The sequence below is a fragment of the Mytilus trossulus genome, chromosome 4 (genome assembly GCF_036588685.1).
Source record: "Mytilus trossulus isolate FHL-02 chromosome 4, PNRI_Mtr1.1.1.hap1, whole genome shotgun sequence".
NCBI classification, from domain to species: Eukaryota; Metazoa; Mollusca; class Bivalvia; order Mytilida; family Mytilidae; genus Mytilus; species Mytilus trossulus.
This window is the reverse complement of record NC_086376.1, coordinates 32,320,951-32,393,039: the sequence shown is the minus strand read 5'-3', so window position 1 is coordinate 32,393,039 and position 72,089 is coordinate 32,320,951. Positions and strand designations below refer to the sequence as shown.

The 72,089-nt window shown below is 31.3% G+C and overlaps 1 protein-coding gene and 1 long non-coding RNA gene across 2 annotated transcripts; both read left to right on the top strand.

Annotated features, from left to right (window-relative positions):
* Window positions 1-12,585: 12,585 nt before the first annotated feature.
* On the top strand, window positions 12,586-14,032 carry LOC134713864 (uncharacterized). The gene is made up of 3 exons (XR_010106404.1): window positions 12,586-12,634; window positions 13,246-13,331; window positions 13,962-14,032. It is a non-coding gene; the product is annotated as an uncharacterized LOC134713864 (long non-coding RNA).
* Window positions 14,033-31,161: 17,129 nt separating this feature from the next.
* On the top strand, window positions 31,162-56,065 carry LOC134713863 (uncharacterized). The gene is made up of 16 exons (XM_063575145.1): window positions 31,162-31,225; window positions 37,127-37,258; window positions 37,534-37,656; window positions 38,786-38,857; window positions 41,779-41,909; window positions 42,224-42,316; window positions 43,082-43,168; window positions 45,203-45,307; window positions 46,574-46,760; window positions 47,833-47,982; window positions 48,829-48,914; window positions 50,680-50,750; window positions 51,070-51,248; window positions 53,792-53,921; window positions 55,068-55,141; window positions 55,970-56,065. The coding sequence occupies exons 1-16, from the start codon at window positions 31,213-31,215 to the stop codon at window positions 55,972-55,974; spliced, it is 1,638 nt and encodes a 545-aa protein (XP_063431215.1). The 5' UTR covers window positions 31,162-31,212; the 3' UTR covers window positions 55,975-56,065.
* Window positions 56,066-72,089: the final 16,024 nt, after the last annotated feature.

Genomic DNA, 72,089 nt, shown 5'->3' with positions numbered 1-72,089 from the left:
CTGCTATGATATTTTACTGAAAAGAAAATGTTTATTATATTCTTAAAGTTTGTTTACTTTTAAACTGTTTTATGTTATTCTTAACATTTGTATACTTTTAATTTGTTTTATGTTTTATGTATGTAAATATATATATGTAAATGTATATACCTTTTTTTTATAGTCTCTCATAACTCTTTTTAGAGTGGCTCTTGTTTTATATTGTAATATTTAAATTGTAATATTATGTAAATGTTTTAGAAGAGGTGAGACTCAAATAAAATATTGTCTTGTCTTGTCTTGTCTTGCAATATAACATGCAAACAATAGCAATATATATAAGCACAAGCAATTAAAGGATTAAGAAGATTAATAGATGCCAAATTGGAAATAACTGTAGATTAAAAGAGTAATAAGTGTCCGACACGTATTTGTAAATAATAGTCAAAACTGTCACAGAGAATAAATAATAAACTAAATAGAGTAGATGCATTTAAGACCTTCGTTCAAGATTATGAGACATAATCCGTGTAAAACGCTTTTGCCTAAATTTACGACAATGTCTAGAATAATAAAATAAATGCAAAATCTAAATATACATGGACAACAATTGAATTAATAAAATGTTGTTTAAAAACTTATTTCACACGTCTGCACAGTCCAAATACTCCGGTCATACATGTATTTCTACGGAAACTTGCGATTTGTGTAAATGTTTTGGTTTAAAAGAAAACAAACCAAAAAATAATTTTGACACAATGAAAGTATCGTACGTAATGCCCGCGTCACACTGTCCCGATTTTTATATACGATGGACACCCGAATAGGAAAATTGTAAGTTCGTACGAAGTTGGTCCCGATTTCGTTAAAATACCAAAAAGTGACCGAAGCAAGTACGATGAATAACGAAGTCTATACGATGGTGCCGAAATTATATACGATAGCGAAAGATGGACATACGACGGTTAACCAAAGACGGGTATTTAAGCTTCATATCTCAGCCGAAGCCTACACGATGGATCACAAAGGCTACACGATAGATTACGAAGGCTACACGATGGATTACGATGATGGCGCTTAAAACAAAATCTTCGAAATTTCCTCCGCAAAACAAAATAAACTGTTAACAAACACTAACCACTATAAAAACTAATTCAGTATATGTTATACTTTATGTTTTTATGGATATTGGTCATATGCTTAGTGATATTTAGTATATTTGAGGATTAAAACAACAAAGCTATGTGAAAAAAAACGGATGTCCAACGTTACATTTTTGAACACCTGTCTCATCTCTTATGTATAGTGATCATATTTCTTATTCTCTGATCTTCCCGAAACTTGGCAGAAGCAACGGAGTGGGTCAGATCTTGGTTAAATTAAAGCCGTTCTTTTGTCGAATTTCGTTTGACTCGGTGGCTGCATATTAAGCTGGAAACAGAAAAATGTCCAATGACGTTTTTCGTTGACTTGACGCCTGAAAGGTAGTTTTAGATGTAGACATAGCTAAACATTTCTAAAAATTGTGAGATAATTATACCATCTACCGAAAGAACAAACATTTGCCTCTTTGTTCGTGAGTTCAAAAATTGTAGATTCTATAAACCCGTCACTACACAGTCGTTTTTCAAGCGGTAGCCATTTTGTCCAAGTTGATATTTCATTTGTCCAGGCAATTTATGTGGGTTTTTTACCTGATATTTCAATAAGTAATTTGTAGTTTACCAAAACAAAAGTTAGATACACAAAAAGAACATAAAGTATAGATTATTTTTTTATTAACTGCGTATTTGGGTCTTACAGGAATAAAATGCTACAAAACATAACAAAACGGTAGCCATTTTGTCCAAACGTCGAAAAACGTCGAAAAATCCAAACAAACGGGTTTTTTTCGACGTTACATGTTCAAAATTTGTTCAATTGTATATTGAGAAGGGATAGGACCTCGGGAATTCGGGTTTTTTAAGCACGGGATTTCGGGATCAGGAACCGTCCTACCCTCCCTCTATATTCCTGATACTTAAAACGAATCGCGTGGTGAAATTTAAAAACAAAAGCTGGTTGTCGAAAAAAATACCCTACGGTGCATGTTGTGCAGGAAACGGAGGTAACTGAAAGACTGATCGGAAACAACGACAAAAACAGTTTCATAATAAATTCATTGAATTCATGCAACCCCTTATTACACGGACGATTCAGGAGAAGATTAGTACATTTTAAAAGCAAGCAACTTCAAATGACTTAATTGGAAAATAATTTTCAAGATCGGGTTATAATAATTTTATTCAATGGTTGTATTTCGACAAGTTACGTGTCAAGCAAATTTTTAATACAATTCAATTCAAATTAATCAAGGGTAAGTATGGTTTTATTTACCTGCAGAGTGTGGGATATATTTGTATTAGGGTTGAATCAAGATATGGAAATTTTACAATGACAGATGATATGCACCATGCAATTTTAGCAGCCTGTGATTAAAGTTTTGATATAATTTATCTATTGAAAACCGTATACTTTTGTCCCATTTTTCCTTCCTTAAAGTTCATTACTTACGACAATATAACATGGTAAATATACATCACAAAATTAATAGAGACAGATTTGGAATCAACCAACTACATGAAAAGCAAATGAAACTTGCAAATTGAATAAATGAACGTCAAAAGTTTCAGAAAACTCTCTTTGACGTCGTGATGTTGTAACGTCGTGTTGTAGGAACTACGTACGGGGCGCCGAATGGGACTCTTGTGGTTTTGTACAAAATTCAATTCTGTCATAACAAAATCATTTTTGTCTTACAAAACTATGTGCTACAGACTTGTTTTGTGAGAACTTCAATTTTGTGATGACAAAATTCATTTGTGTAGACAAAATTCATTTTTGTCATGACAAAATTCATTTTTGTAGACAAAATTCATATTTGTCATGACAAAAGTCAATTTTGTCTTAAAGGTATGCAAATATAAACATATTTGCATACAAAATTGACTTTTGTTACCTGATATGGAAATTAAATCACAAAAGTCAATTGTGTACGGTAAGATTCAATTTTGTGAGACAAAATTGACTTTTGTGAAACAAAATTAACTTTTGTGAGACAAAATTGACTTTTGTGAGACAAAATTGACTTTTGTGAGACAAAATTGACTTTTGTGAGACAAAATTCAATTTTGTCATTTTTGTTGAGACAAAATTCAATTTTGTCATTTTTGTTGAGACAAAAGTCAATTTTGTTAATTTTGTTGAGACAAAAGTCAATTTTGTAAATTTTGTTGAGACAAAAGTCAATTTTGTTAATTTTGTTGAGACAAAAGTCAATTTTGTCAATTTTGTTGAGACAAAATTCAATTTTGTCAATTTTGTTGAGACAAAAGTCAATTTTGTGACGACAAAATTCATTTTTGTGATGACAAAATTCAATTTTGTAACAACAAAATTGACTTTTATGAGACAAAATTGACTTTCGTGAGACAAAATTGACTTTCGTGAGACAAAAATCAATTTTGTTGAGACAAAATTCAATTTTGTTAATTTTGTTGAGACAAATTTCAATTTTGTCAATTTTGTTGAGACAAAATTCAATTTTGTCAATTTTGTTGAGACAAAATTCAATTTGTTAATTTTGTTGAGACAAAATTCAATTTTGTCAATTTTGTTGAGACAAAATTCAATTTTGTCAATTTTGTTGAGACAAAAGTCAATTTTGTCAATTTTGTTGAGACAAAAGTCAATTTTGTGTAACAAAAGTCAATTTTGTGTAACAAAAGTCAATTTTGTGTAACAAAAGTCAATTTTGTGTAACAAAAGTAATTTTTGTGTAACAAAAGTCAATTTTGTGTAACAAAAGTCAATTTTGTGTAACAAAAGTCGATTTTGTATGCAAATTAGTTCACAGAAACCAAACTAAACTAATTTAAATACAAAATTGACTTTTGTCGCTCAATTTTCAAATTAGGTAACAAAAGTCAAGTCTGTAAATTGAGCGACAAAAGTCAATTTTGTATTTAAATTAGTTTAGTTTGGTTTCTGTGAACTAATTTGCATACAAAATCGACTTTTGTTACACAAAATTGACTTTTGTTATACAAAAATTACTTTTGTTACACAAAATTGACTTTTGTTACACAAAATTGACTTTTGTTACACAAAATTGACTTTTGTGAGACAAAATTGACTTTTGTCTCAACAAAATTGACAAAATTGACTTTTGTCTCAACAAAATTGACAAAATTGACTTTTGTCTCAACAAAATTAACAAAATTGAATTTTGTCTCAACAAAATTGACAAAATTGAATTTTGTCTCAACAAAATTGACAAAATTGAATTTTGTCTCAACAAAATTAACAAAATTGAATTTTGTCTCACGAAAGTCAATTTTGTCTCACGAAAGTCAATTTTGTCTCATAAAAGTCAATTTTGTTACAAAATTGAATTTTGTCATCACAAAAATGAATTTTGTCGTCACAAAATTGACTTTTGTCTCAACAAAATTGACAAAATTGACTTTTGTCTCAACAAAATTGACAAAATTGACTTTTGTCTCAACAAAATTGACAAAATTGACTTTTGTCTCAACAAAATTTACAAAATTGACTTTTGTCTCACAAAATTAACAAAATTGACTTTTGTCTCAACAAAAATGACAAAATTGAAATTTGTCTCACAAAAGTCAATTTTGTCTCACAAAAGTCAATTTTGTCTCACAAAAGTCAATTTTGTCTCACAAAAGTCAATTTTGTCTCACAAAAGTCAATTTTGTCTCACAAAAGTCAATTTTGTTTCACAAAAGTCAATTTTGTTTCACAAAAGTCAATTTTGTCTCACAAAATTGAATCTTACCGTACACAATTGACTTTTGTGATTAAATTTCCATATCAGGTAACAAAAGTCAATTTTGTATGCAAATATGTTTATATTTGCATACCTTTAAGACAAAATTGACTTTTGTCATGACAAATATGAATTTTGTCTACAAAAATGAATTTTGTCATGACAAAAATGAATTTTGTCTACACAAATGAATTTTGTCATCATAAAATTGAAGTTCTCACAAAACAAATCTGTAGCACATAGTTTTGTAAGACAAAAATGATTTTGTTATGACAGAATTGAATTTTATACAAAACCACAAGAGTCCCATTCGGCGCCCCGTAGGAACATCGCGCACAACGTTTTTACGATGTATAAAAGATAACATACGTGTATGTACATAACACAAGTATACAAACGATCTAAAAATGCGTTCTACCTGTTTTGAACTTTTTTATGATACGAACAGAATTTCGACAACATTTCGTTTCTGTACAAGTCTGCCGTGCATGGCGGGAAATCGATCTTTTTTTCTAACTCTAATTAAACTTAGTTTATTATCCCCTCGCCTACTACATGTAAGTTGCGTGTAGATAAAATTGTTATGGACACTCTAGAACCAAAATGCTCAAAACTTGGTATGGTGTTTCTCGTTAAGAATATCTTAAGCGCTATTGACTTTAAAGTTCAAAGTGGCAGTTGTAATACAAGGCAATATCACCTTGTGGACATTCTAAAACCAATATGCTTTAAACAAAATTAACCAGATTTGGTATACTGTACCTCCTTGTAATGATCTGACATTTGTTTACGTTCAAAGCCAAAGGTCAAGGTCATGCAGATGGACTTGATTTTTTTCTCCTTGAAATAGCATAATACACAGGAAATTGGTTGCTAATTTTTTTCCTGCTGGTTCTAAAGACAATATTAAAGGTATTTCCAGTTACTAAATATTTTGGTTGATTTCTAAAAAAATAGTTAATGTATCAAATATGCATATTCAATTTACCATTTTCTGCATGTGTCATATACAAATATAGTGTCCATATTTGTCCCCAAAATGTTACATACGAGGGGATGCCACGCTTGGCATTGCCTTGTTTGAACTGTAAAATGTGTGCACTAGTCTGAATAATCACCCATAATTATGTCCATGTTTACTGATCTATCTTAAAGGTAAGGTAATGGGTTCGTTAATTCTTTTTATTCAAAAAGAGCTCTTTCCAGGAGAGTATCATAATAATATAGACAACAGGAAGGATGTGGGGAAAGCAACAAATGCGGCAAAATATGACATATAGAAAACAAAATGGTTATGGAGTAAACATTCGCGTGACAACAACTCAGACGATACATACAAAGTCAGAGTAACGAAGAAAAGGTTGGTTTCCCTTTATACGTGTATCTGCAGTGTTTATGTACGAGGCGCGTTTATGACTGATTTTCATTTTGTTACTTGATATGAAAAATTGACAAAAATTAATAGTTTACTTGTAAAAGTAAATCCTGAGCCTGTAATAGCTGCTCTTCTTGTTCCATTTGAATTAATAGAAACAACGCTGTCGCCTTTCTTGTTCTCATAGAATCATATGATATGAGCTCCATGTTTTGTGAACGTCTTTTTTAACTGTCGTATTCGACTGATCAGTGCATATCGCGCATGGGACTTTAATGTATTTTAGCGCGAATATTAACTTACATTTAGCTGGATTTATTACCGCCGTAGTTCCATCTTGTCGCCTTCGTACTTTTATTCGATGGCAACACGACGGGATTACGAGGTATTCACGAAGTCGTGTTGCCATCGAAAGACCTTCGGGTAGCTTCGTGATTCATTCGTGTAGACATCGTAATGTCAAAACTGCCCAATGGAAACGATGGAAACACGAATGCAATACGATGTTCAAAGATGCATTTCCGGTGACATAACGATGGTGAGGATGGTGATACGAACTCAATACGAACCCTCAACATCGGACGCACCTTCGGGGATTTTTTAACATGTTAAAAAATTTAGAACCCTTCCCGAAGTTGTCCCCGAAGGCTAGAAAAAGTGGCCGATGGTTCTAGGATGGTTAAAGATGGCACTACGAATAGCCCGATCTGGATACGACCAGTCCCGATTTTGAAAATTTCCATAATCGTGTTGCCATCTGCGTAGAAATCGGGAAAGTGTGACGCGGGCATTACAAAGTCCGCAAATCTACAGATATGATATAATAGATTACATTAACGATCAATAGATATAGATCAATTTTACTGAATGAAAACATGGATAATAACTGCAAATTTGAGATTGTTCACATTTTTTTAATTAACTGATTTAGCAGTTGTAAAATTTAAGCATTTTCTGTATTATACACTGATTATAACATAAAATTGATTGATGCAGGCTATACTTTATTGTAATTTTTAACTAGGTAGGCATTATATTCGTGATTCTTTTGATCGAGCGATAGCGAGGCTAAAATAACACGAATATATGTTGTTTATTCTTTATTTTTCTATGTTGTGTCAAGTGTAGTTTTGTTTGTCTGTTTGTCTTTTTTCATTTTTAGCTATGGCGTTGTCCGTTTATTTTCGATTTATGAGTTTGACTGTGCCTTTGGTATCTTTCGTCCCTCTTTTTTTTTTAATAATGCCTGCCCATGTTATAACTACAATAAAGTATAGCTTGCATCAATTATTTCGATCTGTAAAAGTGTAAAAGCGTTCGTGTAGGCTCTTTCATGAACCTCCCTTTTTTGTTTGTAAAGAAGCAAACGGCTGGCACTCTGATTTTTTAGAGGGAGGAGTTAGAACAGCCAGCATGAACGGTTGTAGTATCTAGGCAGTCAAATATGTAAATTCCGGAATGCAACACATTACGGTCATAATAAATGATAAGTACCATCATGTGCACCATTTAAGAGTTTGAAAGTGTTTAAAAGTTAAGGAAATAAATTAAGTGCTTGATAATTTGATAAATTCATTATTCTGAAGAGATCCATATACGCATGTGCAAACAAATTTTATTGGATTTAGAGCATGGGTTTGTTCACCAAGTGAATGAAGCACGTCATATTAGAATATAGTATGAAGTTATATTACTAATGCCTGTTTATCGAAGCAGTCTTATGACAATGATATATCCGAAGGCCATCGTAGAACACATCAAACGTGTCGCAACCTAGAATATATCACAGGAATTTTCCTAAGTGAGGACACCAAAGGGACCGAAATTTAAATTACCAGGAATTATAACACTTAAATATCCCGATTTTACGCAAAAACGTTATGTCCAACGTTTCATTTTGTGTGCAAAAAATCAGGGTTCCGTTTTTTCCTATGGTATTAATGTTTTCTCCGATCATCGTAAAACTTAACAAGAATATTGCTATTGTTAAAGATATTCGCGTGTTAAAGCAAAATCAATATCACTGTAACCATTATCCGAAAAAAGTTATTTTTGTAAACGGTTTGAAAAATCTCCAAGCATAACAAGGTTATAAATAATAACGTCGATTCCTCTGCTGGTGGACTATCAGTCCCCGAGGGTATCATCAGCTCAGTAGTTAGTACTAATTGAAAGCAATCGTGTAACGCAAAGATTTGTTATTTGTATATATATTTCTAACAACACAACATTTTCATATTCTTATTTTATGTTCTAAAAAAGTATTTCTTGGAGTATCCATTAAAAAAATGAAATTATAACAAGCGATAGGGAATGTTATTTTGCACTTGATAATGTCCTCGTTTTTTTCATGTGAGATCGGTTAAAATCCCAACACGAAATTAACGTAATGGAAATCTAGGCGACATCAATACACTGGAATGCCATCACGGTTATCCAATGTAAAAATTATAACAACACGTTATAAATGTATTTGCCTCCAAGCGCATTTTATTAACTCACCGGGGCTCTTCGGGCCCAAAGGGCCCAATGTGAGCTTATTTCATTATACTTTGCACCCGTCGTCGTAAACTATTAAAAAATCATTTCCTCTGAAACTACTAGGCCAAATACTTTCAAACTTTAACTAAAATGTTCCATATGGTATCTTGTTTATAAAGTTTATCCGAAGTTTTGATCCATCGACAAACATGCATGCCGCAATGGCTAAAAATAGAACATAAGGTGAAATGCAGTTTTTGGCTTACATCTAAACAAATAAAGCGTTAATAGCAAATCTGACAAGGGTAGAATTGTTAAATTTGTCAACATCTATCAGCCCATAAATTTTCAGACGAATCGAACAATACTGTAATGAAGTATTGCTGACCTGTTCTTTGTTGTTTTCTTGGCTATTATTATAGATATATGTTAAGATCTGTTAACTATAAACAGCAATACTGTTCAGCAAAGTAAAATCTACAAAAAAGTTAAATGACCAATATTTTCAAATGACCCCTTAAGGACTTATTTTCCTTTAAAGACAAGTTTACAAAATTTGTTCATCAGGTTTGCTAACATTTAAAAAATTTCTGCTCTGAAACTATTGTGCCTAATACTTCTAAAATTTAAAATATAAAAAAGAAGATGTGGTATGATTGCCAATGAATGAGACAACTGTCCACAAGAGACCAAAAACACAGAAATTAACAACAATGGGTCACCGTACGGCTTTCAACAATGAGCAAAGCCCATACCGCATAGTCAGCTATAAAAGGCCCCAATATGACAATGTAAAACAATTCAAACGAGAAAACTAACGGCCTTATTTATATAAAAAAAATGAACGAAAAACAAACTTGTAACACATAAACAAACAACAACCACTGAATTACAATCTCCTGACTTGGGACAGGTAGATACATAAATCATGAATGTGGCGGGGTTCAACATGTTAGCGGGATCCCAACCCTCCCCTAACCTGGGACAGTGTTATAACAGTACAACATAAGAACGAACTATAAAAATCAGTTGAAAAAGGCTCATTTTGTTTATATAGATTAGACCGTTAGTTTTCCCGTTTGAATGGTTTTACACTAGTAATTTTGGGGCCCTTTATAGCTTGTTGTTCGGTGTGAGCCAAGGCTCCGTGTTGAAGGCCGTACTCTAACCTATAATGGTTTACTTTTTAAATTGTTATTTGGATGGAGAGTTGTCTCATTGGCACTCACACCACATCTTCCTATATCTATCAACTCATCAGATGGGGGGAATATAAGTGGACGTGGAATGAATGTTTCTTTAGTAATTTGGTTTATGAATTGTGTCTGAATATTTAGATCCATCAACACACATGGCCACCAGGGCTAAAATTAGAACATACGGTCAAATGCAGTTTTTGGCTTATATCTCAGAAACTGTAGCAACCAGAACAAATCTGACATGGGGTAAATATGTTTTGTACGTTAAGATTTATCAGCCCTGAAATTTTCAGACAAACCGAACGCTCATTGTTGGGTTGCTGCCACTTAATTGGTTATTTTAAGGAAATTTTGCAGTTTTTCGTGAATATTATTGAAGATAAAGATAAACTGTAAACAGCAAAAATGTTCAGCAAAAAAAGATCTACAAAAAAGTTTGACCACTTAAGGAGTTATTGTACTTTAAGGACAGTTTTTCACAAGTTGTATATGTTTTTTTTTTAAATCTTCTCAAATGAATCTAGTATAAATTTTGTATTTTATTTCCTTGCACGTCAAGAAACATAGACACTATGGCTAAAATGGAACATATGGGTACTATGCATTTATTAACTTGATTTTGAAGAAAATATGATAGTTGCAATGAAAATTTATATGGCATTTTCAAGCCACTCATTAGTGTAATTATATTGAATGCAAAAATATTCATTAATGAAAGATTTAAGCCAAAAAAAATAACATGAGCAATTCAGGCTCTTGAGAGCTTCTTGCTTTTATGTGTAAGGACTGAACAAGTTGAAAAGATATACGACCAAAGGTGTAGGTGCTTGAGGACATGCAGGATCCTATCATGAGCCCCATAATCCCTTCCCCTTTTTTATGAATCTCCGATTTCTACTTGAGGCCATTGACGTTCGTCGATCATGCGATTCACTATAGTCTGTTCGACTTTTCTTATTAAAACAAATTTTTAATATGTTTGATAAACGTCAATAACCTGAGACATATAATATGTCTCTGATTAGACAATAATCCAACAACACAAACAAATCTACATACGGCCTAAAAAGATTGAAATTCGCCTCGATTCTGGTTAGGTTGTTGAGTAATTCATTTTTTGGGGAAATGTTTTTTGTTATCATACGAGTGTTTCTTTTTTTCGAATGCTTCTAATTATGTTTAGTGAAGTGGTGTATCTTGTGTTTTTCGGAATTGGTGATTTTTCTTGCTTAATTAAAAGAAAATGTAAAAAAATCCCGATGGGAAAAAAAGTATCGACAACCAATAAAAAAACATTGGAACGATAAATAGAAACTTGGATACACTTTATGTTTATGTAAAAAATGACCAAACACCACACTTTACAAAGTCTTTCTCGTCTGATTACAATCCTGACGAACATTGTTGGTGTTAACGTCAGAAAAGCATTATCATATGTGCTCTACTAGACTTTGATGATAATAAATACAAATTCAAAGTCGATGTGATAAAACTGGCGGAAAATCTGGAGCCTACATGGATATACGATTCGAACAATGCCCTTTTCTCATTCAGCAAGCTGTCTTACTTTAATTGAAAACAAATAAGATTCAAAAGATATCATAGGGATATTCAAACTAACAAGTCGAAAATAAACTGACAACACCATGGAGAAAAGAAAAAATGACTTACAAACAAAAGTAAACAAAACACACACATATCAAAACTTAAGACTGAAGTTGTTCCGTATTTAGAGTGCATTTCTTTTTAACAAAAACGATAAAAACGGTTCAGCGAGCACATGTTTATATCCTTTGTTTCTAAAATACGTTTGCAAAGTTTGCATAAACTTTGACAAACTATAAATTCGCGAAAAAAGCGTCTACAGTTTAACTGTTGACAAGCGGATGATGGTAACTGTAGTTTTTGTCTGAATAGAACTTATCACCCAGTTAGAAAAATTGGATAAGATAAAGTGAAAACAAACCTACAAGTGTTATTTCTGAGTGGTCTTGATTTATTTTCGATTGTCTTCTCATTAGAATATTTGTGGATATCCAAGTGGGTATTTGTTGAACAATCTAGCTTTAGAGGCAGTTATTTCATTGTGCTTTAAATTCGAATAGAAAAAAATGCTCCTGCTCTATCTATATGTTCATTATATTTTATCCCATTGTTCTTTTCTTTTCCCCCAATATTATTATCTATTCATTTTTGTCCATTCTGTCTTCTATTTCCATTATTTAAACATCCCAACCAGAACTTCATTCATATATATGACAGGGCATTCATCGTTATTGGTGAGTTATATGAAAAATATTAAGAACGAAAATTAAATCTTATTCTTTTAGCTTATAGTTTACATATTATTTAAATCTAAAGGAGATACTACAAAGCCAATTAAAAATACTTACATTTTCAAAGTATTTATTCAAATAAATCCCGACAAAACAATTTAAATTATCTTAAAATGAGAAGAAAATAGTTGTAAATTAGATCTGTTTGTGAAAATACACATTTGTGGATATATGTTATTAAGTTTAAAAATGGTTGTGGAAGAACACAGCGTTTTTTTTTTTGGCAATTAGTTAAATTATATCATTATTAGTTTTTCTCTGAAAACTTAAGACACTGTGCAAAGGGAGGCAAATCAAATTTTCCCAAAAAGGTGCCGTATCGCCAGCTGATGGTGCTATATCAGCAGGTGCTCAATCAGCAGGTGAGTGATCTAGACCTTACTGAGAATTTTGGTCGATGAGCTGATAGCCGTTGGTTGTAGAGTTGTCAGGGGTATCTGAAATAGAATTATAGTATTAAATTTCTACTTTCATAAAACTTTATCTACGGTCTACGGTTTGCATGTTGTGTTGACTATTATATTACTTGATTGAGAGTTTCTCTATTATGAATATTCTTTTTTTCAACATTGTCAGTGGGAGGTTTGGCATGTTATTAAACAAGGTTCAATTCATCATTGTGTCTTACAATGTTCTGTACCAGGTCAGGAATATGAAAGCTGTTATCAAATATTTCGTGTCCATGCGTTCTTTCTGTTGCACTTCAGTGTTCCTGGTTTTTTATCTTTGCGTCACTGATATTTGATGTGATTCCCTCGGTTTTAGTTTGTAACAATAATTTGTTTTCTGTCAATCTATTGATGAATTATGAACACCTGTATACTTCTGTTCCCTTTTTTATAAAATTATTTGTTTTTCCAAAAAAATTACTTCTAATTGAAACCAAATTCTAAATGCTTGTTTTCAATGATATGGCTTAATCTTAGATCACTTTTCGCGACTTTTGCTGTATAAACTGCAAAACTGTTTGTGATAAGGAAAAGGTTGTTCATTTGAAATATAAGTTTCGTAATATCAGTACTAAATAATTAAGTTAACTTGTAGGCCCGGATTGGAAATATGGCGATCATGACGGAGGTCTAGGAACAGAAGGAACGGTATTGGGTGAAAGACAAAGAGGAAAAGTAGTGGTGAGATTTTTTCCATATACAATAATAAAGCACTAGTGTGTGCATATCTTTATTTCTATTTTACACAATTTAGAAATAACCGTACCAAAACAAAACAACAAAGAACAATTAACTGATTAAGTGAAAGAATCTCGAAATAGTCAAATACTAATCTAATTTTAATAGATCACTTCTATGTGCTTACTGATCAAGCTTATTAGTGATGAAATGTTACTAACACATGACCAGTAACTTAGTCACCGGAAAATAGTCAGCTGCAATCACTTAAAAAATATAAACAGAGGACGAATTCACATATTTTACAGTATTTAAAGTGAAATATATCTAACTTACTTAAAATCAAATGGATGTTTCAACATACAAAATCATTTGACAGACACCTCTTAATGTTTTAAACATAGAAACACGCGTACATGGAACTGACTGTTGGAATTTTTGGTATCTTAGATAAAATTTGTATTTTGATTAATTACGTTTATATGAATTAACCATAAACTATCTGTTTAAATATTTTAAAAGTGAAGAAAGTTGATTGATATTGTTACCTTGAACGCTTAAGGCTTACACTTTTAATAAAGCATCTGATCGGTGAAAGATAGTCTAATGAATAAAAGAAAAAAAACATTTCAGGTAAGATGGGACAGAAAAAATGTAGGCAGTTATAAAATTGGATATGATGGCCACTTTGAAGTGAAGTTGAGGTAAATATAAAGTGTAGTTCAAACTACCTTGTAACCATATAGAGCTACATCAGCTGATATTTTAATCTTCATTGCAAATCAACAATTTACCCGTCTGATCATAACTTTATAGCTTATTGGCTCATTTGTACATTAACATAATGAGAGACTAAGAAAGAAGAAATGCTTTATAAGCACGACAGAAGATTTAACACTACCATTGCAATGCTTCAATATGTCAATTCAATCAGTTCTTGAAATAAGACATCAAGTTACTACGATATCATTTCTTAATTCAAATTGAATTGTAGTAACAGGTTTACTCATGCGTAACTGCAGTTTAAAACTATTTTCCTTGATTTTTTACATATAATTACAGTGATAACTTTTTAAACAGTGGTCATGAAAAAGGGTGCGAGAAAACAGAAAGGTATGGTCGTATAGGACAAAGGTTACACAATTCAACAACTGGAAAATACCAAAATGATCCATATGCAATAAAAACCGACGAATGTGAAGACTATGTTATTCCCATATATTCCGAAACATCAGGTGAGCCAATAACATGTTAAAAAAGATAACTTCGCTTTGAGAATTAAAACTTTCTAAAAACTTTCAAACTTTCATTTATCTAACAAAGACACACACAGAAAAATTCTACAAAGGTTCTTTGAAATAACTGATAAAAAGATGTTATTTATTTAACAACTGCAACGGTCACTCATTGGGATTGACTCTCTATTTTTCTTATATCTAATTACATTTTTTTTTGTAATTGAGTGCTTTTATGATCATGACATTATATTTTTTTAAACTGAACCAAACACGTATAAATAAACGGTTACTTCAAAAAAAAAAATATCATACGAACATAAACTTTTGCAGTTATATGTTGTCTTTCAATATCATCTGCGATTTGGGTTTCAAAATATATCTGATTGTTTATAAACTAAACTAAAATCGATTAAAACGAAAAAAGTTATATGATTTTGGATAGTCGTTACCTTTGCCTCATGTACTTTGTCGACACAGATGCTAGGGACGTTTTTGACTGACGGTAAGAAGCTTACTTTTTGTGTTGAAAATTTTATTATTGCTCATAAAATGAAGCAATGGATAAACGACTGTTTAATGTTTTAAGTATATCTACATTGTTCGCACCATATTAAATCTTTCCTATTATCATAAAATTTTATTTTCAATTTTGTTGCACCTTAGAGATATTCATACCCGATCATACTCTTGTATCGATATACATTCAAGTCAATGTAAGATTAATAATTATCTTTTTAAGCTTCAATATCAAGGTTGTAGGGTGACAAAAACACTTGGTTGTTTACATTGCAAAATTCATTTGCAGATTGTATGGTCCCATTTTTGAATATGTTGTCTTGTGTCCGTAATTAATTTCACAAAATCATTTTAAACTGAAATTACTAATCGACTTGGAAGCTAACATGGGGATATCCTTTTGATGTGGCTCGGTACTTATACATCCTGTTAATGTGTTGTTTATATTATCTTCTATTTTTGCTGGTGTGTTTTGTACGTGTGAATTTTTGTGTTCCTTTGGTACATATGACGTGGTTCTATACTTTTAAAGATCCCGCCATTATGCTATTTTCTATTATAATGTCATGATGTTATTGTTCATTATAATTTTGAAAATATTTTGAACGAGAATATTATTTAGTTCGCGTAGTGGTATTAACCATATGTGGATTTTTAAAAATTCCAAAGAACTTCTTGATAATTTTTAATCTCGGTCTTTTTTTTTATATGAGTTATAATATAACTTTTGATTGTTCAACCCTGTTTACCACCGTTACCCATATGAAATTATAATTTTGAAAATACCTTCAACGAGAATATCATTTCATATTTCTTCCCTCTGTGAAGTTCATATTTAGACGGCAAATGCGCGACTTTGCACTAAAGCTGATGTGAATGCAGTCACAGGACCTCTTATATATTTCTCTCCTTTATGGGTTGATTTAAAATACATACACAAATGTAAGCAATCAATGTGATTGTAAACTTTGATATATGCTTTTTGTGCCTTTTTTTACAATTTCACCTATTAGGTCTGTTTTGTTCCCGCATCGTTGTTAATATAATGAAATTTGATGCGACTATCATAAAAGTTAGATGTTTAGCGCTATAAAATCAGCCTTATTTGGCGCATTGTTTTAGAATTGCAGGTCTTCATTGCTATTCAACTTTGTATCTGTTTGGTTTTATAACTATTTTGTTCAGATCGTCATTGATGGGTCTGATGTAGACGTATTACATTATAAGCCTGGTACCTTTGATAACTATTTAGTAATTTAAAAGATAATTGCGATATACTGGTCATGGATCTAGCTGCTCTAGTTCATTGACAAATGATAGATTTGTTTATAGATTAAGTACCCCTTAAAAAAATGTTTAAAAATATTGGAAATGATATATCTACAAAAATTTTAAACGCATGTTGTAGTTAAACTACTACTTTGTACCAAACTGTAGATAACTAGATATTTACGAAAAATACAAATTTACATGTAGCTACCACCGTTAAAACAATTAGAGAAATTTTCAAAAATGTTAATGAAAAATGTCATATCATAATATAAAAGAGCATTTCTACATTTGAAAATGCCTGTACTAAGTCAGGAATATGACAGTTCTTGTCCATTCGTTCTTGATGTGTTTTGTCATTTGATTTTGCCATGTGATTATGGACTTTCCGAGTGGATTTTCCCCTGAGTTCAGTATTTTTGTGATTTTACTTTTTGCTAATTAAAAGAGAGACAAAAGATACATAAGAGCTAAATCAAACTAATAAGTATAAAATGAACGGAAAACGCTAAAGTGCAATCTACTTTTTTTGAACTTTAGATAAATGATGCAAGTATGGTCCTCTTTTAAGAATTAGCGTAACAGATCTCACTTTATGATTATAAAAAAAAGTCTGGTAAATTGTTTTTAAGAAATGCCTTGTTTTTAATATGGACATAAGTTGGTTTTTTGTTAAGACATTTGCTACGCGCGCCTGACATACAAAATTTGACCATGACACTTGTGATGAGTTTATAACTGACGAACATTAAATCTGTATTTGGAGGTCAGGCACTGACACATTGGCTGATTCTTGTCTGGGGTCCTAACTCACAGAGACAGTAAAGCCAGGCGGAATACAATGGCATATATTTGTTTAGTGGGTGCTAGATGATGTATATGTGGAAAATATTCATATTGCCCCAATTTTTTTACAAACATTACTATTTTTAGCTCACCCGGCTCAAAGGGCCAAGTGAGCTTTTCTCATCACTTGGCGTTCGTCGTCCGTCGCAGTCCGTCGTCGTTAACTTTTACAAAAATCTTCTCCTCTGAAACTACTGGGCCAAATTTAGACATCATCATTATTGGAGTATTGTAGTTTGAAAAACGTGTCCGGTGACCCTACCAACCAACCAAGATGGCCGCCATTGCTAAATTGTGGTAAAATGTCGATTTTGGCGTATAACTCTAACAACAAAGTATTTAGAGCAAATATGACAAAGGGTTAAATTGTTTATCTAGTCCATATTTATCTGCCCTGAAATTTTCAGATGAATTGGACAACGATTTGTTGGGATTCTGTCCCCCAATTGGAAATAATTAGACATTTTGTCGTTTTGGGTCATTATCTTGAATACTATTACAGATAGAGATAAACTGTCAACAGCAAAACTGTGCAGCAAAGTAAGATCTACAAATAAGTCAACACAAAAGCGTCAGTTGACCCCTTTAGGAGAAATTGTCCCTTAAAGTCAATTTTTAACAATTTTCATTAATTTGGTATTTTTTGGTAAATTTTTACAAAATATTTTCCTCTTTAACTAAAGGAACAAGTTTATTATGAATAGAAAAATGTAAAGTAAAGTAAGATCTAAAAAAAACACCACCATCATCAAAACGCAATGTTGTCATGAAGCCATCTGTGTCCTTTGTTTAATACATGTATGCACATAGACAAAGGTGAGCCTCTAGTTATCTTAAGTTACCAACTAGATAAAACTGTTGATATATTCAAGGTCAACACCGCCCTTATCCTATGATATTTACTTATTATTCGTAAAAAGTATATTAAAAAAAAAGTATTATGTGTTTGTGTGTTTTTTTCACAGTCAGTGCCCTTTGGGAACACCAGAATGGTTCACAATGGATAAAATATCCACCAGGAATAAATGCAAAGATTGAAAAAGCATACCAGAGAAAGACATCAGGAAAAATCATTATCGAAATGGATCGCACAACGTATGTATTATTTTTTATTTTTTTAAACATATTATTTGTAAAATAGGAAAGAAAGCCTGATATGATTAAAACACTTACAGTTTTTATGACAGTGTGTTAAATGCACTTGTGTAATTTGGGCATGGAGTTTAATCTTTTTTATGTACCAATTGAGGAATAGAGCAGTTTCTATCTAACTGTTCGTTTCTATGTATGTTGGATTGTCGTTTGTTTTTTGTTGCACTTAAATGTTCCGTTTCGTTGTTTTCCAATTAGTTTTTTAACCTGTATTTGTTTTCTTTCAATCGATTTTTTACTTATGTACAGCGGTATACTACTGTTGCATTTATTTATGTGTAATTATCAAATTTTGCAAATACTTTGAAGAATATATTATACAGTCTAATATTCAACACCGAACAAAAATGTTATTTATAACAAAAACAAACGAATTAGACGAGAAAGGGACAGCAAATATCCTGCCTTAAAAAGAAAATTGCTGACCGTTAAATTGAAAGGTTTGGAATTTTGGATTCTCCATGCTCTTCAACTTTGTACTTGTTTGGCTTATAACTATTTTGATATGAGCGTCACTGATGAGTCTTATGTAGACGAAACGGGCGTCTGACGTACTAAATTATAATCCTGGTACTTTTGATAACTATTTAAACCACTGGGTCGATATCACTGCTGGTGAAAGTTTCGTCCCCGAGGGTATCACCAGCCTAGTAGTCAGCCTTTCGGTGTTGACATGAATATCAATTATGTGGTAATTTTAATAAATTGCCTGTTTACAAAACTTTGAATTTTTCAAAACAAATAAGGATGTTCTTGTCCCAGGAATAGATTACCTTAGCCGTATTTGGCACAACTGCTTTGAATTTTGGATCCTCAATGCTCTTAAACTTTGTACTTGTTTGGCTTATAACTATTTTAATATGAGCGTCACTGGTGAGTCTTATGTAGACGAAACGGGCGTCTGGCGTTCTAAATTATAATCCTGGTACCTTTTGATAACTATTTTCATTCAAGTTTTGAAAAACGAAGCATTAATAGGTAAAACACTAGTAAACAGAAAGGTATCTAGGGGTACTGAATATTAAAGTTTATGAATGAATGAATGAATGAATGATAACAATTTTACAATTCTCAACCAATAGCGATTATTATTCTCTTTTGTTTCGGTAGAATGGTTATTTGAATACGGGTTAACCATTTATGCTGCTAGTTCAAATATTACTCCAAACAACAACGTTTGTATTGTTTTCATCTATATTTTGTAAAGGTACTCCAAGTTTCTTTACCCTATTACGGTTTACTGATGGCTGTTATTCCTGAATGAAAAAACGTGCATGTCAGGAATCTGTTGTACAGTAGTTGTCGTTTGTCTATGTAATTTATACTTGTTTCTCGTTTCTCGTTTATTTTATATAGATTAGACCGTTGGTTTTCCTGTTTGAATGGGTTTGCACTAGAGATTTTGGGGCCCTTTATATTTTATTGTTCGGTGTGAGCTAAAACTTCGTGTTGAAGGCCGTACATTGACCTAGAATGGTTTTCTTTTTAAATTATTATTTGGATGGAGAGTTGTCTAATTGGCACTCACACCACATCTTCCTTTATCTAAGTTAATTTGCATCAGATCAAGACAATACGTTAAAGAAAACAGGGAACAATATGTTTCAGATATTGCAATGAATTTGAACTTTTTTTCAGATATATTATACATTTTTCGAGAATGGTACAAGAAAACGCTCAGAATAAAATGGAAATGGCAGTAAGAAGGAAAGGTGAGTTGATTATTTCATTAATAGTCAAAGCTACATAACGGTGCATTGGTACAAAATGTCTTGTCAGTAAAAATATACTAGTATATATTTGAATCGAAACTATATGTGACCTACAGAATTAGACTATTAACCGGGTTTGTAATAACACGAGCAACACGACATGTGTCACATGTGGAGTAGAATCTGCTCACCCTTCCGGAGCGACCGAGATTATCTCAAGTTTTTTTGGTGGGGTTCGTTTTGCTTATAAGTCTTTGGTTTTCTATGTTGTGTCTTGTATACCATCATTTGTCTGTTTTTCTTTTCTTTTTTAGCCCTGGCATTGTCAGTTTATTTTCGATCCGTGCGTTTGAATGTCCCTCTGATATCGTTCGCCCCAGTTTCACGTCAAAAAGTCAATAAATGTTTAACAACAAAAGTGAACAAAAACGTAAAATCAGATATTTACATGTATCTCCTTCTCTATGCATATATAACCGTGATCAATAGCTCCGTAATTCTCGTATCACGGCTTTTAAACGAGAGTAGGTATTATCAGCGTCGTCACAATGTGTGAGGAGAGGTAATCAAGCTTGCTTTCGTCAATCGTAAAACTATAAGATTATCGAAAAAAAAACAATCGAAGACCGATAAACAGACACAGTGTCAAACTTTTGAGCTTATTAATATTGTGGCTCTATGCTGATATTTTACAAAACTAATGTGAAGGAAATTCAGATTTTTTATTCAAAGGCAATGTTTGCGTGTGAGCTTTGATATGGTCTTTCAAATACTGAATTAACAATGTTAGAACTTTCTCACAAATATATATTGTATTATATGTAAATGTAATTATTGTACAAACATTGTTTAATGCTTGCAAAATCGTCGATAAGAATAAAATAAAGTTAATATTATATCATGAAATGATTTACAACAGTTCAGGTGGTTTACTTGAGAATACAATTATCACTTATATTAGGAGTTATTTCTTCTTTTCTCTTAGACATTGTTACAGTTTTTCTATTACTATTACCTTGTTCTAATCCTAGTGCTTTTTACTTTCAGACTGATGCATCTTTACAATGGTGATAATAAACTGCAATAGCTCTAAGCATAGCTGCAACACGACATGTGCCACATGTGGAGTAGAATCTGCTCACCCTTTCGGAGCAACCGAGATTATCTCCAGTACATTGAAAAACAACAGTGGAACAAAATAGTTTTAAATTACATTTATATTTTAGATTTGAGTATTTACATATATTCTACACTACAAAATTATGCAACCAGCAGTTTATTGTGTATGTTATATTTCATTTCACTTATTTTCTCTGATCGAGATCAGAAGGATGAGATTTGAGTACTTATAAAGTGTCAATCAAGAAACATCTCGCTCAAGTCTACTATCTGATGCCTCTTTCGCCAATCAAGTCGAGTTATCGATATGTTGGTTGAAATTGTCTATTATTCTTTATTTGTAGAGCATGAAAAAAAATCATATGTAGATGGAAAATCCATTATGATTAAAAACTAAGAAAAAAAGATAGAAAGGAGTTTAAATTTGGTTCGATTTTTTTCGTCATAGAAATAAGACGGTGAGCTCTGGTTATGAAAAAAAACTTTAATTACAGTAAAAATGACACTACCCAATACTGTTGTGAATAAGAAGGTCTTAAATAACGATGCACTTTTCAATTTGATTCAAAAATGTTTGAGATGTGCTTGGTCATATGTTAAAAATGTAAAATTACTTCAGAATTGTACATACTATATTTGATAAGTAATGTATTATTCCTTTGCATTATTTTGTCCTACAATACAATGCAATATGAACTGTATACATACATTTGTCATGTTAAGTAAGGCCGTGTTCACACCAAACGGCATGTACATTAAACATGTTTACGTTTAGTTTAATGTAATGTACACTGGTTTTACATAGAATTTGTTCACATCTATAAACCTTGTTTAATTACCTGTACATAGAATTTGTTCACACTTGTAAACTATATGTCATTTAAATGTTTATTACGTAGAACCGAATGCAAATTTTTCGGAAAACTTTTCTAGCAGTTAGGGAACGACCATTTGATTTCAAAAAGGGGGGATGGATTTTTTCATGAAAAATATTCTGATCCCCAATTTGATAAAAAAAAAAATCTGTGATCATAGAAATGATAAAAAAAATTATTCTGAATCCAGAGACTCCCCATACATTACAGTGTTAAATATTGGGAAAAAAAGATATTTGATTGCTAGCGTCGAAAAACTGAATAAATCGTTCGCGCGAAAAACATTCCGACTCAGAAAAAAAATATCCCCCTCCACCTTTTTTAAGTTAAGTGGTTGCTCCTTTATGAAAGCCATTTTGACAATGTGCAGTAGTTTATAGATACAAAAGATGTCTCGATTACGCATGAAAAAACGTAGGCTGCAGCAGCGTGCTTACAGACGAAGAAAAGGGATTGAGATGTTAAGGATCACTACATTTATTATACATTTATTATCTTTTCTGTTTCTTTCAAATTATATTTCTTCTCAAAGAAGTGTTTAACAAAGGGAGATGTTTATATTTTTTTTTTTATTTGTAAGTGTAATTTAACATATCTGAGATACTAGACAAACAATACAACTTTCCTCACACTTTTTTCTAGTAATGCATTTATGAGTGAATCATTGTTTGAGTAAAGACAAAGTGGCAAATATTTTCGTGTACGTCCAGTCGATCAGGGAAGACCTTTTCAAAAGAATTATGTATTCGGCAACGATGATGCTTTGAGTCTTAATAATGGATTAATAAAGCTACTTAAAAAAATATAATAAAGAAATATAAAGAACTTTATTAAAAGTTATTATAAATATCAATTTTATTCAAATTCATTGAATTTTATCATTGGGAACGTAACTGTGTTAAGTTTACGTGTGAGCTACACTAACACAACATCGAGTTTAGGTCAATGTGAACACGGCCTAATACTCTTTTTAATTAACTAATGTCTATATTTCTTTCATTATGTTTCAGTATAACATGGTGTAGCCAATTAAAATGACATTGAGAATCCAGTGATCTATGTATTCATGACACACGATGACAGATAGTTTCAGAACATTGATAATCAACGCATACTTTCGTTTAAAAAAAGCTGATTACTCTTTTACAAAAAAAAACATCCGTAAGATGGGAAAATCCATTATGATAAAAAACTAAATATAGGATGAAAAGGAGTTTAAATTTTTGTTCGCTTATTTTCGTGAAAGGAATTCTACGGTAAACTCTGGTTATGAAAAAAAATTAATTACAGTGAAAATGACACTTAACAATAATGTTGTGAAGAAGAAGATTTTAAATAACGATGTTCTTTTCAATTTGATTCAAAATTTGTTGAGATGTAGTTGGTCATGAAAATGTAAAATTACTTCAGAAATGTACATACTATATTTGATAAGTAATGTTTTATTCCTTTGCAATATGAACTGTGTACATACATTTATTATGTTAAGTAATACCCTTTTTGTCAGTGTGTGCATATAATGTCATGTTTCAATTGTTATAATTTAGAATTGTAAGCTATATTAACATTATTAATGTATTAAAGGAAGGAAAGACAATCAATCAATAAACCAATTATCTACAGAAGAAAATGCGTGTACCAAGTTCGGAATATAGATATTGTTATCCATTCCTTCGATATGTTTGAACTTTTGATTTTGCCATTTGATAAAGAACTGTGCAATTTGAATTTTTCTTGGAGTTTAGTAGTTTTCTGATTTTACTTTGCACTAAATATTTCCTCTTTTCATTGTCTTCGATACCAGAAAAAATATTTTAAAGTGAAAGAAATATGGTACATGAATTATATAAGTTAATATCAATTTTTATTTGGATTTAAGAAATTCATCATATTAGTGGAATGTGTCTGTTGTTTTAAAAGTGGACAAAAAAAATGTTACAATAAAACAGATATTAATAAACAGAAAAATGATAAACAAATACATCACACTGGTGTTAGCACGTGTATTAAGAAAGAGTTTCTATAAACTCGTATGCACAAAAGATCACCAACTTTAAGGTAAACACAAGACAAACAGCTTTCCGTCTCTTTGATATGAAGGCATTTTATGATAATTAAATTATTTAAACAAAAAACATTACATGATAGTATTATCAGATATTTCCTGTTCAATGATAAAAACCCTTTAAATCTTATTCATGATAGAAACAGAGAAAATTATGAATACATTTTTGAAATTATTATTTCCTGGAATATTGTTAACAATTGAAATCAACAATTGGGTTTTAAAATAATATTTGGAAATCCAATAGTTACTTTTTCATAGTTATATATGTTGAAACCCAATATGTGACACGAGCGGAAGCAGTTATGAAGGAAATTGGGTTAAAAAATTAAATTGTTGTTAAAAAAACCATTCTGCCTTTGTATTTGAAAATATATTAAACGTCTATTAGGTAGTTCTTTCTTAGACGCTGTAATAAAATAAAGGTAAGATTTGCATAACAGATAGGTAAAAGGATAAATATGCTTGTGTAACAAAAACATAAACTATCATATATTACAAGTATCGCTATTTTACGAAAATTTCCTTTGAACTTACTTACTGATAAAAAAAATTCTCAGCGGAGTCGAGTGATCTGAAAACTATCGCTAAACTAAGGGGGCACTTGACGTTGCTAAAGAAATTGACATGAAATTGGCATCGGTAAAATAGAAATAAACAGATTATCATTGTTCATCTCAACTATATTGCTTTTCTCGCTTTTCCGCCGCAAGCGAGAAAATCAATCTCGTTGAGATGATCAACGATAATCTATAAATATTACACTTATTCAGTTATCGTTGCATTGATACAATCATTATTACTCAAATGAATAGAGAGACGATATTTGGCCTTATGCATGTTGAGTACCATATTATCAAATAGTTATCGAAGGTACCATTATTATAATCAAGTACGCAAGACGCGCGTTTCGTCTACATAAGACTAATCAGTGACGCTCACATCAAAATATTTTTAAAGCCAAACAAGTACAAAATTGAAGAGCATTGAGGGTCAAAAATTCCAAAAAATTGTGCCAAATACGGCTAAGGTAATCTATGCCTGAGATGAAAAAATCCTTAGTTTTTCGAGAAAAAAAAATATAAACAGGAAATTTATAAAAAAATATGAGATATGATCATAGCACAAACAAATGTTAACACATAACCATCATTAAAACAGAGATATTTCTTAGAAAGTGATAGACTATCAAAGAATTGAAATACGTGTCTTCTGGAGGGGACATTTCGTAGTCTTTGGTGAGGAAACTAACATTACGTAAATAAATGGGGATGTGTCAATGTTTCCAAAGGTGTAGTGTCCCCATACTGAATGTTACTTTTTGTGTCCATATAACTCGATTACAGTTTTTATTGGGCTCAAACAATTTTGTCTTGAGCACACACACATTTTGCAGACTATAAAAGGTTTTCTAAAATAAAAGAACTTTCTCTTAATAATCCTTTTGGTCATGTTTGTAAGCCAAATATATGTAGATTATGTCACTTCAAACAGTCAATATTCAATTTAAGTTTGTGATTTTGCATGTTGATAAATATCCTTTTTCAGCAATTTTATTGATGAAATGGACAGATTTGTTTTTTTTACAAGTTTGAAAAATAAATGTTATTTTTGTGAGCTGACTAGAGTTATTTAATGATTTATAACCATTTTTTCACCTACAGGCTACACATATAACCATGAAATGTCAAATTTACGCTAAAATATGATTTAACATCACATTAGAACATACGTAATTATTCATATTGAGAACAGGTGAAAAGATACTCAGTTACGCATACATATTAGTGTTTTATCGTTATTGTTAAGCTAACAAATATAGGTCATTAAAGGACTTTAACTATGAGCAAAACCTTGACTTCATTGAATACCGTTTTTAAAGGACAAGTTTTTTTTTTCGCTACTTCCTCTTTTTTCTTTTGTGGGAGATCCCAAAGTGTATCCCTTATTTGTGACCTGAACAATTAAATCGATGAAACTGTCTTGAGGATAAGGATTGAGCTGAACTAAAAAAATAACCCGCTCGTTTTAATTTTCTTTTTACTTAAACTAATGATTATGTAGGGTTCTGTTCATTAATTGTTATTGCAATTCATCGTTGCATTTTGTGTTTAAAGTATATTTGATATAACCCGTATTAGTTAAGGACACCATTCAAACCATATTTAATGCGCTTTTCTCGATTTTGGTTTGTTGCCCCGATTTTTTTGTGTCCATGGATTTATAAGTTTTGAACAGCGGTATACTACTGTTGCCTTTATTTATATACATATATATATATATACAAAAGCCTTGCATATATATATATCAAAAACAAAGATATGATATAATGTCCTGTGAGAAACTCTCCACCGGAGACCAAATGACATAGAGGTAAACAACTATAGGTCACCGTATGGCCTTCAATAATGATCAAAACACATACTACATAGCCAGTTATAAAAGGACAAAAATGAAAAATATAATACAATTCAGATGTCAGAACTTATGGCTTGATGTTTGTACAATGAACGAAAATCATACCTACCTTTTTTATTTTATTTTTATACATTTTTTTTACCTAATGCCACCATTTATTGTTTGGTAATTTCAATATTACGCTTATTAAATGCTCTCAAATGCTGCTTCGTTATTTTAATAAGTAAATGTAAAAAAATAGGTCTCAGTATGACCTATTTTCTAATTTTTATTAATTCTATATTTTACAAAAACTATCTCAATTCTTCTTATAATTCAATTGTTATTTCATAGGTAAAAAAGAATATGCAAAACCAGATTACAGAAAAGGTATGATTAATCAAACTATGGCAATTCATTACAGCTCGAGAAGCTCATAATATCAATGTTAAATAGTTGCTTTGAAATAATGAACTACTGTGGATTCATTATTATTCGTGGGATACCAATTTTCGTGGCTTTCGTGGGTACTGGCGAACCACGAAATTAAATGTTCAACGAATAACAAATTTTCTATAGGCTTGTATGTAGACTTCGGCAAAATCAGGAAATTAAATGTTCACGAACTTGCAAGTTTTCCATAATCCACGCAAATTGGTACCCACGAAAATAAATGAATCCACAGTATTCGTTGGACAAAAATTTTTTTTTTAGATCAATGATAAACATTTTAATCTAAACGTCATCTTTTGTTTATGAAATTTAACTAGTTTGTTTGTGTTTCACCCTCTTGTACAAGGACGTTAAAGAATACCTGTTCAATGTTACACAAATACATTTTTTATTGTGAACACATTTGAATGATAAACTATAAAACTATGTTATAACATTTTACTAATTTTAACTTATTCTAATCTTTTAACTTAAGGTAAAGCAAGGTTATCTATATGTGGTTTGCAAATACCATTTACTAATCAAACTTTTTTTATGATTGCTGGTCGTCAAATTAGAATTATCACCATATATCTGGACGTGGAAAACTACGTATGTATAGTGTCTTCTTTAAGGAGAAATAATTTGTCAATTAAGTGAAGATAAATGGTATGTGATTCTTCATATCTAGTTTATTGTGATATTGTTGTGAACTTGTGTATGATTTTTGACCTTTTCTTCTCCGACGTGACGTCATTTGTAAAATTTTTTTTGGGGGTAAATGTAATCGTTGCTCGTATTTTTTTATATTTAAGGTTGTTGCTGTGAAGCAGAAGATCCATGAATTAGATAAGACCCAAAAAGAAATATTAAACCGAATGGCATCTTATGGGTAAATGTAATCAATTTTTGTTTCTTTCACCGTAATTATATAAACAAAATTATGATCGCTCATTTTTTCATCTTGCATTGTACAAGGGAGTAACACCAAAAGAAAAGAACTGGAAACGTTTTAAATGCGAAAGTTTTGAGTTTATAATATATAGGTTCGAAATTCTTCTGATATTCCCTCATGTTCATAATGTCTTAAAATCGTGATCAGTATTTCTGAATAAAAACTTATAAAAAATGCTTTAAATTCGTTTTTGCTTTTTCCGAGAATGCTAAATATTTAAGGGTGACATATAAACATATCTTACATTTTAAGACGATATTACAATATCTTCTCTTGTAATGAATAAATAACTATCCCGTTTTTTTTCAAAACTAAAATCTTTTTTTGATTTGTTCTGAATCAAATGTATTGTTCGATTAGGTTTCAGTTTATGTTTCAGACGGAGTGGTACTTCAATACTGACTGTCGCCTCTAAAGACATTTCACGTAAGTTAATTTTGAAAACATTGTGTGTGAAAATATATATATATGCTATTTCCGAAAAGCTTATGTATTTCCTTTATGATTTTTTTAGAAATTTAAAAATGATAAACAAATCTATCCCCTGGATTCCAGATTATAAGTTGATTCAAATTTATCATGTTGTTAGTTTATTAGTAATGACAGTAATGTCTGCTTTCAGAGTTAGAAGAACACGTGATCCGAGTGAACACTAAATCTGTTGAATATGCTTACAATCTAGACTCTGTAACAAAGCAAATTTCAAACTTGTTGTTGAAAACAAGTAGATTAAATGTTCTTGTTGCTAAACTGCAGAAAAAGGTAAACATTGGCGAGAAAAACAGTGAAATCCTAGCAACTAAAGATGCATATAATGAATGTTCATGGAAAGTAATGGAAAACAAAACAAAGTCAACCGGTTTAGATAAAATACCATTTATGGAAAATGATGAAGCATCAGATGAGGAAAATATTGAATATAAATCTGACAACGAATGTTGTAGCGCTGGCGCTAATATTAACCTATCGCGCAATGTGAATGTACCGACATCGCTGACGCATAATGCAGTTCAATATTATGAATCAAATATCAACTCTAACCTACCTCTTGGTGAAAACTGCGAAACCAAATTCTTTAAAAAACTAAGAACCTGTAGTGGAAAAGATATTGACCTAAATTTTTCCACTAAAAGTACTTGTAGCGACAAAAGTATTCTAGATGAAAGTAAATTTGAAGAAGACAACCCATTTAGTACATTAAATTGTGAAAAGGGTAACGAGAGTAGGTCTGAGATTGAAAATTGTAACACATCAAATAGGAAAACAAAGATTCGTAGAAACGAGTCTGGCTATAAAAGTAGAACTACAAAAACACAGAACGACAATCGCGTTAGCTTTCATAATATCCTCAAAGGTTCTAGAGGGAACATAAAGGAAAACGTTAGCAGGACAGGCGTTCAAAGAGAAGATTCGAATGTTTCAAATATAAAACCGACTGAACACGTCACAGATGATACAAGAACAATGATGAAGTCAGTGACATCGTAAGTATCTACAAAAAACTCATTATCTAATATCTATATTTCACTCTCTAAAGATATGCTCATTTTTCTGTAATAATTTCCAGGCAAGTACTCATCAATACATCTCACACTGATATCATAGCAATAGCTTGATTGTGTATCAAAATTGTTATCCAGGTGTAATACCACCAATGAGTTTCCCCGCGCGCTATTAGTCTTTATTAAATTTGCACTTTTCAAAAAATTGTGCAGAATTTTATCTTTGTTTCAAATAAAGAAATACTCTGCATGAGTAAAGTGTTATCCTGTTCAGTACTAAAGAAAAAAATTCACATATCATTTCATTGCATATATATAAAAAAAAAAAAAAACATCACTGGAAGTTAACCAATGAATATAACTCCTTATTTAACCTCTGTACAAGATTTAGTAACCATGTAAGCTCACGTTTTCAAAATAATCTATAGATACCCCAGATAGAAAAATAATGTTGCTCTAAAATACCCAAGACATATGTTTATGACACAGAAAATGTTTTACTCCAAAATAATGTAGGATAAATTACCTACAACTGTCCAATTCATGAGAATATTTTTTCGACCTATTTTCGTACACAACCGGATATGAAGTACAATGATTTGGTGGTATTACACTTCCAGTTTACAACTCCTCAATCATTCACTGAAATATAACTCATCAAGCTATTTTTTTATTCAAAGTTTAACATAGAAAAAAAACTAAATACTAGTATTAGATTCTCCATTTAATTTGTTCTTTTTCAAACATATACGGAAAAGATGAGATTTTTTTGGAAGTTTTATGATAGAAATTATGTATAAAAATTAAATTATAAGCATCAAAGCCACATCAAGTACGATCGATACCAAAAGTTTTAAAACCAAAGCAATGAAGGGTTAAAAAAACCCAGCTATACTACAACAGCCAAATCAGTCCGATTGTATTTTTCCTTTTTATTTAGCTACATCACATTTACATTATTGATGTCTTAAACAATACATTACCGAAAAAAATATATTATTTGCGTTTATGTAAGAAACATTTAACTGAGTAAGGTATACATTATGTAAACTTAAAATCAATGAAAAAATTAAAAGGAAAAGTGGATGCTGTCCAGCCAAAATTCTGAAAAAAACAATTGATACATAATGCCTTACAAAATATTTGACATAAGGATACTGTCTACTTACTTATTGTACCGTATTTATTCTATATTGCCTTTACATATAGGACAAATAGTTTGATTTTCCCCCTTCAAATGTACGGATATAATTTTTTAATCGATGTTTTTAAATAATAATTGTTCAGAAAATACACATATAAATGTATTTTTAGACACACGACTTCTAGACGATCATCAAGAAGAAGATTCGAGGAAGACATTTATGATGAGAGTATGTAGGATAAACAATAAAATAATTAAGTGTCGTATGATTGCCAATAAGTCAACAATCAACCAGAGATAAACGAACCAAGATGCGAACAAACATTGTGCACCATTGAACGGCTTTTTAAAGGATAAACTATACTTATTTGGTGAAAAAGTGATTATGCTATTTGTAATTTTATTTCATACTTATATATATTTGCGATCAAGGTTCAATTTGAAGATTTTCACAGTAATAACTGACTTTTGTTTCTATAACATTTTGATTTAAGGAACACAATTTGTAATTAGATTTGGCTAAACTATTAATGAATTAAAAGGTTATCTTGATGTCCTAAATTTTGTTAATCTAATAAAACTGCAATTGCTTTATATTTGAAGGACTTTTCGATTCTGGTCCACCCAAAACAGTCAGAGAATGGTATCGGTATACAAAACACATGACAGACTATGGTAAGTACTTTGACAGCCAGTATACTAGCGTTTTACAGTTTTATCGCCTGTTAAAGGTCAACAGTATGGAACGCCACAGCTGTCTTATATGTAACTCTGATATTTCTTTATGTTGTTTTGTCTTTACTTAATATGGTTTTGACATAATGATGCTTTAATAAAAATCAATATGGAATAGTCATTACTTAATGATATTTCGATATTACACGTTATGGTTTCGTTTTGACTTGATATAGTTCTGGCATTACTCAATATGGTTTTGTCATTACTCAATGTGGTTTCAACATTATTTAATATGGTTGTGTCTTTATTCAATGTGGTTTTAACATTACTTGATATGTATGTGACTTGGCGTAATGTAGTTGTTTCATAACATAATGTGGTTTTGTTATTTCAAAATGATGGTTTGTCTATTCTTTTCAGATTTTCCCACTACGTAATGATGTTTCAAAATTTGACGATTTTACATTACTTTATGTGTTTGTTTCATTATTTGATCTGGTCTTGTCATTCTTTGTTGTGGTCCTGTCATTCTTTGATGCGGTTATCCCATTACTTGATGAGATAAAACCACGTGACCAATTCGGAAAACTCTGTTCTATTTTTAGATAGATTTCCATGTTAAATGTGCATGAATGTGAGCCCTTGAATGCGTGTGGCCATCCATTTAATTAGTGTTCAAACTGTAGTTCGGGTTACTGTTTGAGTTAAACTTTGAGTTAGTTTTCGAATTCAAGTCATGCTTAGAATTAAAGTTCTAGTTAACATTGAGTTTCGAGTTGGACTTCGAGTTTGAGTCCCATTTAAAGGCTGAGTTCTAGTTACAACTGAATTTGAGTCACTGCTTGAGGTAGATTTTGAGTAAGATTCGAATTAATGTCTCATTAAGATTTCGAGATGAAATTCGAGGTATTTTATATGTCTTTTTGAGTTCGATAATAAATTGTCTATATCGGAACAAGGGTTTTTGCTCGGGTTTCCAAAAAGGGGGCTCCGGGATATGCGTACTAAATAAGCAATTTTGCAGTAAACAAAACGCAACATAGGAGTTGTATTAAAGTTAGATGTGGTGTGATTGCCAATGAGACAACTATCAACCAGAGTTTAAATGCAGTGGGTGTAAAAAAAAATCATATACAGGCAACCGTACAGCCTTCAACACTCCGTATAATCAGCTACAAAAGGTCACCACTATGTGAAAACAAAATCTATTTTTTTAACAGATTTTAATATGTCGTTTGTTTAATGTGCTTTGTATGGTTGTTCATAGTTATTTGGTATGAAAAAGAGGAACGGCAGACAATAATAAAAAATTTATACAGGATTTTGGACACAATTTGGATATCTCCTAACCACTTTGTCCTGTTATTTGATCTAAAAATCTCAAAAAGAAGCAGTATTATAATAATAAATTTGTAAAATAGTCCATTGAATGCTGTGTCTCGCCTGATATTGCTGCTTTCAGTGTAAACGTGTTATGTTGATCGGCTGTACATTCATCGTTCAAAAAAAATCAAAAAATGTTTTTCTGTATATACTTTTTCTTGATATTGAGGAATGGAGGAAATAAATTTATCATGTCATAACAGTTAAATTCGGTTTTATTTAACTTAAACAAAACTGTAGGGTTTTCAACAATTAATGAGCAAAACCCATTCCCCATAGTAAGCTATAAAAGATCCCGAAATAACGCCACTTTCAACGACGTTGTTGTGTCTCACTGCCGCTACATTGATGTCGCAGGCTCGACACAAATCAAAAGACTAATACTTTTTGCTAAGAAATGAGACTCTTCAAAACATGCAACTCACACTTAAGTCACAGGAAAACCGGGGGAGGGGAGGGGATCAGACTAAGCGACAAAGCATCAATTCTATAAAATAAGAAATCCCCAATTTTTGTTTAAGCGTTAATGATCATCTGAACTTATATACGAATATCAATCTTTTACTTTTAATCAATTGAATTCTCTGATCTACCTCGCACTAATTGAAATTTTTTTTGGAGTATCTGTTTCACATGTGACAACGAACAAGTTCCAGTTGTCTTAACCATAATACCTTCAACTTTTACTCGAATGTGAACTGCCAAATAAAACCAAATCACTCGGCTTGTAATTTCGCGAATAGCACGACGGGTGCCACACGTTGAGCAGATACCCCGATGAATTCAAATTACCCAGTCATACCGATCTTTTGAGTCAGCCAATTGAAACTGTTTTTCCAGTCACCGCAACTTTACCGCAACTTAAATTTGGGAGCATAGTGTTTAACCTCTGTCCGTCCGTTCTTCTTTCTGTCCCATTATGGGTATGTAGTTATTCCGCATAACTTCTCCCAACAGTTTGAATCCTAGGAAGTTTTCTCTTTACTCTCTGTTTGTACATATATAAGTGTGCTGCGGGTGATCAGGGTTTGATTTTTATAAATATGTGATCTTTTCTGAGAAAGTTGAACTTTGTCATTTTTGGGGAAATAAGTAGGGTGTTTCCAGATAACTCCTCCTATATTTTGAATGCTAGGAATTTATTACTCTACTAGCTGTTTGTACATGTATTGAAGGTGTCCATGTGGTCAGGGATTTTTTTTAATTATTTTTCCTCTTTTGGGAGAAAAATTGAACTTTGTCCTTTTTGGGGTAGAAGCGGTTTAATGAGTGGAGTGCGGGGGCATCACTTTGTTCAGTTTACATTTTTTTCTAATGTTGTGCTGTTACACTACTGTTACAGTCCGATTTTCGCTCACATACATGTTAAACTCCGCCACATGCACTTTCTTTATATACTTGACCCAAGTCAGGAGCATGAAGTTCAATTGTTTTCGTTGTATACATATGTGTCTTTATTTTGTACAATATACCGTTAGTATTTTCGTTAGATTTTTTTTCACATAGTGTATTGTGGCCTTTTACTGAATTTACGGAGTGTTGAAGGCTGTACGGTTGCCTATATATGATTTCTTACACCCAAAGCATTTAAACTCTGGTGGATAGTTGTCTCATTGGCAATCACAACACATCTAACTTTATTTCAACTCTTATTTTCCAATATAGAAAATTAAAATACGAATTCGAAAAGACAGATACAATAGCTCGAATTTCATCTCGAAATCTTAATTAATCTAAATGAGACTTAAATTCGAATCTTACTCAAACTCTACCTCAAGAAGTGACTCAAATTCAAAGTTGTAAAAACTAGAACTCTGCCTTTAAATGAGACTCAAACTCGAAGTCCAACTCGAAAACTCAATGTTAACTAGAACTTTAATTCTAAGCATTACTTGAATTTGAAAACTAACTCAAAGTTTAACTCAAACGGAAACCCGAACTATAGTTTGAACACTAATTAGATGGATGGCAACACGCATTCAGGGGATCGCATTCAAGGCACATTTTACATGGAAATCTATCTAAAAATAGAACAGGTTTTTCCGAATTGGTCACTTGGTTGTACCTCATCAAGTAAGGGGATAACCACATCAAAGAATGACAGGACCACATCAAAGAATGAAACAAGCACATCCATTAGTGTAAAATCGTCAAATTTTGAAACATCATTGTGTAATGTTAAAATCATATAAAGAATATACAAATCATCATTACGAAATAACAAAACCACATCATGTTATGAAACAACTACATTACGCCAAGTCACATACACATCAAGTAATGTTAAAACCACCTTGAATAAAGACACAACCATATTAAATAATGTTGAAACCACATTGAGTAATGACAAAACCATATTGAGTAATGACAAAACTATATCAAGTCAATACGCAACCATATAGTGTAATATCGAAATATCATTTACAATTAAGAAATGACTATTCAATATTAAATTATATTAAAACATCATTACGTAATGTCAAAACCATATTAAGTAAAGACAAAACAACATAAAGAAATATCAGAGTTACACATACGACAGCTTCGGCGTTTCATACAACAGTGTTTAAAAGGGATGTAACTTGAAAAAAATCAAGTTAGTGTACAAGACCTGTTTTCTTTTTTGTATTTTCTTTTTTCTGTATTAATTGCTGTTAATTGTTTAAGTGAATTAAATTTCTCTCTATTATTCCTCTGTATTATTGATCTTATACAAACATATAGTGACAAATAGTGCTTTGCCTCTACTCTTGGAGGCATAACTTTTAAAAATATATTTCCCGCGCTTCGCAGTATATCGGTAAATTGTTGACTAAAAGGATCGTTTTATAAGAACGTATGTTTTGGCGGGTTTTTGTTTTGTGTAGTTGTACACGTGGTTACGTGCACCAATCATTTGGGTGGTGTCAATAAGTATTCTTATGTTAATGAGGTGAAAGCGGGTTTTTTTTCTTGTGTTTGAAAATCATTCTATCCGCAGACGTTCAACACTAAACTTCAATATTTCATAATATTTGATATTGTATATTATTTTGTTGTTTTTTCTTGTGATGGAGTTTGGTATCAATGTCCCGAGGCGTGCCTTGCACTTCCTCCGAACACAGATTTCTACATACATACATACATACATACATACATACATACATACATACATACATACATACATACATACATACATACATACATACATACATACATACATACATACATACATACATACATACATACATACATACATACATACATACATACATACATACATACATACATACATACATACATACATACATACATACATACATACATATTCTTTCTGTGTACTTCATTTGGAATGTATTTGTATTTCATATTATGTATTTATAATATAAAATATACATTAAACGCCGGCTCTGTTAGTCTGCACGGCTAAATGCATTGCTTTGTGTGTGTTATTATTGTAGTGTAGTTAAGACTGTAAATTAGGGGTGAAAGATACCAGTCTGAGAGGGAATTCAAACTCATTATTTGAAAACAAACTGACAACGACATGGCTTAAAACAAAAAAAGACAAACCGACAAATAATAGTACACAAGCCACAACATATAAAGCTAAAGAATAAACAAGACAAACCCTATCAAAACTGTGAATGATCTCAGGTGATCCTACTTAATATGTTGCACCTGTCGTGTTGCTCATGTTAATACAAACCCTGTAAATAGTTTAATTTGGTAGGTTAAATTCGTGAAAGGGAACGGATTGTAGTTACGATGAAAGGAGCATATATCCGATATCATCTGTGAAACGGATATTCCGTAACGGTCAACCAACTCGTTATGGCCTCCGTAAATAACTTAAACGTTTATGATTTTTATCGGAAATTTCGTTGTATGGTGTGTGTTATTTTGTTTTTTTAGTGGATATGGGGGCAATCTATGTATCCAATCAAAATTTAAAACAAACAAGAACTTATTGCTTATGCCATGATCGTTACTGTGTTAAGATGAAAGTGGTAATGTGCCATTGTATAACAGTTCCCTGATAAATCTTTAGGGAAAACTAGGTTGTCGTTTATCTTCTGAAAAACGTATATTTTCAACTTGCCGAAAAAAAATATTTTAAGAATTCAAATTATTTTTACAAATATCGATATATCGATGATTATATTCGTCTTCACAAAAAGTTCAGCCTGAAGACATTTCAATGTTTGTTTCCGAGCGCATGACAGGAAAACCAACAAATGTTCTTACATTAATTACGTCTGGCGTATTGAATTATAATCCTGGTACCTTTGATAACTTTTTATATTCTTAACTTAGTTCCTCTTCATCTGGAAAGCTTTGAAACTATAATGTTGGAATTAAGTGGAACAGGAGTTTTTCAATGTTCAAATTCATAAATCAAATAAGAAAATGCTAAGCTTCGTAAAACCAAAAACTAAGGGAATAAGTTAATGTTTGGATAAAGAAATTACTATTTATCATGATTCATTTTAGATTTACATTTTTCAACTGTGAAATTTTCTTTACATTGTTTAGCTTCAGCTAGGATCAGATCAGGAACAGTTAAACTCGGAAGATCGCCGGATGTTATTCTGGTATTGGATACATCTGACCGCATGACAGGGTATTTCCAGAAGTTGAAATCAGTTGCATTACAATATGTGTATGGTGGGTTTATACAAAACAGCAGAAATAAACTTATATAAAAGTTAAGAAGATCTGTAGATCCACATGTTATAAGCCTAAATGCTAGTTGTAATTTTTTTTATTGAATTGAATAATACTAATTTTGTTTATAGTATAATTTTTTTACCTTTCTTAATCATGTAATATAAATGTCTGTAATGACATGTAAAATAAATTATTACTTAAACACAAAAACAGAACTGCATTCAGAAAAAATGCTTTCAATATTGTAACTAAAATAAGTTTTTTTTCTACAGGAATTAAACAAAGTTCAGAATGTGGCGATCTGGCAATTGGCATTGGTTTAGCAGTATTCGGCAGAGAGACACGGCTTATTCAAGAAGCAACAATTGATTATGAATCAGTTATAGAATTGATAGGTTATATCATTTAAATTTGATTTTTACAATTTCACTGTGTCTCATTGATATCATATTGGTAAAATATGTATTTTCAAGTACGACTTTACAGTAACAAATAATATGATTTGAATTTGGTTTAAGATAAGAAAAAAAATAAAAAAGATAAATAAAAAGGGTCATTGGTTTAACGCCGAAATACCATGGTACCAAAAGCTTGAAAAAATACAGAAAAAGCATTACATAAATACCGAACTTTAAGGTTAATTAAAACAGATGAAATGACAAAATCAATCGGAACAAAAGAAAACAGTTCAATTAGTGACTTAAAACGGATATTTTCCTAAGAAAATGGTTGGTTTAACATTGTTTCATAGCAAGCTAAACCTCCTAATAATTTGAATGTTGCAGCCACTAAATAGTTAGTAAGCATCACAGATATACAACACAACTGACTCATAAATTTTTAGCCTTGGCGTTGTCAGTTTGTTTTAGATTTATGAGTTTGACTGTCCCTTGGTATCTTTCGTCCCTCTTTTAAAAAAAATATACAGTTTTACAAACAAATCTTTTTTGAGAAAAAGGACGAAACGTTCTGTGACAAAACCATGCCTCATTAACTTTTTGCTCAGACGCGGATAACGTTTTACATTTTTGTACTGTACTAAACCAGAAATGTGGCAGTTGCTTTAAAAAAAAAAGTACGTTTCTATGTATCCTGTTGTGTGTATTTGTTGCACTTCAGTGTTTATGTTGTTCCGTTGTTTTCCTCTTATAATTGATGTGTTTTCCTCCGTTTTAGTTGGTTACCCAGATTTTTTCTCTCTCAATTGATTTTTGGCTATTGACTAGCGGTAAAGTGTTTCCATTTTTAAGAAGTATCATGTGAAGCTGTTGCCTCAGTAATATCGAATGAGCTTGGAAATGTAAATTCTATACACAATTAACTTGTAAAGCAGACAGCGTCGCCCAGTCTTACTTAAATATTACCTTTAAGATGACATTTTTAGAGTATTACTATTAAATTTAAAACATGTGCTCATTTGAACACAACCTATATAGATTAATTAGGGAGCTTCATTATTTGAAATATAATAGATCGCAAATATTTGACTAGAAATATTTTCTATTAATCATAACTGTATTATAGAAAATTTAAGGCCAGAAGGAGATGCACACATTTTAGCGGGTCTACTGATGGGATATGCTGGAGTAGTTTCATGTAAGTACAATAATTCATTTGCCAATTACCGATTTGATACTGTTATTACATACTTAATACAAATTTCCTCCCTTTGGCAATCGTGGACTGATTCTTTTTGCCCACACATACCAAGGTAAGTTGAAAGGGATATATCTTAACCATTTTTGAATGAGGTGCGTTTCGTCTACGAAGGACTCATTCATCAGTGACGATAGAATATAAAAAGTAAAAAAAAACAAAAACAATTCCGACAGATTATGTCAAAAACTACTAAGGTACAAGTAATATATTCCTATATAATAGTAGAAATCTTTTATATATATTGCTAGTTAATCGTCATGTTTCACTAAAGAATTGTCAATTAGATTGACTAAAATTCTATCCGCAGTGAAATAGGGTCTTCGGAATACGGTGAAACTGTTTACTCGCGTAGTGGTATTAACCATATGTGGATTCTTAAAAATTCTAAAGAACCTCTAGACAATTTTAAATCTCGGTCTTTTTCTGAAATTAGTTCTATCAAAACATTATATTGTTCAACCCTGTATACCACTATTCCCCATAGTAAATTGAAAATTATCATTAAAGAAATAATCCACAATGCCTTTCAAAATAAATATGGTAGCATACGCTATAAATAAGGCATATTTCGTTAATAGTGACAAACAAAAAGGTGAAACATGCTACACAGAAGAACAAGTGGTCAGTATGCTGAAGTTTCTTATCAACAACATATTTGTTGAGTTTGGAGGTAGACTTTTCCAACGAAATTGTCGGCATTCCTATTGGAACAAACTGTTCGCCTCTTCTTGACGACCTCTTCTTATTTTCATATGAATCGGAGTTCCTCCAGACACTTGTCAGAAAGAAGAGGATCAAAGGAGCCAGATTATTTAATTTCACTTTCAGATATATTGATGATGTTCTTTCCGAACAATCCGACCTTTTCTAATTGGGTTCCATTAATATAGAACTAGAAATTAAATAAACAACAGACACAGCTTCCTCCATCTCATTTTTAGACTTATACCTCGAATTTGACCCACACAGTAATCTCAGTACCAGAATCTATGACAAACGAGACGATTTTAATTTTGAAATTATAAATTCCCCCCACCTCCTTCACCTGCATATTGGATATTAATTTCCCAACTTGTTCGATATTCAGGAGCTTGCAACTCCTACTCAGACTTTGTAAAACGTCATCAGTGTCTGAGTAGATAGGTGATGAACCAGGGGTATGTCAAAGAACGTCTCGTCATTTTTCTAAAAAAAAGTCTATCGGAAGGTACCAAGACCTTGTTGATAAATATTCCGTATCAACTTCACAAATAATACATAATGGTCTCTATGTATAGATTCTGCTCACTGGTGTTGTTTATCATTTTAACAACGTGTTTTATTGTTCTTTTAAATGTCTTTGTTCTACTATTAATATTACTTTTACTGTTGAATTATTTTATGTGATATCCGTTTAACGTGGCTCGGTACTTATACATCCCGTCAACGTGTTTGTATTTTGCGTTGGTGTGTTTTGTATATGCGACTTTTTGTATTTCTTTGGTTACTAAAACGTGACTCTGTACTTAAAAAGATCCCGTCAGTATGATATTGTTCTATTTTATGTCATTATGATATATTTCTATTATGAATTACAAAATACGTTGAGCCACAAACGTCAACATCATTCAATCGCGTTATGAAATTAACTATGTGTGGATTATTATAAATTCTATATAACTTTTGGACTATTTAAATCCCTGACTATTTCTGAAATGTATTTTTGATTTTTTAACCCTGTATGATAACATTGCCTGTGTGAAATTTTAAAATTGTTTGCATGTACATTGAAAGACATATATATGTGACGTATAAAATAGTCTGACGTCAGACACGCAAATCATAAATTTGTTACACGATGAAAACTGCTGTACCCATATATTGACTATTTTATTTATTGTGTCTGTTTAGTTAACGCATCATTGTAAATATAAAGGAATTTGATGAGACTGTCATCAAAGTGAGAGAGTTAGCGCTATAAAACGAGGTTTAATCCACCATTTTCTACATTTGAAAAAACCTGTACCAAGTCAGGAGTATGACAGTTCTTGTCCATTCGTTTTTGATGCGTTTAGTTATTTGATTTTGCCATGTGATTATGGACTTTACGAATTGATTTTCCTCTTAGTTCAGTATTTTTGTGATTTTACTGTTTAGTATTGCGAAATATTCAAGGTCTTGTAAAATATAATTATCTCAACATTAAGGTGGCTCCGGCATATTCGAAGTTTCTATCAGAAATGCCGTATTTTTAGTTATTTTATTCTTCCAAAAAAATGAATCAAATAGGTCGTAAAAAAAGGAGATCACGGACCATTTAAGCTCAAAATTTTACTTTTAAACAGGTATGTAAAAGGGACCATTTTTCAATGAAATGATAGAGAAAATAGAGGTGTTGACATATTTGTATCGGAATATCAAAAAAACGTTCTTTGACAATTGGTCCAATACTGTAATATGAGAAGCTGGAATAAAGCTTCAAGGACTGAGCCAATAAAAAACCTAGGTCACCGATAAGGGAATTTTTTTTGCCTAGAATACAAAATATCGAAAGGGTTAGCATCTACAGCTAAGCTACTTTATTCAGGTGTAAGAAATTCTTTGTATTTCAAAACATTCAAGGTTTAAGATTTAATCTATAATCAACCCAATATCAATGATAATTCATGCTGACAAAGAAGTGATAACTTCTTGCCTGGATATACAACTTTAACCAAAACTCTTTTAGTTTAAGCAATTCAGTTCATCAATATGATCCATGTTGTAATACATTCTTCATTCTTGATAACCTTTAAATCGGGTATAAAAGGTGGGGATAACGTGTTGTTTTTAGCAAAGAAAGTAGACTTAGTTTTATGAAGAATAATATTTACTCACAGGTTTTACAGGCAGATACAAAGATATTGTGTTACAGGCACACATGATAGTTATCACAAATGGATCTTCAGAACAATGCAAACTTTCAACCGAAAATAGCGAAAATTATGTTTTTGCATTGCGTAAATCTCAAGTAAGTATGGCTGGACGATTACACTTGCTAATAGTATTTCATATTTAAGTTAACTTACACTATCAGCTTATGCACATTTCGATAAAATAGCTGCATCGTACTGAAAACATTTGTTAAACTGTTCTTACAATTCAATGTACTAATTCAGAAATACAAAGGCATTTTTCTCAACACAATCTATTGTTTATGGTCATCTCAAAAAATATAGATTGATCATTGACTACTGTCGTGGTGAATTAAAAAAAATCTGTTTTGAAAATATCCTGTTATATTTTTGTGGACCATAACATTACTTAAAATATTGTAACTTGTAGGTACCATCAGACATTAATGGTGTTATCGATGAGATAGTTTCCACCACAACTAGGATCTTTTATGTGCCTATTGGCGGAAATCAAAGCAACAACGTAAGTATTTTTCGGTTATTTACATAATAAACTATTAGTTTAACATCAATACTTGTGCATTAAGGTAAAAAGAACTATTAAACAATCGTTAAAGGTTTTTTTTAAATATTATTGTTACTTAATATGAAAATAAGAAGATGTTGGATAATGCCAAAGAGCTAACTCTCCACAAGAACCCAATATGACACACAACTAAAGGTCAATGTACGGCTTAAAACAATGAGCAAACCCATACAGCATAGCCAGCTATAAAAGGCCCCGAAGTGAAAATTTTATAACAATTTAAAGAGAAAATTAACAACCATAGCATATAAAAAGTGAGGCAAAAAATACCATTCAAACTCAAAAGTTATTAATGGCACGTATGAGCATTTAATCATAGTGATAATTGCCATTGGATGACGATAACTTTAGCTGTAATGACTATCAATATAGTTGTTTATCTTCAACATAAATTAAAATTGTCCCATAGACACTGGTAGACAATCGCCCTTTTTTTTTTAGATTTTAATTTTCATAATCTTCAATGATATTTTTTTACTTCAACTAGCTTAGTTTGTTTGTCTTGAAACGACCGCAAACTCTATACAAAAATGAATATTACAGATAAAGTATTGTTCGTGTTGTTAACTTCTCTGATTTGGACGGTTCAGTTCTCCATTTCCATGGTGTGCATATTTCCATAATTTTGAAATTATGTGTCTAGTATAATATAATATGATGAGCGGGCTGAACTGAATAATCATGACTTGGGGATATTTTCAGACTTTGGAACAAGCTGTAGGAAAAACTAATGGAAAAATTATACCAGCCAATGAAATGTACCGCTTGATCACAATGACTAGTGTTATGGTATGAAAATTTATATGTCCAGGTCCTTATTGTTAACCATTTGTCATGTTTAATCTCAGATTTTGCTTCCTTTGCTTTCAGCTCATATAGATCTATGGTCGTTGATCAATTTATAGTCATAATAATAACGGTATCAATTTCATTGTAACAGATATGGTGTTTGATATAATTGTCTTATTAGTGATGTCTAGGGGAGAATATTTTGAAACATAATGCACACGTTAAATAGCTGACAAAATCGAAACGGACCAAAATAAAAGCAAACTCAGAACATACAGATTTTATTTTTGAGGAAAAAAACATTTGTTTATGCTAATGATTTCAAAATCTTTTAGTAGCATATTCAAAACGATCAATACTTGCGATCGTTTTCCCTCAAAGTACTAAGTCTTGGATACCAGCCTGGTACTATTATCGGGGATAATGTCCCAATAGATGTATCTTCTTTGAATATTTATAATGTCTAACTTCAAAAAACGTTTTTCATTAAAACTATTGAATTATTTGTAAAATTCAGATCAAATATTTCAATGAGTTGGAACCCATTTCACATTCAGTCTATTGATTTTCTTAATCTAAGATGGGGTAACGACTATTTTAACAGAACCTTTTATCATTTTAATAAACATCAATGTTTGCATGTATTAGGTGCAGGAAAATGTTAAAAGTTTACAAAAATCATTCAGATAAAAACTTCATGTTGAGCCTAATTAAGTGAGGAAACATATTCACAAAATTTACAAGATACGGTTATTCAAATGATATGTAAGGAAAAATATAGTTTTAGCAAATTTCATAACAAACCCGACTCAATTAGAGGAACAGCTGATCGATCGATGTACAAATCTCGTAGATTCGTCATAGATATCAAATTAGAATATACAAACCTTAACCAGAATCGAACGCATCGTCTACAAATGACTGTCTTGTGATGATGAGCGTCCCCTAATGTCGTGTATTGCCACTTGAATAAGAAAAGAAACAATTGTTTAAAGGAAAAATAATGAAAAGGCAGAACGCAGGTGAAAATTTGAAACGGAAAGTTCCTCATCAGATGGCAAAATCAAAAAAATCAAATTAAACACATCAGACAAATGGAAAAGAACTTTCATATTCCTGACTTGGTAAAGGCATTTCCTTATGTAAAAAACGGTGAATTAAACTTGATTCTATGGAAAGCTAAACCTTTGAATTGTATAACAGTTGCATAAATTCCATTATATTGATAACAATGTGAGAGCAAAATTAACAGGCATGATAAGTAAAAATGTCAAAAATAGTAGGACAGCAGTCAAATAATGGCAACAGTAGTATACCGCTGTTCGAAACTCATAAATCGATTGAGAAAAAACAAATCGGGATTTCAAACTAAAACTGAGGGAAAATCAGCAAATGTTATAATCTTAATAACTGTAAAACATTTCTATGCTATACGCATTGTAATTTCAAACCCATTACTGTGTCTAATTGTATAAACCTTTAGGCGTTATTTCTGGTAGGACGATTTCATTATATCCATCGGAAATGTTTTCATTTTGCAGATTTATACGCGTTGTTAAACTACTCACAATTTTCAAAGTTTAAATTCGGGGTGATGCAATATTGAATAATTGAAATTCCAATGATTTGATTGCAAGAGTTAAGAAATTTGATTTGAAGAGGAATACTTAGAAGCTACTTTTGATTATTGGTTCTTTAAAAAAATCCGCAAAAATTACACTGTGCTAATATTATGATGAGTATATGCTTGAAATTAAAGACAGATATGGAACTTATCGCAACACTGCATCCTTTTGTAAGTTTGGATTAATAAAACCTTGCCAAAGTTGTAGCCCTTTCATATATGATTTATAATACAAATCACATGTGCATTTTCATAAAAACAAATATATATATTATATGAACAGTGTCCCCATCTAATTATATATATATATATATATACTCAAATAGCTGCACTTAGAATTAATCATTAATCGAGCAAGAGACTGCTGTCTTCAATATTGCAATATAGAATAGATTTACATTATATTACAGCTACTAGCGATACAAATAGCTTCTGATATACGATATTTAGAAAAACAAAGCAGAGAGGACATAAGGAAGAGAATATCAAATCACTCTAGCTTGGATGATAAGCACGTAAGATATTAAAATGCATTTTTTTTGTAACCGAAGTGTCAACAATTAATAAAGAATTCCTCGAAATGCATCCAACAATGTATGAAAAAAAGGAGAAACGATCATAAATATCTTCATGACAACTAAAAACTATAATCATAACACCCATTTCAAGCTCGTGGTTTATCTGTCGTTGAACAAAAACGGTCATTGTGTATCTTCTATTAAACTTTGATAAATGAAATGATAATATCAACAATACAGGGTATATTCGTAACAAACTATGATTATTATGAGTTATAATTGAAATGCCATTGTACCTTGATCAAAGAATGCCTTTTCGGCATTGGTGGTACTTTAAACGATTTCAGTAAAAGTTATTAAATTCAATATTTGCCAGGAAACTACTACAGATTCATAACACTAACGGCTTTTTTTTTTTATCTAACTGTTGTTCAATGACCATTTTGAAAGATGAAAGCAGATCCGATTCAAGTTATTTACGTGCTTATAACAAAATATTTTTTTAAACTATTACTATGTTAGCATAGGACCTTTTAGTTCAGGCGATTCCCTAAGCTTGTGTTTGTTATCTTTATTTGTTTTCCTAATCGATTCATGAGATTTGTACAAGTTAATCACTATTGCCTTTGTTGTCAACGAAATTGTGATCTGTTCGATTAACAAGTGACGTCATTCACATTTCAAACCATATAACACAAATCCAGAAAAAAACTCAATATCAATGATATATAAAATGTATCATGTAAACAAGATTTAAAAAAAAATCAGTTTGTTCAATAAAGTTTTTTCTAAAAATAAATATGTTTTTTATGTCTTAAACTTCTACGTCATTATAATACATGCAACAACCACTCTGAACGTTTTTTACTATGTTTAAGGGGAAAGTCAAACCTTTTTTTTTATTTGAAAAGAAGTTCTATATGTTCATAGCTCTGATAACATGATTTAAAGGCAAAATGGCCCACAGTGTATACTATTATATTCTAAGAATTCTAAAATTTGATATATCGCTGAAAATACCTTAATAGGTTAATTACCTTCAAAAGGAATGTTGCTCACAGAACATTTTTTTTATACTAGATTAAAGAAGTTCCCCACCTCGGACGCTATGACATCATATGAACCCCTTTTTTGGTTCGTTCTTGGAAAATCATTCTAAAGTCTCAAACCAGAGATTAACAGACCCACAATATTTTTGTATTTGAATATAAAATGTCAATGTAGAATCAGCTCAGAAAGTACAGAAAGATCAAAATATTTCAGGAAGACTGTCTAGATATGGTACCAGACTTCATCAATCCCTTGAGGTTTGACAATATGAGAGGTCTATATCTAGAGTTTGGTTGCCATAAACTCACATTGGGAGATAGAGTAAGACGGGGTCCAGGTTGGACTTACGATGATCAAGATTTAGGCCTACCTGGAACAGCTGTTGGTTATGAGCAAAGAGGTAGAAAAATTAAACACATACACATAAAATGACAATGAATTACTAACATAAAAAAAGGAGATATGGCATGATTAACAATTAGGCAACTCTTCACAAGAGGCCAAATGACAGAAATTAGAAACTTTAAGTCACCTTACTGCCTGCAACAATGAGCAATGGCAATATGGCAGTGTAATACAATTTAAATGAGAAAATTAACGGCCGAATTTATGTACTAACAATTAACGAAAAACCAATTTGAAACACACCAATACACGACAATCAATGAATTACACGCTCCTTGCCACATTTTTTTGTTCATTATGTTGTTGAACGGATCTCAATCCTGCAATCCGTCTCTTGTTGTCTTTTTACAAAATTTCAAACTACTTTTGATTAAAATAAATATAAGATAAATAGTATTCTTGACAGAAAAGTTTAAATATAATCTTTGATATGTTTTATGAATATAAGAATAACCCTGTGTGTTTTTAAAAATTACTCTTAAGATACACATATAACATTGAACATGATGCTATCATTTGAAAAGTTAACTAGAATATTGTTATTGTTTTATGCTTTATTTATGAGTCCAATATGCTGCCACCTTTGAATTGCCTCCGCACGTGTTTTTTTTTTCCAAATTGGTTTACTAATTATGCTGGTAAAACTCCTGCTCTATTTTTTCTGTTGAAGGAAATTGGAAAGAAAAAGAGTACTGAAAAAAGACTGAGAAAATCTGAAAAAAAAGATAAAAAAAGATAAAAGGAGAAAAAAAATAAGAAAAATTATTCGAAAATGCTTGCGAATGCTACCGAAGGGTACGCAGATACTGCTCTAAATGCGATACCATCATATTATTTCAGTATGACACATTGTACTAGTGTACGGTTTGCCAAGTTTTGTGATTTTATTAGATTTATTCAGCTCTTGATATGCTTATCCTTATCAAGTTATCCAAATAACATATAAGAACAAACATGTTATAATTAAGCTTTTAAATAGATACAAAATATCTTACAATTCAAATTATAATTCTATGTTTCAACTAACTCTTACAAATCTGATTAATGTTTCATAGTAATCTCTTTAGATATAGGATGGGTTGTAGTAGCATGGGATCATGGGGCTATCTATCCCTATCCATACGATGAAATGATGGGTAGACTTCAATTAAGAAAGGTACATGAACCTAGAATTTTGGTCGATGAGCTGATAGCAGTTGGTTGTAGAGTAGTCAGAGGTATATGACAGAATGATTTTTTTTAAATAGCATATCTTACTTCTTATAGAATGTTTTCTCAACATGAAACTTCGAATTCAAAACAAATATCAAAAGATTTGTTTTCAATGACAGATTTCATGTAATAGATATAAGTTTTCTGCATGATTTGTAAAATTATTCAAGATGTAAAAATAAATTTTGGTTAAACTGATATCTCATTTTTATATAGACTAGACCGTGGGTTTTCCGGTTTGAATGGTTTTACACTAGAAATTTAAGGGCCCTTTATAGGTTATTGTTCGGTGTGAGCCTAGGCTCCGTGTTGAAGGCCATTCATTGCCCTATAATGGTTTACTTTTATAAATTGTTATTTGGATGGAGAGTTGTCTCATTGGCACTCACACCACATCTTCCTAAATCTATGAAAATTGCACAAATAACAGGTAAATAAAAACATATTTTTATATTATAAATTCTAACATTGTAAAAAGTCGCCTGTTATTCGTTTTCCTGTTGAGTAAGCGGTAATATGAATATTTCTTTCTAGGTAACAGTTCATTTTATGGTCCTCGTCGAGGGCAGCGTTTCACCAATGTTAATTTGTTTGTTAAATCAAAGGCAATGATATGGATTTTAATACCTAACGTTCAAGTACCTTGTGTAAATTTGTTAAATAAAACAAATGTTATTATGTGTATTGTTGGAAACATAAAATGCATTTGTTCTCGCTACGAAACAGAAGAAAAGCACGACGAGCCTCGCTTTTCGTCCTGTTTCGAAATCTCGTACAAATAAAGCACATATTCCAACAATGTACAAATATTTTATATATATTCAGTTACTAATAACCAATCTAATTCATAGGTCAGGATTGGAAATTTGGCGAGCATGACGGAGGGAACGGTACGGAAGGAACAGTTTTAAGTGTTAGAGAGGAAGGAAAAGTAGTGGTGAGAATATGAATTACCTTAACCACTTTTTCATGCCAAATATTCTAATTAAAAAACAAACTATAGTCCCCTCCATAATGCAATTATACATTTCACGGTGAGAGGAGAAAATATGTACAGAGATATATCATAGGATACAGGATAAAATATGTTCCCCCATAACACCCATTTTCCTTTTCATATAACTAAGACTTCAATAGTTCAAAAAAGTAATTTTCCAAAATTTAGGCAAATTCTAGATTTCTTCTACTTCGATTTGAGACCTAAATAATAACAAAGATAAAAGTCCGAGTCCGCCGTTTCCCGCCATTTTGTAAAACTTAAATATCGCGAAAAAGAGCTCCATAACCTATCAATGTTTTAGCTAATATTGTTCCTTAAATATTACTCCTTCGACTTGGTATCAATTTTAATTTCTTCATTTTAAAATTAAACTAAGTACCGATGCAATAAGTTTACCGTTAGAAGAAGTAAGTATCAATAAATTGTAGATACTTAAACATTCATCTCGATAACGAAAAGGAAAACTACGATAACGATGCATTTCAAAATAATAGGATAAATGAAATGTTGGGCGTTAAATAATTCATGTAGTAACCATCTATTGTGTGTGACAGTCACCCTTTTTTTCTATTCTTTCATATGTTAGTGTCACTAACTAATCTTTTGAAGACGGAACGCGCATCTTGGATGCATGTTTCTATAGTTCATCTTAAAGTTACATCTTTTAAATTTTCAAGCACAAACAAGAACCATAATACGCTTCAAATGTATTAAGCAAATACCTGTGAAATGTTTTACACTATGTAGAGTCGACTCACTAGCTTCCGCTAAGGAAACTAAACTGGAGATAATGTACCTGAACAATTCCTGACCACATTTTGCATGCGTTCGATTGCAATAACAGTTCACTAACGAATCGTCGTTTAGGAAAGTTAGATATGCCAAAAACTGTATAGCAATTTAAAGAATGTACATCAACTAGAACCAGCGCATCGTTAACACAGACAACTAAATACAAACATTCAAAGCAAGACATACCAATGCTTTCTATTATTTCCGACTGTTATATGATATATCATACTTTTACATTTCTACCAAATCATTTGACGGAGGGCAACGAATTTCGTGCTCTAAACAGTGTCTTTATGAAACACAGAGACACTTGGAATCGTCCTCACTTTTTATTGACATCCTAATTCGATTATTAATAGTTGCACATAATGACAATTTTAAATTATTTTATATTTTTGAGGGTTAGAATACAATACATTACAGAAGCGCAATTTTACGAAATTTTCCTTTGATCTTGCGGACTGATAATTTCCTTTCTCAGCGGAGTCAAGTGATATGAAAAAGTGTCGCTATAAACTTAGAGGGCACGAATCGTTGTCAATGAAATTGAAATGAAATTGACAACGTCGTCATTTTTAAAAAAGCGATTAACAGATTATCATTGGTCATCTCAACTCATTCGTACCGTCTCAGGTGAGAAAACCAATCTCGTTGACATGATCAACGATCGTCTACAGTACTATATTTTATTATCGTCTCAAATTTAAAAAGCAATATATAGCACATTAATTAAACCGAATTACACATCATTATGTAAAAGCCATTTATTCAAGAGACGATTTGATTATTCAAAATAAATTTCTAAACGTAAAAGGAATGTTGATATTATATTATTTGATCGTGTATGCTATCAATACAATCATTTGAATGATTATAAAGAGTTTTGTTAATCAGAAATAATATGTTATAGGTACGATGGGACAGAAAAAATATAGGCATCTATAAAATTGGATATAAGGGACGTTTTGAAGTGAAGTTAATGTAAGTATAAAGTGTAACACAAATTAACAATTAATCATATGTAGATATATTGTACATGAAATAAAAAAAATCAGTTTGACAAAGTAAAATTAGGAGAGAGAGAGACCCTAGAAAATTCAAACACGAATTGGGTAGGTTGATTCAAGAACGTCAAATTGTAACAATAACATCTATTATTACATTGTTTCTTTAGTTACATGGAATACCAGAGGTTCCCCATAAATCGTTTCCATTTTCTGTAAAAACTTCGAAATAACGTTTTCATGGTTGATATTTAGTTTCTTCTAATCTTAACAATGATCATTATATATTATTACAGTGATAATTTTTCGAACGATGGCTATACAATTGGGTGCGAGGAGACGGATAGGTATGGTATTGGCGAAGAAAGATATAACGAACCAACAACTAGAAAACATCAAAATGCTCCATATACAATGAATACTAATGAATGCGGTCCAGAAGATTATGTTATTCCAATATATTCCGAAACATCAAGTGAGAAAATTACTAGTTCATGTTCTGAAGATCGGATCATACTTAGATTTAAGTGTGCTTACGTACAAAACATTTTAGTGTTATGTCGTTGTTCTCCTCTTACGTTTAATGCGTTTCCCTCAGTTTTAGTTTGTTACCCCAATTTTATGTTTGTTCATAGATTTGCGAGTTTTGAAGAGCGGTATACTGCTGTTGCCTTTATTTATCAATTCAATTTAAATGTAATCAATTACGTTAAGCACAACAAATAAAAACCATTATTCATGTTTCCAAATAAGTGTTTCTGTTATAAAGTTTAACTTAATTGAATTAAAGCAAACAATTGTATCAACAAATTCCTCAGGGGCTTTTGTGTATTGTTTTGTATATCAAGTCAAAACATTTTGCCGTGGTAAATTTAGAAATGCTAATCGGTTGCAGCCTTGGTTAATCTATAGGATTAAAAAAAAGTACGTTAAAGAAAAGGTAATTCCAAAATGTTTCAAGTCAGGGTTCTCTGGTTTGTAGTCTTGTATATTTTGTTTTGTTTTTAATTTTTATTTTGGATCATGTGTTAGTGTCGGAGTTTAGCGTGACGTCTTTATTTCGCTGAACTAGTATACATCATAAATTAGGAAATATCATGCTTATGAATGTATACACCAGACGCGCTTTCTTCTACAAACGACGCTGAGTAACGCTCGAATAAATCAAAGTTAAAAATGTTAAGATGGCTGGTTCGTCTTAATTAACATCCATAAAATTATTTGATCATTTGTCAAAATGAAGTTTTTATCATGCTATTTAAAAAAAATTTTTAAAAAGATGAGGGTCAACGGTCTTTGTATTTCACACTACAGAGTGTGCAAAATTTTAAGATTTTGTATAAATTATACACGGAAAATCCAATTTTGGGCGATTAGAATATTAAGATAAAATATGAGGAGAAAGCTCTTTTAAAAAAAAAAGGGGGTCACCGAACTTGTTTTCTTGCTACATATTAAAGAAAGTAAATTCACATGTTTTAAACTTACTGTATCTGATTTATCTCCCCTATCTGGCAAAGTTGAAAAAAAACATGAATCAAACACAAATATGGTTGGTTTGTTTTAATGAAACTACAGCTGTAAATATGATAAAACACATAATTATATCAAATACAGCTTATATTCTTTGGATTAAATATGGATTAAATATCCAAAGATTGTAGTTATTATGGTATCATGTTTTTACACCATATTTTCTCTTTTTCGATTCTTTAAATATCACTGATTTTGTTAAAGTCGTTGTTCTCCTCTTATATTTAATGCGTTTCCCTCGGTTTTAGTTTGTGACCCCGATTTTGTTTTTTTGTCCATGAATTTTTGAGTTTGAACAGCGGTATACCACTGTTGCCTTTCTTTATCTACAGTACCTCCACATCATTTCATACAGTTCTATCGATAAAACAAGAAAGTCCTTTTCGAATTTCAGAATGATAAAGCTTTAAAGTAAAATGATGAAAAAGACTATCTTACTGTCTGAAATTTACTGTTTGCAAAAGTATTTATTTATTCTAAATAATAAGGATGTTCTTATCTCAGACAGAAAACCCTAGCTGTATTGGTCACAACTTTTTGAACTTGTGCTCTTCAACTTTGTACTTGTTTTGCCTTTTAATGTTTTTTTATTTGAGCGTTACTGGTAAGTCTTGCGTTGACGACACGCACGTCTGGCGGATTAAATTTTAAATCTGATACCTTTTGTTAGCTATTATTCATGTGTTTCTCTTTCCTATATTTTCTCCCATTTATTTGTATTATAGACCTGTCATGTAATGTTGTCATTTTAATGTGATATTTAACATGGGCATTAAAGCGGGAGCTTTGGCATGCCACAAAACCAGGTTCAACCAACCATTTTCCCTTAAAATGTCCTGTATGATGTCGGAAAATGGCCAGTGTTATATTACAGTTCGTTTCTGTATGTGTTACATTTAAATGTTGTGTTTCTGTTGTGTCGTATTTCTCTTATATTTGATGCATTTCCCTCAGTTTTAGTTTGTAACCAGGATTTGTTTTATTCTCAATCGATTTATTAATTTCGAACAAAGGTATAATACTGTTGCCGTCATTTAATTGTTAGGGACTACATGCTCACAATGTATATTTCCTATCGAATGGATTTGAATATTTACTTACTTTAGTTAAAATTCATCTTAACTCTTCTAGCGAAAAATAATGTTTATATTCAACACTATTGTATTTTGTTATCAAAGTAATTTGTTGTTCTAGCTTCAGAAAAGACAAACTGGCTCTTAGTGTAGGTGTTTTTCTTCATTTTAATTAAACCATCTCACAAGCCATATGAGATATAAAAAAGTATTCTAAAAATGACAGGATAAAGAAATTTACTGACATGGACTTCCAGGTTACGGATGACCCCAAAAACTGAAGGTACAAGGAGGTATGATATTAAGACATGTCTGATCCCTATACTTTCGCCAATACACATCTTTATTCAATGTTATTAACTTATAAATAATTAAATGCATATTCAGAATTACATGATCTTTATTTTAACAGTAAGTGTTATTTGGGAGCACAAGAAAGGTTCACAATGGGAGAAATATCCACCCGGAGTAAATGTAAAGATTGAAAAAGCCTATCAAAGGAAGAAAACAGGGAAAATCATCATAGAAATGGACCACACAACGTTAGTTATTTATTCATTTGTATATACATATTGCCTCGTTAAAAAAGAAAAAAAAGGAACAAACACTTAAGATATTGGATCGTCAATGACCGGTGTAAACATTTCTGATACTGGAAAATTTTGAAGCAGAAAAGCAATTTATATTGTTTACGTTAGCAGATATGTTGATTATCTAACAAAAAGCCCTATGAAAAAAAATAGCAAATACGTAATTGGTGTTTTTTTGCATAATAGAATGTCCAATTGAAATCAATATTTGAAAAGAGCGAAACAAATTGGACACTTTTTTTTTCAAAAATCTTAAATACTTATTGGGAGAGCTATCAGCTATTTTTTGTCCAAAATTCATTCATTTAGTAGTATAAAGCCAAATGATAGTACTTTATCATGAACAATTTTCCAAATATTAAAAAAAAATTGCACAGCAGCTAGTATATCCATCACGGTGAATTTAGAATTAGAAAACAAAATGCAGATGTCAGATTCATTTGCAAGCAATTATAAATAAAACAACTCAACTTAATGTAAAGTGGTTAATGTCATCTAAGTGCAACGTATGTTCGTCCTTGTTATAGTCCTTTCCCTACCAATAATTTTAACAACAAATGTAATATTTGATTTTAATTTGAAATATGAAAGAGATAAACCACATCAAACATTATCGAATAGAAAGGTAATGGTCTTAATTTAGCAAATTGCTACACCATAAGAAATGCCTTAATCAGGTCAATAATATGACAGTTGTTATCAATTTCACTTATTTGTGTGAGCTTTCGGTTTTGCCATTTGAATAACTTTCCGTTAAGAAGTTTGGTATTTTTGTTATTTCCTTTTTTATTTGTAATGTATACCTCAATCCTCGGCTTTGATATATGTTGATGATTCGACATGTCAAAGAATAATTGTGTTAATGAAATACCGGTATAGTGTGCCCTTAATTCACTTATCGTTCCAAAGTGCATTGTTTGTATCATTTTCAACTGTACATTTTGATCCAAGTAATATACCTACTTATGTTTTGAAAATAAATCTGAATGAACAATTATTTCTTAAGATACATTTTGTTTATATTGTGCCAAGTTAATGTGACCGTCAAACAAGGGAAACAGGATCAATATATGGTTATGCAACTGTATCTGATTTCAGATATATAATCCATTTTTCGAGAATGGTACAGGTGAACGCTCAAAATAAGACGGAAACAGAAGTTAGAAGGAGAGGTGAGTTTGTAGTCAGGCGAACAAAACATTAATTATGGTATATCTGACGAGTTTATTTGAATATCTTTTCAACTAAGTTACGGCTCCTGCACATCATGTCTTATTTGAAAGACATAAAAGTGTCATGAAAGTTTTTCCATCGTAATGGTTGAAACAAATATCCCGATTCTTTAATCCAGTATCACGATACAATTAAACTGACAGTAGCATTGCAATGGGAGTCAAAATCATCATGATGGAAGTCAATAGCATAAAGAATGAATTCATGAAATTAAACTCACAAAAAAACTGAACTCCGAGGAAAATTCAAAACGGAAAGCCCCTAATCAAATGGCAAAAACAAATGATAAAACACATCAAAAGAACAGCTGTCATATTCCTAACTTGGAACAGGCATTTCCAAATGTAGAAATGGTGGATTGAAACTGTGTTTTAGCTCTAAACCTCATTTATATACGTGCATATGTTTTTTTCAAAAACATGTATCATCAATAAGAAACTCAATTTTGACGATTTTGCGGTTTCATGTATTCAATCCCTGCTTATCTCGGTATCTCGCCAGCAGGTAGACGACATTGCAGCAATAGGCAAGAAGAAAATTTGAATAAGTGCATTAAATTGTATACTTAAGTTTTGTATTATTCCATTTGATGTTTTCACGAAATAAAAATCGTATATTGTCTCAATAGAATATTACACGCATGAGGTTGTGTGAATATGTAACACGTATCACGTTAATCCGGGTTATTGTCTTCTTTCCTCTGAGACAATAGTGCAGGTTTTTTTCCCTTCTAGTGTATTCTTTAATTAAAGTTCTTTTGCCTTCAGATTGATGCCTCTTTACGACAATGACAAGTATCTCAATTCCTATTGCATAGTTCCATTGAAGAACAGCTGCGGATTAACACACTAGTAGTTTAAAACGACAATTTCGCTTAAGATTTAAAAATTTCGTTTGTATGGAACGGACTTCGTATTTTATTCATGAGTTTTCTATTTGTGTTTTTAATAATATTTAGACAATATTTTGTTTCGTTTTTATGACTTCAATATTTAATCATACATGTTAAAGTGAACAACATGGGGGACCTTTGCTTACCACCGTTCCTTCATAGCCTCATTTATATTTCAATGAGCAAACAACCATTAGAATTTACCTTGTTTATATTGGATACATTAACCTTCTAAAGCTCCTGACAATCAACGGTACATTGCTGGCTTATCTAAATGTTCCACCAATAAATTATCCCTTAGATTAAGCAAACATGTTGTCACTAGTGAAAAAAGTCTCATAGAAATAATCAACAATGCTTTTCTTACATTCGATAAAAATGTTTTGTTAAAAATAATAGCCCGGAAATTAAAAGTGCTACACCGGAGAAATATTAGTTGGGATGCTGGAATTTCTCTATTTGCTGAATTTGGAGAAATTTGTTTTAGATGATCGGTATCCTATAGTCACCAACTTTGCCCCTCCCCTGGCCGACCTTTTCTTATTTTCATATGCGTCGGAGTTTCCTCAGGCACTTTTAAACAAACAATATCAAAGAAGCTAAATCATTATACCCCCGCTTTAAGAAATGGGGGTATACTGTTTTACCTCTGTCTGTCCTTCCGTCAGTCCGTCAGTCAGTCCGTCCGTCTCATGAATATCTTTCGTCGCATTTTTTCTCAGGAACTACAATACAAGGATTTCTGAAATTTGGTTTCAGGGTTTATCTTAGTCAGCTATACCGTGTGATGCGTTTTCAGATTGATCACTTGACAACTTCCTGTTTACCGAACACTTGTATGTTTTACACATGATAGCCAAGTTGAAAATTTTCGTCACATTTTTCTCAGGAACTACCATACAAGGATTTCTGAAATTTGGTTTCAGGATTTATATAAGTCGGCTATACCGTGTGGTGCGTTTTCAGATTCATCACTCGACAACTTCCTGTTTACCGAACGCTTGCATATTTTTACACTATTAAAATATTTTCCACTTGCGCCGGGGGTATCATCAGTGAGCAGTAGCTCGCAGTTTCACTTGTTTGATTTCACATAGAATTTTTTAAAGGATGTTCTCTGTTATAACAATCCAAACATATCTGATTGGGTCCCATTATTATATCCTGATTGCGGGTCTAAATCAACTTTTTTTTCTTACATAGGATTTTGCTATTTTTTTCTATGATTTAACTTTATCTTATACCTAATAGAAACATAAAATAAAATTTGGGGTCACCCTTCATTTAAGCTCACAATCTGCCTCCGAAAAAAGCATACAATTTTGTTGATGTCCTTCTTTCTGTCGAAATAATAGGGGAAATATTGGTAATATCGAAATGAAAAAGGAATTAAATTACAGAAATTGTTTAAATTTTACAATTATTTACTTTATGTACAGCTTGTTTGAAAACAATGATAAAAAATATAGGTTACCGACGAGTTAAAAAAGATATTTTAATTTAAACGTCAAAAAAATTCCATTGTGCACCAAAGGGAGATAATTTTGAGCTTTTTCAATTATAAAAACATTTTTAAAATCATCTATGGCCAAACCAAATCAATTTGTCTGGGTGATTTTTGTACCATATTATAAAGTAATAACTAATAGTGTAATAAATAAAATTTGTAATGAAGAAAAAATGATTAATATTTTGCTGATTTTTTTTATACCCGCTAGCCTCCTATTGTATAGATTTTCGAAACCACAGATACTCTCGTCTGATTTTTTTCCCCGCGAGCCTCCTAATGTATAGATTTTCGAAACCACAAATACTTCTTCCTAAGCTTCATGTTTTTACATTTACCTCGACTTGCACAACAGCGGTCACCCCAGTACCATAAACTATAATAAATGAGACGATTTAAATTTCAAAATTATAAAAAAGTAAAATCCCAAACTCCGAGGAATATTCAAAACGGAAAGTTCCTAATCCAATTACAAAATCGAAAGTTTAAACACATCAAACGAATGAAAAACGACTCTTGTATTCCTGATTTGGTACAGGAATTTGCTTTTGTAGAAAATAGTGGATTGAAACTGGTTTTAAATCTAGCTTCACCTATCACTTGTATTGTAGTCGCATTAACTTTTCTCACCTTAGCAGCAATATACCAAACTTCACCTGCCTATCGAGAATACATTGCTCAACGCGTATACGATATTCCAGAGCTTGCAATTGCTACTTAGATTTGTGATACGCCATCGGTGTCGGATTAAAAAAATACTAAGACAGTGTTTTGTCAAAGAACATCTCGTCATTTTTTCTCAAAAACAGTTCATGTAAAGACTGTGGGTGGAGTAGAATTAAGCATTAAATATCCGTCGTTCAGTATAATTTAATATTTTTTTAATCAATAAAAGAGCGTAAAAATGTGATCTGCATGAATTCATAAATATAAACAAGAAAATATGCATTCTTTGAGAGGCAATCTAACAGATTTCCATCTTTCAGGCGATGCATTAAATTAATCACTCTCATTAGTGTTTAATTCGTCCGTATCTGAAAACTTGACGTCGCACGTCCGTAATGAACGTCATTTTTGTGATTTATCAATAGTTACATATGGGGATAAAGGTAGAATTTATTTGTAAAATGAGTTCGTATGCAGGGAAATTAATATAAATCAAACATTACTTTACTAAGTGTAATAATTATACCAAAAACTCGTCAACTTCAAACATTGAAACATTGCTGTCCTCCACATGCAGGATACTTCTGTTGGGAAGATTGCTTATTTCAAAGTCGTCAAGCGTTATTACAGTTGTATCCAATTATAAATGCGACATTTGACTGATATGTCGTCGTTATGAAAATGTAAAATAACAAGAATACAGAACTCCAAGGAAAATTGAAAACAGAAAATACCGTATCATATGAAAAATCAAAGGAATGGACAACAACTGGCGTGTGCCTGACCTGTTACAGGAACGTTCTTATTTAAAACATGGTGGATTCGAATTCATAATCGTATTAAAGCTAGTTTAACCTATCACAAGTATGACAGTCTTATATAATTCCATTAATTGACAACAATGTGTGAGCAAAATAAACAGACATAAAAGATACAAAATTACAAATAGTTTGGTACAGAAGTCATTATTGTGTTATAAATCTATTGACTATTAAAAACGATCAACAAAGAAAAACAAAATGGCATAATGATAGACACTTATAGTCGCCGTCACGTAAAATTGGCACCATGATTTTTGTCAAAATTTTCTTAAATATCAATCGCGTTTACTCGAGATCATGTTTTTCAATTAGCGGAATAAAAATCCAATCCAAATATATACTACTGTCCTACCTTTTATTGTGTTTGCACTGCATAATCCTGACCTTCACATTTTTCAAGATTGTTTTCATTGTAAAACCGCCATCTTGGTTTCTATGAGGATCCCTTACTACATAACATTCGTTACTCTCTGGTAATATCATTGTCATTGATGATACGATTTCCCGCGCTTTTTACATAAAGATGACGCACAGCTCCGAGAGACACAAGAAAATTAAGAGCACGTGGACTCCACGGCAACACTTCCGGTAATAACAATGTCGGATTCCACCATACAAAATAATCCTGGATTTTGTGAAGGTCAGGATTATACAGTGCAAACACAATAAAAGGTAGGACAGTAGTATATATTTGGATTGGATTTTTATTCCGCTAATTGAAAAACATGATCTCGAGTAAACGCGGTCGATATTTGAGAAAATTTTGACAAAAATCATGGTGCCAATTTTACGTGACGGCGACTATACAGACAAAGCACATAAGCACCATCGAAAGACAAGAAGATAGAAGACAAACAATGGACATAGCACAATAACTCAATAGCGGAATGTATAAAGCCGAAGCACCGCCAAAAGTATATAAGAAAATGTGTACCTAACAGAAAAGTCTAAAATTATACAGAAAACTACAAAACGTAATTTTGATGATACACAACGTCAGTACCTAGAACAAAAACTTCAAGACAATTATTTAATAAAAATAAGATGATGTAAAATGATCGTCAATGAAACAACACTCCATAAGAGACAAAATGACACAGAATTTAACAATTGTAGATCACCTTAAGGCCTTCATTATTGAGTAAAACCCATACCGCAAAGTCCGCTATTAAAGAACTCAAAATGACAAAAGTAATACAATTCAAACGGGAGAATTAACGGCCTAATTTATAAACAAAATGGAAAAAAACCACAGTTATGATACTAATATACAGCAATAAACACCAACCACTAATTTACTGCTCTTGACTTGGGATGGAAACTTACAGAAGGTAGCAGAAATAAACATGCTAATGGGCGACCCTTTCCTTACCCAAGACAGTTGTTTAACAGTACAACATATGATCAAACTATATTATTTGTGAAATATATTTGAATGAATGAATCTTTATTGCATTAGCAACAACATTGCTTTTGCATAAAACAAAGTATATACATTTATGACAAATATGACAGAATACAGAGAACAATTAAATAAATTCAATAATGCAGAGATAACTTATAATAATATGACTGATAATTTGCAATATTAGTTCCAATGCAGCTTTAAGATAATTACATAGATTTTTTGTTAAGCTTTTTGACCCAGCTGTAACAGAAAAATTAGCTTTCGTGTATTTGGCCATGAACAATAATACTTTGGCAAAAAATTACATCTAAGTGTTCATATATTAAATAACTAGGTCTTCCCTTGACCTTTTGAGAATTTTGTTTACAAATATAGATAATTTAATACAAATTGTTAGATAGCGAACACATCGTGTCAACGGTTCGATCATTTAAAAGAAAGGCAGGAAATACGAGAATCAAATTCAATTCTAAGTATTTAAAAATATATTGATATTTTCTTTTTCAAGTCCCTGTGGTCAAGATGATGAAGCACAAAAATGAAGTCTTAACCCATGGCATTCGTCCATCATCATATTTTACATGGGGAAATACTATCGTTTGATAAAACAGATATAGATTTAACAAACTTTAATAAAAGGTTTATTTCTTATTCAGCATTTAATATAGATATCAAAGTTATCGTAGATTTACATTGTAAAAAAAATCAAATCAGCTGACCAAAATTTTACATATAGATGTATTACCATAATTGATGCAAAGTTACTGCCCCTTTTTTAATTGAATAAATAGTAGAATTGTAGTAAAATGGCACGAAGCTCGTTTCTCTAAGTATGTTAAATATGAAATTGATCATTATATTTCTGCTAAATTAATACCACAATATTTAAATATATATTAATGGTTTAAGATTTAGCGCAATGAAAGCCGATACATAAAGGTTTGATAAGTGTATTATGTTGGAGATTCAACACCACTTGGGCCTTTAGGTCTCGTATGTTTCATTTGACTTAAAACGTTCTGAATGGCTCATACTCGGGAAGAGATCCGAGGGCTTAATAATTATGAACTCGGTGAAACATATCATTGCATGCATAGTTCGCATTTACATTTGCAGTGAAAAAAATGCGACTCAAGTATCGAGTGGATACAGTTAAAACATATAAAAAATCTAAATTCAACATTGAACAATGGTTCATATACTGGGGAAAATATCCTAGTTCTATGAGTAATATGAACTCGGTGACAACTCCAATAGCATGCATAGTTCGCATTTAAATTTGCCGTGAAAAATAAAGAAAAAAAAGCGACATAAGGTTCGAGTGGTAACTGGCATCTTCATTTTATTGCAATTTAATTTTTTCCTCAGTCTTCAGCAAACACATACTTCCTTAAAACTGTTAAAAACCGAAATCATGATATTTTTGAAGAGTGTATATTAGCTTTTTTATATCCTTGAAATACATTACAGGCAAATATACCAGTAATAAAATTTTGTACGCCAGACATAGTTACGTAAAATATAATACAGTTTATAAATTGTCCTTAAAATGGATGTATGCATCTATACGAGATATTTCTAAGGCGCTATTTCATTGGTAGTTCTTCTGCCAAAGGAACAAAGTATAGAGTTGTTTACATCGCGACGTGTCAATAACATTTTTAAAGTGATTTTTAGTTATCTTTCTTTAAAAGTGTACAAAATAAATGGGAGGGGGAGGGTTCCAGAACATATAAACTTTGACAACATTATGGTTATACACATACGATTTAAATCAAAAGCAGTGAAATTTTGAGGAAGGAACAATCTTGGTTAAACATTAATAATCAAATTACTCAACCAATTTTGTCAATATATAGGAACATTAAGCTCTGTCATACAAGTTGAAGGTTAAGCTTACAATAAAAGAAGGTTTAACTCACAATTTTTTTCTGTCCATTAAATGTATGCATCATATCAGGAATATAACAATTGATTTAGATTCGTTTCGTTGCTTGATATAGTCGACAGTTTGATATTGACAGGTTTTACAGGTTTACCATTGTCTTAAATTTACCTTGGATTTATTTTTGTTTACACTTTTTTTGTAGTTGCATAACTATAAATGTGAACAACAACGATCCAAACCTGCATTGTTGATAAGAACAGCTGTCTGTTGCATAGATAAGCACATCATCATTTTCATCGAACATCTGTCATTTTGGCTTCAGGTCAAATACCTGATAGAATCATATTCACAGTAATAAAAACGAAAACGATAACAGGAAGTTCGAAAATTATTTCTGGTAACTGTTTTATTTTAAACTTAGAAAAAAACATATGAAATCATTACAGATTTTCCCTGTAAATAAATACACCAAAAGTAGTCAAACATCCGATGGTCAGAGGGTTTCAAGCACATATCGTTTATTAAATAATATTTTCCGACCCCCTACGTCTGCTATACTCAAATATTTGGAGAAATACTAGCAAACATTGTTGTACATCGTGTTTATTAATCAATTTAACCTTTGCTTCCAATATTTCAATAATTTAGTTTGAGGCATTTATAAATATAATCGATACATGATCATAATTCAAAACCGTACCTTGACGACATATTTTGTCTATTCTTATAAGCATCAGACAGTAGTAGCAAGAATGTACATATTTTTACATATTTCTACGCCAAAATTCTAGTGGGCATTGAAAATTTATAGGAAACCCCCAATCCCTGATAAAACTATTATACTGGGCATTTTTTCATTTTCATATACTACAGTTGTAACAGATAAGATATGCAGTTTTTCCGTCATTAGGTCGTAAACCTGAAAAAAGCTGCATATTGTTTACTAGCAAGGCAAACCTCATACAAAAGTATTGAGCATAATCATCGATAACGTCTTCTTAGTTTTTTTGGAAATGAACACAAATATAAGATTTATTTTCTTGTTAAGAACATTAAAAATATCAAAGTTATCATTACTTTTTTCATTACATTGTAGAATAAAATTCAAATCGAGCTAACAGAAATTTTACAATTAAGTGCATTACCATAATGGATGCAAAGTTACTTTCCCTTTTTTATTTGACTAAATAGTAAACGAGCTAGAAAATGCAAAATTAGTACGATAAAAAGTGTATATTGTGTAATAGAATTGAGGTTAAATGTGCCAGAACTAGTTTCTAAGTGAGTAAGATATAAAATTGATCATTATAATTTTGCTAAATTATTACAACAATATTTAAATATATAATATATGTTTAAGATTTAGTGCAGTAAAAAACGATACATTTAACGTTATTCATTCTGAATGGTTCAGATACTGGAAAAGAGATCAAAGTTCTATTACTTATATTTATATTTGCAGTGGGGAAAAAAACTGAAGTCTCGAATTGATAAAGTTAAAACAAAAAAGATCTTATATGTTTCATTTAACATTGTTTGTTCTGCATGGTTCATATACTTGGGACAAGATCCTAGTCCTATGAGTAATATGTACTTCGTGACACCTCCCATAGCATGCATAGTTCGCATTTACATCTGCAGTTAATTTTTTATTAAGCGACTTATGGTTCGAGAGGTGACTGTTATCTTCAATATATCTTCATTTTATTTTTCCCTTAGTCTTCAGTCTCATCTTCAGCAAATACATACCTTCCTTTCATGAATGTGACCTACCGAATTAAGACTATTTACCGGATTTGTAATCACATAAGTAACAAGACGGATGCCACATGTGGAGCAGGATCTGTTTACCCTTCCGGAGCACCTGAGATCACCCCTAGTTTTTTGTGGGATTCGTGTTGTTTTTTCATTAGTTTTCTATGTTGTGTCATATGTACTATTGTTTTTCTTTTTGTCTTTTTAATTTTTAGCCATGGCGTTGTTAGTTTGTTTTAGATTTATGAGTTTGACTGTCCCTTTGGTATCTTTCGTCCCTCTTTTATAAATGATTACAACCGATATCATAATATTTTGGAAGATGTATATGATCTTTTTTATCCTTGAATTACAGTTATGGCAAATATATTAGGGGCCAGTTTCACGAAGCTGTCTTAGGAATAAGACATGTCTTAGAATGGTCTTATGACATATCTTAGTCCTAAGTGGGTTTCATTTGGATGGAGTGTTGTCTCATTGGCACTCACACCACATTTTCCTATATATATTCAAAGAGTGGTCCTAACTTAGGACATCTCTTAAAATTGGTAATAAAGTTAGGACTACACAAGAGATGTCTCATGATGGTCGTATGATAGTCATAAGTTTATTTATATAATTTCCACTTATTTTTACACTTTATTTAATTTTGAAAATTATTTATCTTTAATCTAATTAGCAAATCTTCATTTTCTGCTCCTAACTAAATTTTGATAGGTTGACGAATTATCAACAATGATTCATCAATAAAAAAAACATTCGATATATTTATAGGAAGAATGCACGATTTTATCCTTTAACCCTATTAATTTACTGCAAACTATACAGTGACAAAATGAATTCAACTCACTTTTACCATAAAAAAATAACCACTTTATATATTTTCCCCTTAAATTTGTATTTGAATTTTTATAGGTAAATTGGTGTAATATTAATAGATTATTTTATATATTACACGAATATTTTATTTTAGTTTTAGAAATTATCTATTAATGGAATATTTATCAATTATACGTTTAGTAATTCATGGGAAACACGTGATACATTAACATGGATGTTTAAATAAATCCATATTAATATTTGAAAATTTAAAGAACTTGCGACAGGTTTATGATATCTAAGTAAGATTATCCTAAGACAGTTTCAAAACGAGTTTCGTCTACCTACATAAGACTCATCAGTAACGCTTATATCAAAATATTTATAAAGCCAAACTAAGTATAGGTTGAAGATCATAAGTTGCTCGAACAATTTAATCAATATAAAGGAACTATTAAGTACTATCATACAAGTGGAAGGTTAAGCTAACAATAAAAATAGCTTTTACTCACCGTTTGTTCCCATTAAATGTATGCATCATATCAGGAATATAACAATTGACTTACATTCGTTTAGTTGGTTGATATAGTCGACAGTTTGATACTGTCAGGTTTAACAGGCTTCCCATTGGTCTGGGTTTTTTTAATACTTTGTTGCTTTTTAAATACTTTTGGTTTATTTGTTGCTAATACTGTTTCTGTTGTGCACAACAATGATCCAACAAAAACACTGTTGATGATAACAGATGCCTTTTTAGACATATCAGCACATCACGAATTGCATAGAGCATCTCAACCCTCTATCGGTATGATCAGTAAGTAACATTATTCGGGAAAGCTGTCCACCAGTCATCTTGGGGGAGATGAGCTCAGTGATAACTGCAATCATGCATTAACATCTAATAAAAAAATGGAAAACAACACGTTTAATAATTGCATGCGTCCGAAACGCTATTCTGGATTTACCTTCGTATCAAAAAGGGATTTCGATTCAACAAAAGTAAGTTATCGGTTGTTTTTTTATTCATAATGCTTAACTGTATATCCACCATAGGAGTAGTTTGTGGTAGCCAATTCTCGACTTGATAAAGGGTGAATGTCAGGATTCGCAACAACTTGGTGAAAATTGATGAATTAGTTGTGTAGCAGATTGTTCCAATGTTTCAATTTTCTGTTCCTTTTATTGTATCAATGATGTGTCTTTTTTGCATTCTATCGACTGTCAGATGTTCATACGTAATTGTGTATGTGGAGTGTTATCACATAATTGTCAAATTGGTTGTATCTATAATTAGATTATTTCACAATCTAACAATGTCTACTAAACGTTACCAATAGCTGTTTTTGTATGTAAAAAAAACAACAAAAAATAACTACGTAAACAAACGAAAAACATCAGTATTTAAAAACCTACACAGAAAGTTAAAGATACGAATCCCACTAAACACCTTGGTTGATAGTATATGCCCCGTTAGGACACGATTGACGACGACCGTTTTGTTGCTCGTAACAAGTTAAAAGCGTTAATAAATTGCTTTTGGTTATGTTTCAATCGAAAAAAAAGAGGTCTCTTACAAAAAAACCTGCCATGATTTATGCACAAAATAAAGAAAGAAACACAAACACGATACTAGTATACAGTAACAAACGACAATGCCTAATTTACAGGACATACATGTGCATACATCATGTGTCGACGTTAAACATGTAAACGGTCACCCGACCAACCCTCCTCTAACATGGGACAGTGGCGTAACAATAAAACATATAAACAAACTGTATTATTTGTGAAGAATATTTATCAACATGAATTTAGTATCTTCCGCTGAACGTTTAACAACAACAAAAAAGAACGACACGTACTTTGACATAAGTTAACCCAGGTTCATTAAATTTCTGTTTTAGACTATAATGACATTTAAAAAAAATACGTAACAGCCAAAAGCTCTTGAACATCGACCGAATGAGTTAGCAAATGTATATCTTCATGCAGATGAAGTTGGTATATTGCTGCTAAGGAGGAATAAATTTATAATTTCAAAATCAAATCGTCTCGTTTTTCATAGATTCTGGTACTTAGATTACCGCGTATGTCAAGTTCAAAATATGTCTAACAACGAGGAAGCCATGACTGCTGTTATTCAATCTTAAGTTCTGGATGATAAATTTATGGAACCCAATCATAAAAGTTTAAATTTTTAATTAAAAAAAAAACATCTTTAGTATATCTGAATGTTAATTTAAATGACCTTCTTTATTATCTTCTTGTCTTAACTCCGACTTATATGAAAATGTTCAAACCATGTCAGGTTTGACCCCTACTTTTGATAAATTCATATCTAAATTTGAAATTAAATCATTAACATTAACATCAAGATTTGCATGCTTACTAAGATTTTTCGGTATGCAGACATATATATATATATATATGTCGTGGTCTAGCGGGACGGCTACAGTGCAGGCGATTTGGTGTCACGATATCACAGTAGCATGGGTTCGAATCCCGGCGAGGGAAGAACCAAAAATTTGCGAAAGCAAATTTAAAGATCTAACATTGTTGGGTTGATGTTTAGACGAGTTGTGTATTTTTTTTTTATTGATATACCAGTATATATATATATATATATCATACAGCACATTTCTAGTAAATAAACATATATTTTGATGATTTAAAAGAAAAAGGCTGAAAATACGACAATAAAATGCAATTCAATATGTTCAAAAAAAAAAAAAAATGGTATGTTCTTACCAAGCCCCAGTTGATAATTATCATTTGAGGATATATAATCAGTTTACTTATCAACTTTAATAAAAGGTGCATTTTTTTTTACAACCATTTATAATAATAAAGTTATCTTTTTTTGATTCGCATTGTAGAAATAAGTACAAGTCCAGCTACTAGAAATTTTATTAATAGAAGCATAACCATTATGTAGGCAAAGTTACTTCCCCTTTATTATTTAAAAAATAAGTAAACATGCTACGAAATAACTAACTATCATGATAAAATTATGCATATTGTATACTTGTACTGCTGTAAAATCTGCACGATGCTCATTTCTAATTGTGAAAAATATCAAATTGATCAATATATTTTTGCCTTTTTAATATTTCAATATTCAAATCTATATTAGGTGTTTTGTGATTAAGTTCAATAAAAGCTAATATATATAAGGATTCAGATAATGTTAATGTTGGAGATCCACCGCCACTAAGGTTGGTAAGTCAGAATTGTAAGTTTATATGATACATCGGTCGTTGTACCGAAATGGACTCATGAATTGGTAGTAGCTCGAATTCTAGGAACATGAATTCGGGCATAAAACTTACCATAGTCCGCCGTGTCATTCGCATTGACTGATATCCCAAGTGGTAACTGATATCTTCGTTTTATTGCAGTTTTATTTTTCCTCAGTCTTCCGCTAATACATACTTTCCTTTAAGATTTTTACAACAGATCTGATATTTTGGAAGATATTTCTTAGTTTTTCTATAAATGAAATAAATTAAGATCAAATACACTGATGATTAATACCAGGATTAAAAATTTGTGCGCCAGACATTCACAAGACGTCAATACAGCTTGTTGATGTTTGTCATCTACACGAATTATTTTGAAGAATGCAATTTAACAGTGCTTTTTTAATGATAGTTATCTGGTCGCATAAAAACAATATAGGATTGTTTACATCGATAGGTGTAGTATCATATTTAAAGTACTTTTGACCTTGAAAGCGGGAGGCTTGGCATGCCACAAAACCAAGTTCAACCCACCATTTTTCCCCTTAAAATGTACTGTACCAGGTCAGGAAAATGGCAATTGTTGTTTTGTTGTTCGTTTCTGGGTGTGTTACATTTTAATGTTGTGTTTCTGTTGTGTCGTAGTTCTCATCTTATATGTGATGTGATTCCCTTAGTTTAAGTTAGTAACCCGGTTTTTCTCAATCGATTTATGAATTTCTAACGGCGGTATACTACTGTTGCCTTTATTTGGGTTATCTTTTCTTCTCAAGTCTAGAAAAAGAGGTAAAAATTCTAGAACATATAATTTATATCCACGGTGAAGTTGCAGTCAAAATGAATCCAAAACTGCGATTGAGGTGAATTGGATAACAATCTGGGACAAACATTAACAACCTAAAACCGGGGGAAACACATCAACTATAAGAAGACAACAACCCAGCAATGAAAGGGCACAAATAAACGACAATGCAACACACACACAGAAACGAACTATAAGATAATAACTGTCATATTCCGGACTTGGTACAGGACATTAAATGAACAAAATGGTGGGTTGAACCTGGTGTGTTTTGCTAGCAAAACCTCGCGCTTGTATGGCTATGTTTAATATACCACTTAAATGACTACATTAAATGACAGGAATACAGTAAAAATAAATGTAAGAACATTCAAGACAGAGAAATACATAAATTAATAAGCAATACAATAGTTCATTTCGACATGCTAACCACATAATAACAACAAACACATAAAACAACATTGGACAGCTCACAAAAACAGCACACCAGACCCACGAACTGTCTGTCACACGACATGTTATAGCAGTTGGTTTTCAGTTGTTTTGTTGGTTGATATAGTCGACAACTTGATTTTGACAGGTTTAACGGACTTCCAATTTTTTCGGGTTTACCTTGGACTTATTTCTTTTTTTTTATTACTAACAACGTGGATATGCATAGAACATCGATCATATTTGTTTGTGGTCAAATCCCTAGTAGAATCATATTCACGGTAAGAAAACCAAAACGATAAAAGGGCGTTCGGAAATTTTTTCTAGGGAATTTGATTTATATTAAACTGAGAGAAAAATTATATTTGTAAACAGATTGTTGCGTAGAATTTATACATCAGAAGTAGTCAAACCTCGACCGGTTAATATGAGTTTAAAACATACTTATCACTCTGTAGTCACTCCAATGAGAGTAACTGATATTCCACGTTTAAGGAATGAAGGGCGAACGTGTTTTTTTTTCAAGGAAATAATATTTGCCCATGAAATATCGTACTGTCGGATGTCGATCCATTCTGTTATCACGTGGATACAATAGAACAGAACAGAACAGAACATATTTTATTTCCAATAAAGGGCCCACAAGGGGCATACAGAGCATACATGAATAAGGAAAAAGAATATTAATTTGATAGATATATAGATTATTTTACATACAGTAACAATACAATTACTAACTCATATTTACTTTAATAAATTTACCAACAGCATTAAGGACCTGATTGTCTTCACAGTTTAATAAATAAATAAATTTATGCTGATTATCAAGTACAGAAAAATTTGGAATTCTTTGGCAAACAAAGTCAAAGAGAGCATCTCTATCTGCATTTACATCATATTGGTTCTTCAAGATGTCAGCATAATTTTCAGTCGTTAGTACATGGATATGAGTCAACATTTAGAAAAACTAGATAATGTTGGTTATATGTTACTTGTTATATCTGCCAATTTTATTTCAAAATAAGTTTTACACTGTTGCCTTTATTTACATCACAATCCATCAAGATATTTACATGGTATAAATCTAGTTGATATTTTGACATCGATTTTTGTTGGATATCTAAAACAGTCATGGAAGATTTGAGAACTTAGTTTGGGGAATATATATATATTTATATAGTATAATTTCATTTGGACTCCTTTATCAATTCTTGAAGACCTTCAATCATCTGTCAAGATGGAGAGCAAATATAGCAAAATCAAATTATTATGTCATGGCATTTATTCCAGAGATTAATAAGACTTTTGATATACACGCAATGATTACAACCTGATCTGTGAATTTGGGCAGACTAACGCAACAATGATATAATTTATATACCTCAAACAATATGATTAGTAAATGTTGCACAACTTTGAGTTATCTTCTTGTTTTGGTATTGTTCTACCATCTGAATGTTTGGTACCCTTGTTTAATTTATTCTTTAGTTTTCTATGTTGTGTCATGTGTACTATTTTTTGTCTGTTTATCCTTTTCATTTTTAGCCATGGCGTTGGCAGTTTATTTTCGATTTATGAGTTTGACTGTCCCTCTGGTATATTTCATATGCATCCCTCTTTTAAAACGAATCACGTCTTTTACTTTTAGTATTAGATGTTACGGGTTTTAAAGCATATTTTTGACAGATAAGTGGTCAAGGAGTTTCACTAATGTTTGACTAACTAGATCGGATACAGGGGATCGGAATACATATTCGATACAATATGTGCATTAGAACCATTGGAGAGATACTGGGAATTATTTTACATTGTTTCCATTAATTAATTAAACCTTTCCAATATTTTAAAAAATGTTTTAAAAGTAGAGATTACAAAATAGTATCCATAGATATAATCATAGAACAATGTCGTACCTAGCGACTGTATTTTGTTTGTTCTTACGGGCATCATTCAGTAGTAAAAAGGATGAAACTAAATGTTCTAATCAAGATGCAAAACTTCTTATAGGCATTTACGATATCAAAATATGCAGGAAACCTCACAATCCCTGATAAAACTGCATATTAACTAGACTTTTATTAATATCATTACTATAATTATAAAGACTTTTATAAATATCATTACTATATTTATAAAGACTTTTATAAATATCATTACTATATTTATAAAGACCTTTATAAATATCATTACTATATTTATAAAGACTTTTATAAATATCATTACTATAATTATAAAATTTTAGAATGCAGTTTTTTCTTTAATCGGGTTGCAATACTTATCAACGGAAAACCTGCAAAAACGCTGCAAGTAGATTAGAAGTATTGCAAACATCATTCCCTTCTAAGCAATATGTGTCTGATTATGTTACCCAACACACGAAAACCTTGCAGTTTGCAACTGTATAGCATAATTATCGATGACGTCTGCTAATTGTATTTTTTTTTACATGTATAACAACAATGTATACTGCCCTTTTTAATTATAAACATGTTTTAAAACATTCAACGCAATACCATATTATCATTAAAGGGCACATTCTTTACAAGTTTGTGTTTGTTAAATGTGCACAAAGCTTGTTTCAAAGTGTGTAAAATATAAAGTTGATTATTATATCTTTGCTTAATTAACTCTTCAATTTTCAAATGCTAAGTATATTCT

Excerpts from the sequence above, each read along its gene's own strand:
- LOC134713863 (XM_063575145.1), top strand. Across the intron at positions 38,858-41,778 it reads ATATGCTGGAGTAGTTTCAT|GTTTTACAGGCAGATACAAA; the intron begins GTAAGTACAATA and ends ATTTACTCACAG. Across the intron at positions 50,751-51,069 it reads CGTTTTGAAGTGAAGTTAAT|TGATAATTTTTCGAACGATG; the intron begins GTAAGTATAAAG and ends ATATTATTACAG.